The sequence below is a fragment of the Hibiscus syriacus genome, unplaced genomic scaffold (assembly GCF_006381635.1).
Source record: "Hibiscus syriacus cultivar Baekdansim isolate YM2019G1 unplaced genomic scaffold, ASM638163v2 tig00110450_pilon, whole genome shotgun sequence".
Taxonomy (NCBI): domain Eukaryota; kingdom Viridiplantae; phylum Streptophyta; class Magnoliopsida; order Malvales; family Malvaceae; genus Hibiscus; species Hibiscus syriacus.
In genome coordinates, this window is record NW_024062743.1 from 7,285,140 (window position 1) to 7,357,228 (window position 72,089).

The 72,089-nt window shown below is 35.1% G+C and overlaps 1 protein-coding gene and 2 pseudogenes across 1 annotated transcript; 2 read left to right on the forward strand and 1 right to left on the reverse strand.

The window, feature by feature from the left end:
* Window positions 1-16,035: 16,035 nt before the first annotated feature.
* Window positions 16,036-32,336, forward strand: LOC120126152 (isoleucine--tRNA ligase, cytoplasmic-like). The gene is made up of 27 exons (XM_039144424.1): window positions 16,036-16,603; window positions 16,684-16,749; window positions 16,914-17,057; window positions 17,512-17,732; window positions 18,140-18,305; window positions 19,225-19,338; window positions 19,694-19,791; window positions 20,721-20,799; window positions 21,003-21,161; window positions 21,609-21,698; window positions 21,976-22,109; window positions 25,408-25,567; window positions 26,003-26,086; window positions 26,239-26,451; window positions 26,869-26,994; window positions 27,112-27,249; window positions 27,382-27,485; window positions 27,570-27,633; window positions 28,989-29,077; window positions 29,201-29,342; window positions 29,687-29,750; window positions 29,868-29,935; window positions 30,182-30,304; window positions 30,616-30,681; window positions 31,197-31,308; window positions 31,929-32,020; window positions 32,113-32,336. Exons 1-27 carry the CDS (start codon window positions 16,070-16,072, stop codon window positions 32,218-32,220), a joined length of 3,558 nt encoding a protein of 1,185 aa, XP_039000355.1. The 5' UTR covers window positions 16,036-16,069; the 3' UTR covers window positions 32,221-32,336.
* An 11,155-nt stretch (window positions 32,337-43,491) lies between these two features.
* LOC120126191 lies at window positions 43,492-48,018 on the forward strand (annotated as a pseudogene).
* Window positions 48,019-49,335: 1,317 nt separating this feature from the next.
* LOC120126192 lies at window positions 49,336-51,288 on the reverse strand (annotated as a pseudogene).
* Between the last annotated feature and the right edge of the window lie 20,801 nt (window positions 51,289-72,089).

A 72,089-nucleotide genomic window follows, 5' to 3' on the forward strand; every position in this document is an offset into this window, starting at 1 on the left:
TTAAGAAACTCTGTAAATGATTTAAAGTTACAAATCTTTTGACAAAGTAACATGATTTAAAACAAGGACTTTAACCTTACCCAGAATATACACTCAAACATCATACATTGCTCTTGTAACATTTTCCTTTCATAAGGTGCGGACAACATGGGGCATCCTTTTGCATATGACATTATTATACTTTTTGTTTAAGACGTTCAATGACGATGATGATCTTTACAAATGAAAGAGTCGAGTAGGTGAATCCAGTTTAGGTCAGTTGCTTGAAAATTAAACTCTAAAGATGAAATTTTTGACTTTCAACAAACACCTAGGCTATAACAGGTTCTTCTTGACAATCTTAAGAAATTAAAACCGTAAAGCTGAGCTATTCCACTAAGGCAATTGGTTATAGAGGAAACTTGAAAGCCCTGGTCTTATGAGTAGATTACGTTCAAACCATGACATTGCTCGGACACTTGGCAATTCGGTGTTTGCTCCACTGCTCTTGTCAGGCTGAAGACTCTGTGATGAAATGAACCCTTCAGTGAACTTGATAAAACTGATTATAATGTTAAGTGGTCCCTCTAAAGCAATTGGTTAAACGCCCCGGCTTTATGGATCCAGCTTGCCAGATAACGACAAATTAAATCAAATTTATCTGAGCAAGAAACTTTCGGTAATGATGGACTAAGGGAGTTAAGGAACACCTGTTATAGTCAAATTCACACGAGCACTCAAGAATTTCATTTTTAGACCGATATTTCTGCACTACCTTTGTTAGAGGTGCTTACAAAACTTGAACAAATGGAAGATTCCAGAGGACCGAAATAAAAGGTCTAGTAATTGATCATGCTAGTCGCGTCATTTTGTCTGCACCCAATTAAAATGCCAAAGCATGTTGCGGTATTTAAAATGACATTTTGGGTTACCAAAACCTTAGAAATGAAGTCAACCTAAATCCAACTCATCCATTTGAACATTTTTCAAAGAGCTGTAACTCTGAAAGCATTAAAAGAGCTCTTGATTCCTTTGATATTCTTTGAACTCACGTTTACAATTTGCGAACAATATTTTACAACATTTTTATTATTTTCCGTCCTAAAACAAGAAAAAGGAGAAAAACATTTTCAAACAGAACAATATCAGATATGAAATGTCTGTAAAGCCCAAGCTCGAGAAGCAAATGGGGCACGATCGATTCCATGGACCAGATTGGCAGATAAAGCACGAAGAGATAACACATAATTCATTCATGTTGCATGCATCTTAGACATACTTAGGTGCGTCACATTCATCATTTTAACATACACGTTTTTGCAGCTTTTAGAGTCAAGTTTTGACTTCAGGATGAAGGATACTCGATTCTCAAGCGCCTTCAAAGAAGGATGGTGGTTGCTTAACTCGGCAGTAAGGAGCTACACCTCAACCGACTTGATATCTCAGAACCAATTTCAGATAGGTTCGAGAACCAGTTCAAAACAAATCCAGTTCGACTCAAACTCATCCATGAGCATCATGTTTCCAGTTAAAACTTTCAAGCCAGATTTCAATTCCACGACGGAAGATATCCGACTCAAAATTTGGCGAAAAGGGCCATCATTCATTTAAAGGAAATTTACAGCACAGCTTAAGTCAAGAAAAGTTGTCTGTCAACAAACAATTTCCCAATTTCAGAGCCAATTTCAACTTCACAACGAAGGATATTGGACTCCAGACAACGCAAGTTCAACTTCACGACGAAGGGACCGCTGGTTGTCAACAAACAATTTCCCAATTTCGGAGCCAATTTCAACTTCACAACGAAGGATATTGGACTCCAGACAACGCATGTTCAACTTCACGACGAAGGGACCGCTGGTTGTCAACAAACAATTTCCCAATTTCGGAGCCAATTTCAACTTCACAGCGAAAGATATTGGACTCCAGACAACGTAAGTTCAACTTCACGACGAAGGGACCGCGGGTTGTCAACAAACAACTTCTCAATTTCAGAGCCAATTTCAACTTCACAACGAAGGATATTGGACTCGAGACAACGCAAGTTCAACTTCACGACGAAGGGACCGCTGGTTGTCAACAAACAATTTCCCAATTTCGGAGCCAATTTCAACTTCACAGCGAAGGATATTGGACTCCAGACAACGTAAGTTCAACTTCACGATGAAGGGACCGCTGGTTGTCAACAAACAACTTCTCAATTTCAGAGCCAATTTCAACTTCACAACGAAGGATATTGGACTCGAGACAACGCAAGTTCAACTTCACGACGAAGGGACCGCTGGTTGTCAACAAACAATTTCCCAATTTCGGAGCCAATTTCAACTTCACAACGAAGGATATTGGACTCGAGACAACGCAAGTTCAACTTCACGACGAAGGGACCGCTGGTTGTCAACAAACAACTTCCCAATTTCATAGCCAATTTCAACTTCACGGCGAAGGATATTGGACTCCAGACAACGCAAGTTCAACTTCACAACGAAGGGACGACTGGTTGTCAACAAACAATTTCCCAGTTCCAAAGCCAATTTCAACTTCACGACGGAGGATATTGGACTTGGAACAATACAATTTACTTGGATTTCAACTTCACGACGAAGGATATCCAATTCTTTGCTCAGCTTAACGACGAAGGGTCATCCGCGGTTTCAACTTCATGACGAAGGGAATCGTGCACACAAGCAACATCAATCTCTAGATTGGATTTCAACTTCACGACGAGGGATATCCAACTCAAAGAAGGAGTATCTGCCAACCAAAGACCTTTGAGTTCAACTAGGCTCAGCTCCAAAGCACATCATTTGCAGCATAGCTTAAGTTGAGAAGGGCTATCTGCTAAAGACATTCGAGTTCGATTATATTCAACTTAGAGGCAAATCAAGCTTACATAATAGCTCCAGGCAAGAAGGGCTATCTGTCAATAAAATTGTCGAGTTCGGCTCCATTCAGCTCGATGACACCTCAATCACACTACTGTTCGGCTACAATCGAGGTTTTCAAGTCGAGAAGAAGACCTGGGTTAACCGTGTCTTAGTGACAATAAGCCGTTTTTCCGGTAACATAGCTTAGGTCGAGGAAAGCTATCTGTCAGCGAAGACCTTTCGGGTTCGGTTTCATTCAGCTCGAGGGCCTGTCAACTACATGAGGGAGTCATTCTTCAACTCCACCGAACGAAAATTAGTGTCATTTTATCTTTGTCCTATTTTTCGTTCCACGAAAAAGGACAAAGAGGGGCAGCTGTAGACACTAATTTCTCACCCATCTCCCTGTTTTTCCGCCAATGACTCCTCACAACCCTTGCACCAGATTTCTCGGCACACTCAACCACCAAGCAACAACCCCTCGTCAACAACTGAATCCCGGTGATCTCGGGATTGAGTGGAAACAACCCCCTAACTCACCTATAAGTACCTGCAACAGGGTAGAACAAGGGGGGGTTCTGATCCCAGGAGAAAAAGGGGGAAAAAGCAAAAAGGAATGGAAGAGAGAAAGAGGGAGATCGAACCGAAAAGAAAATAAGGGGAATACTGGAATTAAAAAGGGGAGAGAGAGCTAAAACGTGTCCCAGTCCCAGAGTGATCATCAGCTACCGTTTAACGAGAATGGTTCTCAAGACATGTTCATATACCAAGTGTTGAACGAAGTAAACGCTCATGGCCCGGGAATCAACAACCTTCGTCAGTTTCATGTATCCCAAAGAAACCAAATTGTTGTAACCATGCTTGAACCAGCCAGGAACCACGGGGGAGAAAACCAGAAAAAGAACAATGGTCTAGATGGCAAAGGAGACGACCTGATGTTGAAACGGTTAGTGCAAAAAATTCTTTTAAGTTTCTCTTCAATGGAAATTGCATTCAATTCTATCTACGTAGTAAATTTTTTTAATTTTATTTTACTATTCTTTTAACCTCTTTTATGTGCTTGTGTCTCGAGGAGGGGACGTGTGTGTAGAGAGAGAGAAACAATTGGTTGCCATGCATCTTCATGCAGTGAAACATGCACTTTAAAAGATTTGAATTTGGATGTGGGATTAGGCCATGAATCACAAGGCAGTAAACAACAAAAATTCCAGATATTGATAAATGCTTGGATGTGGTTTCCACTTTACAAGTTAAGAAGGATGCCATAACATGTCAAATCGCTGCTCGAGATGCTTTACGAGAGTGAACACGACGTGTTAACGAAGGCGTATCTACCTAAGCGGCTAGGCGTACTATCACAAGTTTACAACGTCTGGCGCGCTTTGCTTCGCTGCTAAGGTTTCACGCCATGTAATATCAACGCTAACCGATAATATCCGTTCAAGTTCAAAGAAATGGAGAAGCATGCTCTCACTCGCGTACACAACCAGCCCTTGATCCCGAGAAGTCAGAGCTGCATCATCCGATTTTCGCAAGGGACAAAAATTCAACAGTACCAGGAGGACGTACAAGGTGATTGAGCATCTTGGTGTTGTTCATGGCATTTGATTTAGGGTTTTCACAACGTGTCAGACGATCATGTCTACCATAATGTAGAGTACTGGTAGCCCGAGAGTGCTATTGCTTATGAAATTTTGTTACAGTCCCATCACCGGTAACGCTTCTACAAACGACACCCTTATACCTTTATTTGGTTGTTTGCTATGCCTCAAATAAGGTATGGAACTACACAATTATTTTCTCTATAACACAAGCACTAGAGATGAATATGTGTATAATTCTGGTCCTTGGTTTATTCTTATATATGCTTGGAGTGCCCATTTCCATTTGTACTGCTGGGTATGTTCTGCTAGCTTACTTTTATTGGAATATGCTACGGGTTCATGACCTTCATACTTGTGTGAACATATGGAAGTATTCTTTCATTATGTTTATCAGGCTTTTGTTTCCATGAAAGTTTGCTGATCAATTTTTTGTTTTAAAATGTTAAAATCTATCAAAGGTTCAAAGGATTACTTTAATACAATTTGCAGAGCATTTTAATAGTTTTAGTCTACGTACATTGCTGTTATTTGTGCATGTTAATTAGGCTTGATTGTTACATCATGATAGACTTCGTTACTATTAGATACGAGATTGAAGGGATGTATGTTATATTTAGTATTTTTAATCTAACATTTTTTTTAAAAATTCTTTTTTAGGGACAATTTTAATTAATCAAGGGTAAATGATTTGAATTGATTATTTGAATTTTAATTTAATTTTTTTAATTTTTTCACAACTAAGACAACCGACAAATTAATTGGTACCGAAAGGGCGGATCAAGGGTGCTAATCCTTCCTTGACCGTAACCGACTCCCGATCCCGACATATTTCTGGTAAGACGCAGATCAGGTAAAAAATAGGGTATCCGATCAACCCATTTATTTTTAAATAAATGATCGGTGGCGACTCTAACTCAATTCATCCAAGTCAAAGCCCAATTCCGGGGCCCAACCGAAAGACGGTTGCGACAGCTTGGCGACTCCGCTGGGGACAGGTAAGTGAGTCAGGCCGAAATTAATTTTCGGTTGTCTTTTATGCGAAAACGATAAATTTAAATTTTAATTTATTTATTCGATTCCAATTATTTATCTTTGATTATTTTCAAATAAATAGTTGTACTAACATTTTTTAATGATTTCAGATTTTTCAAAGTTTTCATCTCAGGCTCTATACCCGAGCTCCAAACCCTATTTAAGTGGGGGTGAAAGCGACGCCTTCGTGTGAATTTATTCACCGTGCGGGCCTAGCAAGTAGCCTTCGGGATTCATATACCTTATGTCTTCGTGTGAATTTATTCACCGCACAGACATAAGGGAATGTGTCCTCTCGAGTTTAACTTAGTCCACACAAGCCTGTGATGGGTTTAGGACTAAGGGTCTGGCAAGCCCAAGGGGGCACCGGCAAGGAGAACTCGAGTACCTTTTTTTTTAGAACCTAAACTGGGAGAGTACAGAGAATTAGAGCCCACCCCAAAACCTCATTCCAAACCCTAGGTTGTTTCGTTTCCTGCATTATTTTATGTTCAAAGCATGCGAACTAGACAAATATGCGGTTAGGATTTGTTTGAAATTAGCATACGGGATAGAAATCATGTCCGAGTTGGAATATTAATCATGTTCGGGTAGATATCATGTGGGGTAGGACTTTTATTTTTCATGATTATTTTTACCTCACTAACTTTTTTTCTCTTTCACTTTATTTTCATCCCTTGCATCATTTAAAAGAGGTGTTGATCCACCAAAAACGTGTTTTGCTAAACATGAATAATCTGCATTAATGGACAAAGGGGTTGTAATACAAGAGATGAAAATGCAGAGGACAGTCTACAAGGAGACTATGTGTCACATTTAATCCAGAAGACGTGGTGCCCGCGATTGAAGAATATATCACTATACTGCATTATAAATGACTCAATGAACCGGGTCTACATCAAGCACAATGAAAGTCTATCTTTGAAGAACTGACTGGCAGAAGTTGCAGGGGCAAAATGAAGACCACTGATCTTAGGAGTCACTTCAAAGACGACAATGGCAAAATGATAACTGAAATGGGAGACCATTACCGACGAATTCAAGAAACAGACAAATGGACTTAACATAGTTCCTATCAATTAAGGGCTCCAATGACGTATTCGTTGGGAACAGGCTCAACGAAAGATAAATGCCGGAGGTGCAGTCCTTTAAGAATTTTTTTTAGGGCAAACAACTCGTCATTTGCACTGTTCATCCAGAGAAGCCAGAGCGGTTCGACAGGTTATTCAACTGATGACGGATGAAGGCAGAAGACTAGTCAACATGTTAGAAGCTGTCAGAATATTTTTTGTCTCTTAAAAGATAAAACACTTTTGTCCCCAATAAGGATTATTTCTAGTAACAGACACATTTTTTGGATCAATGCCTCGAACATTTCATGCATCATGCATTCAGACATATTGTGCATTATGTTATTTTTCTTTACAGTCGTATTATTTTTCCCTTTTCATTACATTCACATGTCTCATAAAAGATGAGAACATTTCGATCCTATGACATATAAGGAGCTTTACCAACAATTGTTTGACGCACACGTGATGTCACCATATCCAGAGAAATCCATGAAGCCTCGTACCCCAGGTAGTATGATGAGAACGCTCATTGCGAAAATCATAGCGGAGTCCTAAGGCGCACTATCGAGAATTACTCCACAATCAAGAGAATCATACAGAAAATATGTAACAAGAATCGGATCGACTTCAACAACTTGGGGGCATTCAAGTGAGGAAGATCATTTCATCATTTGAGGCATTCTGTTTGAATATGTTTTTTCATTACTTCTCAAATTTTTGTAAGGAATTTTGAATGAATCACATTTGCAAACTTGCAATTCTTTGAATATCATTTGAATTAAGAAACTCTGTAAATGATTTAAAGTTACAAATCTTTTGACAAAGTAACATGATTTAAAACAAGGACTTTAACCTTACCCAGAATATACACTCAAACATCATACATTGCTCTTGTAACATTTTCCTTTCATAAGGTGCGGACAACATGGGGCATCCTTTTGCATATGACATTATTATACTTGTAACTTGGGGCATTTTAATAGTTTTAGTCTACGTACATTGCTGTTATTTGTGCATGTTAATTAGGCTTGATTGTTACATCATGATAGACTTCGTTACTATTAGATACGAGATTGAAGGGATGTATGTTATATTTAGTATTTTTAATCTAACATTTTTTTTAAAAATTCTTTTTTAGGGACAATTTTAATTAATCAAGGGTAAATGATTTGAATTGATTATTTGAATTTTAATTTAATTTTTTTAATTTTTTCACAACTAAGACAACCGACAAATTAATTGGTACCGAAAGGGCGGATCAAGGGTGCTAATCCTTCCTTGACCGTAACCGACTCCCGATCCCGACATATTTCTGGTAAGACGCAGATCAGGTAAGAAATAGGGTATCCGATCAACCCATTTATTTTTAAATAAATGATCGGTGGCGACTCTAACTCAATTCATCCAAGTCAAAGCCCAATTACGGGGCCCAACCGAAAGACGGTTGCGACATTGTCGAAAAAGATAAAAAAAAATCTTTACAATTCGTTTCAACCACAATATGTCCCAAATCTAAATCTCCACATCTAAGATGAAGCAACACCCTAAAGCTTTAGAGAAACCTATTACCCACCCATCGTTGGGTCCTCGGATAACATCCCACACGATGGATGGCACGTCGCATGTTCCTAACACCATCTGTATTTAACTTGCACCAACCGACCGAAGGTAACTGCCAATCACCAACATCACGTTGTACCCGCAGTGATAGATAATGACAACGGGAATATGGATGTTTCTCATTGTTGAAGGATCAATCCTAGAAAGCTCTAGACTCGATCAAAGAACAAGAGAAAATGAGAGAAGATGGGCGGTGATAAAGTAGGGTTCTGTATGGATTAGGGTTGCTGAAAATTGAGACAAAAACAAGGTTAAGACAAAAGATAATAAGGATAAGGTAAATACAAAGGAAAACAAAGACAATGGATGTAATAGGATAATAACAACTTAGCCAAATTAGGGTTTTCGATAAAATTGTTCCTGACATAGAATCAAGCAAATAGATAGGCTTTAGAAAGAGGATAAACTAAGGATTAAATATATGCAAATGAAAATATGAAAAGATAAACGAATCAATGGAAAAATTGAAATTAAAATTTCCCCCGATAGGTACGGGAATAACGCAAACTTGGATAATGGTGGTGGTGGGTGAGTTTGTTGTTGTTGATGATGATAGAGATGATGATAAACGATGGATAATTATCATACGAATCCTCCTAATTGCAGTTTACTAGGAAAACTCAATCATAGGATATAACCAGCCCTCCTAATCGGAATGAAGAGGCAAACCAGAGTGTGAAGATCTATCTCACAAAGAACTTGAAAAGAACTTAATGAAAAAAGCTTCAAAGGCACAAGGTAATCGACACTTACAAAAATGAACTCCTATTATATTGTATTCAAGAAAAAATGTGTCTACAATGGTGGGAGGAGCATCCTTCAATAGGATGGAGTCCTTGTTGTAACATAACTAAGACTTGAACAAGTAATAAAATAATAGTAAAATACTTTCTTAATCCACATGATATCGGTAGCATCAATTTAGGCCCTTGATGTAGAGTTTGATTCGATGATGGAGATGAAAACTAGGAGTATGAATGCATGACTTGGTCTTTAGATTTTGGATGTGATTAATGGTTTAAAGGTGGCAGATTGGAGAATAAGATGGGGGCTGCTAGAGTTTTGTCGTTACAAGAAAATTATTTTACTAACCTTAACTTAAACTATTATTAGAATAAAAACATTGAAAATTCGTAATTAATTACAAAATCTCGTATTAATCTCGTATAAGATTTCTGTATAAATTATCTCCACTAAAATGGACATATCTCGAGTTTCAGATATCAGATTGATACGATTCAAGAACTATTGGAAAGCTAAGATACAACCTGATGAGTGATCAAATTTGCATTTATTTTGTTAACAATTATTCCTCGTTGTTGGTTTTATATTATTGATTTGGTTCTGTTTTTCTTATTTTCATGTAGAAACTTATTTTCTAGAACTAGCAGTAAAGAGATGAATTTTGCATTTTTTTTATTTTTGGAATCGTGGCTGGAGACACGGGCACGACCTGAGGCACGACGCAATTTGACATGGTAGAATCTGACGATCTAGTCAGTAACAACAGTTTCTAGAAGGTCTAATCACTATTTTTCTGAAATGGGGACGATAGAAATTATTTAAGGATTTTAAGTTTGAATTTTTAATATAAATACTTTGGATAAATCTTTTAATTTGATATTGGGATATTTTATTTTAAATATTTTCTTTTATCTTTAGGAAATTTATTTCTTGTAATTCTCTAGTTTATAAATACCCCTTAGGGTGAAGCTTGAAGATGTATTGAATTTGATTTTGTTCTTGGGGTTATTTTTATAAAAAAGTTTTATTTTTCTTTCTTTTCAAAAAAAAAATCTAAGTATGCTTTCATTCATGCTTGGCTAAACTTTTAATTAGCCAAAGACTAACGATGACTCAATTTTTATTGTGAGAATTGAAAAGCACCTAACATCTTTAGATAACATTCTCAAATTTCTGAAATCTTGATTTGGAAATCGGCATTTTCTTTAAAATTTTTACACTTTCATTTCAAAAAGTCGACATTGGTTTGAATGTTGTTTTGATTTGCTGTCGAGAGGAAGAATTGGTTGGTCGTAATTCGACTTCCTATGAACAAACTTAGCGACTGTCCGCAAAGGTGAATTGAGATCGAGTTTGATTCTCATTAAGACACCATAACCTGAGTCGGGCATTTCTAGCTTTTGAAGTTGTATTGGTGCTAATGACGATAGCTGTGGTTAGTCCAGCAAAGACTGAATTATGGAGATAAACTTAGGAATATCAATTTACTAGAGAAAAAAGTAAGTTATAAGAGTTGGGCCTTGTAGACTATAACCGACATGTTTCTTGAAGTAAAATCTCTTTCGATGATCAATTGGAATTGAGGCTAAGCAAAGCTTAAGGCTATTTTCATTTATTTAATTTCTTTTTAAAGATTTACCTTGTTTTTTCCCTTTCAAATTTTGGTTTATTTTCTTTTAACTTCATAACCACCTTTCTTTTCTTTATTTTTTTGCCTCAAACAGGTCAAAACAATTCAACATTGGAATCTCTTTAGTCCGTTCGGATTGACCCTTCTTCTCTTTACTACACTTTTATTTATTTTTATTTAAGAATAAGAAATATTTTATTTGGTAATTATGTCGATTGTCAAATTGGTGCCGTTACCGGGGACTTTGGCAAAGTTACTAATATAGTTTTGTTTTTATTTATGACCAGGTTGCATCCGAAAGAATTAGTAGATTATAAACCTAAAATTGAAGCACTTGTACGAAGAATACGTGGAGAAACACTTCAGCAAAGAAGACGAAAACGACAACGACAACGACAACGTGAATTGCAATCAGATCCAAATTTAGAAGCAACCCCTGAAACACAGTTCAATAAGATGAATAATCAGTTCAAATGACTGATCAAACAATACGAAAACTAGATGTGGCACCTGTCATACAACAACCGCTATGCATCGCATTCCTGAATAGTAAAATACTATTCGAGCTTAAGACGGGTCTAATTCATCTTCTGTCGACCTTTCATGGTTTGCCAAATGAAAACACACATAAATATCTCATGAAGTTTCATATGGTTTGCTTGAGTATGAAATGATATGGTGTATTCGAAGATCATATCAAACTCCGCGCCTTTTCTTTTTCCTTAGATGATTTGGCTAAGGATTGGTTATTTTATTTATCGCCTAATTCAGTTACTACAAGGGATAATATACTTGATTGTTTCTTGACATGTTCTTCCCTACAGTGAAGGCGAATGAATTAAGGAGAAACATTTTAGAAATCCGACAAAAAGACAATGAGTCATTATATGAATATTGAGAGTGATTCAAGAAACTTTACACCAGTTGCCCGTAACACGGACTATCAGAACAAACTTTCCTCCAGTATTTCTATGAAGGCTTGCTTCCTATGGAAATGAACATGATCGCTGCAATGAGTGGAGGGGCTCTTGTGAACGTGACTCCAAATGCGGCCAAAAATTTAATTTCTACTATGGTTGTTAACTCTCAACAGTTCCACCCATCCAGTGAGCCCACTTGACGGGTTACGAGATATGTATTCCCTCCTTAGAAGACAAAATTGATAAGTTAACTAATGTGGTTCAATATCTTCTTGTAGGTAAAATAAGTCCAGCTAGACTATGTGGAATTTGCACAATGTCAGATCATCTTACGGATTGTTGTCATGTGCTTCAAGATGATACTACGACCTACATAGATGATGTAGGAAACTTTTCAGGACCTCTCCAGAGACCATGTAACCCTTACACCAACACTTATAATTCGAGATGGAGAGATCATCTGAATTTTATCTATGGATCGAATTCTGGACTAAATCAAACCTATCAACCGAGGCCACCTGCACCTCAATAATATCAACCATGAAAATCGTCCTTAGAGTTGATTGTTGAATGACTGGCGCTATCCTATGAGAAATTTCATAATAGGACTGAAATACACTACCTTGATGTTAGAAACCCGAAATGAAGCTCATTTAGCCAACTAACACTCTCTTCTAGGACTTGGATGATAAAATCCACACTTTCTCTAGCAAAATAAGAAACCCAAAGAATGAATCTTTAAAACAAGGTTGTTCGAGGGATTAATGACGATATTGAAGTTAAAAAAAGCATAAAAGGGCTAAAAAACTTAGCCTTAGCTATGATACTTGGAGAGGAAATTAGGAGAAGGAAATGAGGAGGAAATAAAATTATGATAAGGAGATGAAAAAAAGATAAAAGCTCTCATCTTTTTAAAAATATGATAATTGCACTATTAATCCCTCCCCATCTTTCTACTATGCAAAAATCTCATTTTTATGATCAATCGGCCTAATTCCAACCCAATTAAGCCTAACTTGCTCCAGCGATTTTATTTATGAATTCCACATGGTCTCCATACCTCCTGGGTAAACCCAAAACTATTAATATGGGGTATGGGGTGTTACACATACATAAATTAAAATATTTATTAAGATATTATACTTTTAATCTTATTCACACGATAATCTATGTAATACATGCATCATATATACATGTATACATACATATAATAAAACCAAATTATAACTTTATAATTTATTGATGCATGTACGTATGTATGATACACATACATCAATACACATATTATACATACATATATATGCATGTAATGCTTATATCATATATACATGTATACATATATCATACATACATGTTTACATATCATCCATCCATACATGCATAGTGTGTAAGTATAATTTATTCATACATACTTATATCTATATATGTATGTATGTATGCATGTATATTTTGATGCATGTATATATGTATAATAATGATATGTACGTATGTATACATGTATGATATTAATGCATGTGTGTACTTATGAGAGACATATATACATGTCTATATGTATACATGTATATATATATATATGCATGTAATACATGTAGCATACATACATATATTATACATATATACATATGTGTTCTATATACATCCATACATACAATCATACATACATCCATACATTATATATATACATACATAATACATGTTCTACATGCATCATACACACATGCATATTCTACATAGTATATACATCATACATGCATCACATATATACATTAAATATATTTTATAATATTTCTAAATAAAAATATTGACTAAAAGGGTAAACTTTTTTCGCCAATTTTTAAATGAATCCAATTTAGTCTAATTTAATATTAATTTCAACTTTATATTTTACAAATGTTTCAATTTGACCACGTGTTGTTTAATTAATTTAAATTCTAGTTTATAATTTCATATTTATTCAATTTAGTCTTTAAAATTATCTTTTAATTCGAAATTGGCTCATACTTATTTATATTTTTGTATTTGCTTCAAACCATTTAAATCATATCATAAACTTCATTTCAAACCCTATAAATTATATCATAATCTCTTCAACCTTATAAATTTTTGTTCACAAAGTTTTTAAATGAATACAATTTAGTACATTTTTATATTAATTTCAACTTCATATTTTACAATTGTTTCAATTTGATCCTTGTGTGTTGTTTAATTTATTTAATTTCAATTTGTAATTTCATGTTTGTTCAAATTAGTCCTTAACATTATATTTTTATTCAAAACTGGCTCATACTTATTTATATTTTGTAATTTACTCCAAACCCTATAAACCACATTATAAACTTCATGTCAAACTCTATAAATTATATCATAATTTCCAAACCCTATAAACTTTTGTTCACCAACTTTTTAAATGGATGAAATTTAGTTAATTTTTATCTTAAATTTAGCTTCACATTTTATAATTATTTCGATTTGATCCCTTATATATCCTTGTTGTTTAATTTATATAAATTTTAGTTTGTAATTTCATGTTTGTTCAATTTAGTCCTTAAAATTGTATTTTATCAAAATTGACCCATTATAGTTTCTTTTTTTTAATTTACTCCGAATCCTATACAAGTACAATCATGAAAGGCGAAAAATAATTAACCCAAAAAATGATCCGACCTGAAGTCCATCCGTATCCGGTAAGATCCGACCTGAGTTTTATCTGTCAATGATGTGACCCGATCTGAACAAGATATGACCTGATGTTCATATGAACCTGAATTAACTTGATATTTAACTAATTCAGACTCAAATTGATATCGATCCGAACTGATTTTAACCTGACTTGAAACCGGACTGAATCTATTTCAAATCAACCTGAAAATGGCCCAAACTGATTTGTCTCAGACCTGATCTAATCTGAGTCGAACCATTAAATTGACCAGACATAACCCTTATCCGATTTGACTTGACCTGACATTATCCGACTAAAACTTGAACGATTACCTGGTTTCATATTGCATGACATGTCGATAGCATCCCACACACTGCATGACACGTCGCGCGTTGGTAGCACCATCTGTATTTAACTCGCACCAATCGACCAAAGGTAACTACCAAACACCAACATCACGTTGTACCCGCAGTGACCTAGCCCTATGATAACCATACCGTGCGACTGTTTGCACTGTCTTAGAGCACATCCGTCGACTATGGTACACAACACTCTTTACATCCAAAATTTCTGGCTCAAAGATAAATTTATTTTGCCTAGTCCAGAGACCCCAAAGGATTGATCCAAAGAGAATTTATCAATCGTTCCCATTAATTGGGATGTATCTAGGATCGTGAATATTAATTCAAACTCAACAAACTAGAACCATACTAACGAATTCATCTAACAACTCAGTTTAATAACCTCAGCTCATGTTGAGTAGGCAACAACGAGCCCACAAAAAATTATGCGATATAGATTCCACAACCGTCCCACATTACTCACAATTAGAGTAATTGAAAATACGAACTCTCTTTGTTTGTCATAAGTCGATTCTTACACAACAACCAAAGAAACATTTTTACCCTAATTTTATTAACGATTATTAATATTATTTTAAAGGAAAAAATAGAGAAAGAAAGGTAAATTAATTACCTTAATTTACAGAGGGAATGTTTGTTTCATTAAAAATAAATTTTAAAATATTTTTCGTAAAACGAATTATATTTTTTTTAAAAATAACTTTTAAAAAACCGTTTTACAATGTTTAAATGATGTTGTGTAAACTATAATCTACTCACCAGTAAATTCTCTAAAATTTTTTTATTATAGATATTAAATATAATAAATAATATCATTTATTATACAATAAACATTGTTTAAGTTGTTCGTTATCTTCCAAAAACGTCGCTCCCTGCATTAGTACATCATGGATTTACGACTTCAAGATTGCATTGCAATGCTATTAAAGCCCCTGATTTCTACTATTCTTGTTTTCAAGACAAGAAATCTCGTTTGTAATATGATCACCCCTAACAAAAATTAAACCCAAACTGTTAAAATAAAATAACAAAACAAGCACGAATCAATGTATTTTAGCAAATTATATATGTATTTTAGCAACCACGAGATGTAGCTTGATGATAAAGACAGACCTTTAAGTGCACCCACCAAATTGAAGTTCATTGTTAGAGTCACCATTTAAAAAGAGGAAAAAGGACGAGAAGGAGAAAGAAGGGTTGAAAAAGGTGAGGGATACTTATAGAAAGATAAATTACTTTTGATGGAGTTTATGTGTCATCAGCTATAACTTTGTGACCAAAATTGTTATAATTTATCATATCAATATTTTGTAACTACCGTTAACGAAGAATAACTGATTTGTTATAAATCAATAATATTAATATTCAGATCATTACTCTAGAAACATAAGTAGGGAAAATTGAAATATATTCAAACATCAGTGACTATTTAAGTAGTTTACCCAATTATTTATACCCTTAAAAAATAAGTAGAGAAATGGTGGAAGGGTGTGTTTGCCCTCCCTTTTTCTCAATCTTGTCGCCTCCAGCCTCCGTCCCCTACCCTTTCCAAGAAAAAACCCTCGAAAAGAAGAAGAATCAAATGGAGGAGGTGTGCGAGGGAAAAGATTTCTCCTTTCCTTCCCAAGAGGAGCACATACTATCGTACTGGTCTCAAATAGATGCTTTTAAAGGTCAGCTTGCTCGCACTCAAAATTTGCCTGAATACATTTTTTACGACGGTCCACCCTTCGCCACTGGACTCCCTCATTACGGTCACATCCTTGCCGGGACCATTAAAGATATCGTCACTCGCTACCAGTCAATGACTGGTCACCATGTCACCCGTCGCTTCGGCTGGGACTGCCATGGTCTCCCTGTGGAGAATGAGATCGACAACAAGCTCGGAATTAAGCGACGCGATCAAATTCTCGAAATGGGCATCGGTAAATACAACGAGGAGTGCCGTAGTATCGTCACTCGGTACGTCGGGGAGTGGGAGAAGATCGTTACCAGGACGGGCCGTTGGATTGATTTCAAGAATGATTATAAGACTATGGACTTGAAGTTTATGGAGTCTGTGTGGTGGGTGTTTGACCAGCTTTACCAAAAGGGACTTATCTATAAAGGATTTAAGGTCTGTTTAGAATTACATTCCACTTTTTCTTGCTTTTGCTTCCATCAAAATTTCATTTTAACAAGTTTGTTGTCCTGCAGGTCATGCCTTATAGTACCGGGTGCAAGACCCCACTATCAAATTTTGAAGCCGGTGAGAACTACAAGGTATTTTACTTCGTTTTGATATCTCTCTAGTTATTTTTACTAAAGTTCCTGTAATAATTTGGTCTATTAGTTCTCAGATGACGATTAGGAAATGTACAAGTTCAATTCAAATCCTGTTTTTCCCCTTTTAATCTAACTATGTCTAACAACTCTTGAATGTGCAGTCTGTGCCTGATCCTGAAATAATGGTGGCTTTCCCCATAGTTGGTGAGCCAGATAATGCTGCTTTTGTGGCTTGGACGACAACCCCATGGACCCTTCCTAGTAATCTTGCACTTTGTGTCAACGCAAATTTTATCTATGTGAAGGTTTGTTACCTTCCACTTCTTTACTCATTTAGGTCAGCAGCACAAGATGGTCGATTTTTTTATCATGTCATATCTACATCATTTTTGGTTGAATCAATGCATACTCTTAGTTTTAGTTTATACATTATGCTGTACTGCTTGTTAGTTTGTTTCTTGATTCACACCTGAAAAATCTGCTGCTCCATCAATGCATCACTATGCTCATAATTGCTTAATTTATGTTTTATCCCTCAAGTTGTTAAATAGTTCTTCCATTCAAATAGATGGAGCTTTTACAAAGGAATGGGATCATAATATTGAAGTGCATGAATAGCTTTTCCTTTTCCTAGCACTTTATTGGTTAATACATGGGGCATAAATAGTTGCATCTTCTTTTATTTTTAAGGCATGCCTTCATGCATGATGTACATATGACTTTCTTCCCAAAGATATGTGGGTTTTAATTATATTTCAGGTTTGCAATAAGTACTCTGGAAAAATCTATGTGGTTGCTGAGTCAAGGTTGTCTGAGCTTCCAACTGAGAAACCGAAGTCGTCAAATTCTGCTAATGTACCTTCGGGTGATTCCAAGAAATCTAAGAGCAAAGGAACTTCTGGAGAAAAAACTAAAGATTCTGCAGCTGATTCCTTTGAGGTCTTAGAAAAATTTTCCGGGGCTTCATTAGTGGGGAAAAAGTGAGTATTCATTTCATGCTTATAGTTATCTGTTCTTGGTCATAGCTGACTATAAATTATAAAAGAACTTCATATGGGCTCATCCTTGCAGTTCTTCTGGGAATTATTAAGCGGTGATATCTAGCTTTAGGCAACTTGATTCATATGCCAAGGATCCCCATGTGGGTGGTCTCTAGTATGCTATATTATATAGCAATTGGTCATCATAAGTAGGAATGAAATGCAGCATATGCAGAGCATTAAATGGAATATATATAAGCTGCAGAGCTGATGATCAATATTTGGCTGCTAGTTCTAATGTTCTAGAGAACATTAAAATTCATGATTGTTTCTTGTGATATTTAAATTGGTTCGAACCAAGGAAAACTTATTTGTAGTAGGATACTGAGAGGGAGCATGTGTTGCAGGTATGAACCATTGTTCAACTACTTCTTGGAGTTTTCAGATGCTGCTTTTAGGGTAATAGCTGACAATTATGTGACAGATGACAGTGGTACTGGAATTGTACACTGTGCTCCTGCATTTGGTGAAGATGATTACCGGGTTTGCATTGGAAATCAAATAATCAATAAGGTTTGCTCTAAGTACTTTATCTGAGAGTATTTCCTCCAACTCTTTTGTTTGTTTAAACGTGATATTTTGATGTATAAGCTGATACATGTTGCATATTTTTCATTTGGCGATCATGCCTAGGTAATGTTCTTGTTTGATGGTTTTTGCAATATTAATGCTTTTTTGTTATGAACTTTATGCTCTGGTTGCCCATGGAACATGAGAGACTGGTGAATAACATTTGCTTCCAGAAGAAATTGAAGAATTCCATGGGAATCCTATAAGATCCATTCATTATTTTCTCTCTCATAGATGGTCCAAACTTTGTATGGATTCATATCCTATTGCATATTCAAAAATCTTTTCAGTTCATCCTATTGCATCAGATCTGGGATGTGATATGGTTCCGAAGGATGAACTGGCTGGTTCCAATAAGATCTCTTTCTTGAACAATTGTCTTTTTTCTTGTATGCTAAACATATTGTATCCCCTCTTTGACCACATTTTGATCTTGAAATTTAGAATTAGCTCATTTACTAATAAGTGTTTATGTCTCATGCCTAAGAAAGGTTCAGTTCTATAGATAAGTGGAGAGTGCTGCAGCTTACACATTCCATCTATCACAAATGTAATTTAAGTTTCAAGGGATTTGTGTCCTTTGGCAGGAATGCTGCTTAAACTTCCCTTGTCGATTTGATTATATTTTCTGAGCTCTTTCCCCTGTTGTTTTCCTTTATTGCAAATGCATCTTGTTATTTATTTATTTTTTGAAAATTTAGTGTATAAATAAAAGCATTAGCTTCATCTCTTTCATTCACTATATTTTTTGCTTTTTTATATGAATTGAATTAATCTCCATGCTTTAATTATGTTTTATCCATCAGATTAGTATCACCCTTATTTCTACTTCTTTTACCATTTATCTTTTTTTGGCATGTAGGGCGAGAATCTGATTGTAGCAGTTGATGATGATGGTTGCTTTACTGGGAAAATTGCTGATTTTAGTGGGCTCTATGTTAAGGATGCTGATAAGGATATCATTGAAGCACTGAAGGTCATATACTTAGATTGATGCAAAATTTTATGTTTTTGTTTGGATAACCATTAATTTGAAGTCGTAATTACTGAAAAAGGGAAAACCTTTTAGTTTCAATGGCAACCTAAGATAATTGTTATTACCCTTTTGGGGGCTCCTTTGTTTGTGGATAGTGTCTTATAAGACCTTATGATGAATCCATGGCTATGCAAATTTAGAGCTGGTAATGATGGTTGTATTACCATTATGAGCCACAGAAAAAAGAAAGAAAGAAAGAAAGAATCTTGTTGACATGTCCTAAGAGTGTTTCTTACTAGGTTTTATGCACTTTTCTCTCTCCATAACTTCACCGATTGCATCCTTTATTTCTCAGGCAAAAGGCAGGCTTGTTAAGCTTGGAACCTTCACACATTCCTACCCTTTTTGTTGGAGATCTGACACACCTCTTATTTATAGAGCTGTTCCAAGTTGGTATGTTTGGTTTACTCTTATTCAGAAAGAATAAAATCCTGGTTTATAGCTTTGCTAAATAAAAATTTAAGTTATATTCAGGCGGAACTTCATTTTACTTTCCTTTAATTGACTGTTTGCCCTTTTTCTTTATATATATATTGCAAAATCAACTTGTGTGTTAATTTCAGTTATTGGCTTATTTAATTATCAATCCTGTTGATGGTAGCTTTACATACATGGTTTTGGTTGACTTGATTCTTCTGGAATCATTACAGACACGCCATATGCTTGTAAATCCCTCGAGGAGAATTAGTTGACAAAGGGTGTTCCATGGAAAAAATGGTCATCTAATGAAGCTCCTGATAGTTGAATTTTATGTGTGCTGTAAACTTGGTCATTACAAGTTCTTTTAAGTTGAATTGCTGTTTCCAGAAATGGAAGTTTATCCTATGAATGGTTTTTGAGTTTTATGTCATTTTATGCATAAATAAGCAATTTTTAGTTGGTCCAAGCATTTTGTTTCTATATGGGATGGACAAGTAGGCTGCAGGCATTGATGATTTTTGGATGTTGCATTTTTTCCGTTCTTCCTGTGACCGTTTTTTTGTTGGACAGGGAAGGTGGTCTAAATTGAGACGTGTTGAACAAAGAAATAATTTAAGTTAATCTCTGACTAGGAAAAAGTTAGAGATTGAAAGAATTTACAATTTTGGTGGCATAAGTTCCACATACTTTATTTTGTGGGTGAAGGCATTTTAAGTTTGCTTTGCACCAGAAAACTCATGCTTTCAAACCTTATATAGTTGTCCATTAATTAACTTGTTTTTTTATAGTTTCTACATTGTGTATTTACCTACAAGGAACTTTTGATATCTGTATGTAGAAGTACTGTGGAAATTATGTTTTTGCTACTTTATTTTTGTTAACTTCTGTATCACGTGTTATAGGTTTGTGCGAGTGGAACAACTGAAAGAGCAATTATTAGACAACAATAAACAGACTTACTGGGTACCTGATTATGTGAAGGTTAGATGAACCTATTAAATGCCCGTTGGTATTCTTCTTTTTACTTCAAGCTCTTTCAATTGGTCTGCTGTATTCATTCTGTTCGCATGGTCTGGATTTAGCTCAATAAAAAGCCTAACAATGCCTCAGTGACAGATCAAGTATTTATCTTTTATTCATGTTTCTTTTAGAATCTGACCTTAGTGCTTTTTCTCATTTTACAGGACAAACGTTTTCACAATTGGCTGGAAAATGCAAGAGACTGGGCTATTAGTCGTAGTAGATTTTGGGGTACTCCAATCCCTGTGTGGATTAGTGAAGATGGTGAGGAAGTAATAGTCATGGATTCCGTTGAAAAACTTGAAAGGCTTTCTGGGGCTAAGGTTTGAATTTCATTTTTCTTCTCACTTTTCCCATGTCTAAGATGTTATTCTTTAGGAAGGTAGATGTTGCTGGCCTCTTTCTATTCATTTTTGTCTCTTTTCTTTCGACATTTGGTCCTCCTTTTCTCCTTGGCTGGGGATTGTCATGATAGATTTGAAACTTTCCTTCTTCCGTGCTTACCATTTCATTTATTTGACATGCAATGGTTAGTGGGTCAGTTTCAGTGCAGTCTTGACGAGTTAAGAACTTAACTCCTGGCACCACCTTATTATTTTAGCTGTGGGACCGGGGTCCAGTAAATTTCTATTTGTATTGAATTCTCTATCGTGTTCCCGTTTTTTCTATTTATGTTTCTCGGAAGTGTTATAGTGTATATTTATTTTGCTATTGCAAATATTTGTCTCAGCAGTTTGTTGGTTTGTGCATAATTTAATTTATTATTTCAGGTCTTTGATCTCCATCGTCACAATATTGATCATATCACTGTACCTTCTGCCCGTGGTCCAGAGTTTGGTGTGCTGCGACGTATAGATGATGTAAGGTTACTGAATTTAGGGTCTTTTCGTGCAAAGAACTATTATTATTAGTACCTATCGGATTCTATGTTGCTGAATGCTGATCTAGCGTCCAACCCCATCTTTAAATTTGATCAATTTTAATTTTGATTGGACTAAACAATGTTGGAGTTAGAGTAATTTTTAGATGTAGCTTCTGCTAAACACTTCCATTTGTTAGTTCCTATTGTTTTTTTTTGTCTTTATGCTGTAGCATCAGTCTTTTCCCCAGTTTAATTATGCTGAATTATTTTTGCAGGTATTTGATTGTTGGTTTGAGAGTGGGTCAATGCCTTATGCTTATCTCCACTATCCGTTTGAGAATATTGAGCTTTTTGAGAAAAATTTTCCTGGGCATTTTGTGGCCGAGGGACTAGATCAAACTCGTGGATGGTTTGTTCCCTACTGTTAGATATGTTCTTCTTTATTACTAGATTTTAGAGTCATGTGGATTGAGTTGATCTTATACACTTTGACCATTTTGCAAACCAAATGAGCAAGCCCTCGAGTTGCTGAATTTTCTTGATGATTGTTTTTGTTTGAATTTTTTTGACATGCATGATTAATGCCGAAAAATTTTCCATTGTCATATAGCCCTTTTAGTTTTTCTTTATTAGAAGTGCTGTATGGGTAGATGTAACAATTTCGGCGTTTAGATTGCCATCTCATCCATTTAGTTACCGAGCTTTGTTGTCTTCCTGTGACAGGCCTTTTTCTTTTTAGTAATTGTTTTCCTCTATGTTACTTGGACTCAGGTGCAAGTGTCCGGCATGGAAATTGCTAGAATTTTATAAGTTTTTCTATTTATTTGAAGGATCATTGGAGGTCATATCCCCATATCCAAGTGTCAGACACGAGTGTTGGGCATGGGTACTTTTTTTTTTTGATAGAAGATGAGGCCTCATAAAAACCCCCTTTATTTTACCCTCCATGTTATGAAAGTAACATGAAGGGCCTTGAAAGGAGGAAAAGAGCGCCTATAGTTATATTAAACAGTAGAAATAGTACATATCCAGCCCTTACAGCAACCAACAATTCCCAAAACACATAAGACTTAAAGACCACTATCAGCTGGACAACGTAGTCACTAATACCATAAGACTATTAACCAAAAACTGCAGAACAAAGTGAAACAAACATACTAACTCCCCAACTACTAAGAAAGCAAATCAACCTATACCATCCTTAGCTAATCTGTCCGCTTCCCAATTAGCAGCCCTCAAGATAAGCCTTAACGAAATGTCCAACCCTTCCATAGTAGAGACTATCTCCTTCACCAAAGGTTGGAATAAAGGGGTGATTAGTTCCGGATTTTTGATCCACTTCAGCGCGTTGGATGAATCCGATTCTAAAATTATCTTCTGGTTACATACCCCACCTGAATCAATAAGCAAGCCCAACCCCCTCTTAATCGCCAGAAGTTCAGCCATAATCGGGGGACCTCCCCCAACATTTTCAGCAAATCAATGACTCAACTTACCACTGCTGTCCCTAATCAGGCCTCCTATACCTCCTTTGCTCCACCCCTTCACCATTGCTCCATCAACATTAATCTTTATGAACCCAACTGGAGGAGGAACCCAGCACGAAGGCTTGGATCTTACTTTGTGGCTGACCATTGAATCTGCAAGTGTTAAATCACCCACCAGAGAATCAAAAGGAATATGCGAATCAAAACTAGCAGCAAACCAAGAAACTATTCTAAACCGAGCAATAAAGAACAACAACACCACATCTAACTTCCCTTTCTTAAAAATGACTTCATTCCTAATTTTCCAGACCGTCCACAAGACTGCCCTTGGAATGACTTTCCAAATAATAGAATTCGGAAGAAGCTCGTCCCACTGTGTGATGCACTCTAAAGGTTTACTAGGAATCACCCAATCAACATCCCACAAATTCAAAAATCTGACCCACAGTCCCCAAGCAACCTCACAATGCAGAAAGAGATGGGGAACAGATTCACCAAATCTGCCACACAACGGGCATAAGGGATCTTCAATTCCAGCCACTCCGCGCTTTAACAATTCTGCCTTAACCGCCACTCTCATATGAACTACTTGCCATAAAAAGGTTTCAACACGGGGAGGTGCTATCCCTACCCAAACATTTCTGTCCCAAAAATCCTGATTCCCCTCAAAACCATCCGAGTCAAAGAAACTCTTGATACATGAATTAGTAGAGTAACAGCCCTCTCCATTCCCGAACCAAATCCAACAGTCTTCCTCATCATGCGACAAAGAGGAGTTGTTCAACAAAGAAATCAGATGCAACCATTGGTCAACCTCCCAATCCACCAGATTTCTCCTGAATTGAATATCCCACACCCAGCCTGCAGCATTACTCTCCCTAAATTCCACTACTTTCCCCTCTTTATTCGTCGAAAGAGTATACAATCTGGGGAACAAATCTTTGAGGGGGACTTCACCCAACCAAGCATCATTCCAAAAAGCCACAGAATGGCCATTTCCAGTTTTCCACCTCAAATTTCTCCTAAAGCAGACACCAAATCCATCATTAGAAAAGAAGTTATTTATCACTCCTCTCCAAATCCAAGAGGCACGAGCAGTCAAAGAACTCTCAACCTTTTTGGAGTTCGGGTCCAAATTGTTAACACAACAGACTACTCTCTTCCACCAAGAATCCTTTTCAGAGGCAAACTTCCAAACCCATTTACCCAACAATGCTCTATTCAGAATAGCTAAGTTCGGGATCCCTAGACCCCCCAACCTTCTCGGCTTGCTGACCAAACCCCAATTCACCCAATGAATGTTTCTTTTATCATTCGACCCCCCCCATAAAAATGTTGCCATTATAGAGTTTAATTTTTGCAGCACCGCTAATGGAATTCGAAATAAAGATAGGAAATAAGTGGGAAGAGAGCACAAAACAGATTTGATCAACACCACCCTCCCTGCTAATGCTAGAGAATTTACCTTCCAGCCCGACAGCCTATTATAAAAATTCTGCACTATTGGCTCCCACATTGCAACAGAATTTCTCCTAGTCCCCAGAGGCAAGCCTAAATACTCTGCTGGAAATTTACCCACTGAGCAACCAATTTCCTTAGACCAGTCAACAATCACATCCTCCTCAATATTGATTCCGTAAATTTTGCTCTTGACTAGATTAATCTTCAACCCCACCAATATCTCGTAAATCAAAAGCACCCTTCTAACATTCTTCAGATCCCGAATTGAAGCCTTTGAAAAAATAATAAGATCATCCGCAAATTGTAAGTGCGATAGCTTGAATATACGATCATTGGCTCCCAACTCAAAACCCGAAAACAGTCCCAAGTCCACTGCTTTAGTTAACATCAAATGAAGCAATTCACCAGTTCTTGATTGTTGCCAAGTCCCAAGTCCCAACCGAATTGAAGCCTTTGAAAAAATAATAAGATCATCCGCATGGGTACTTGATGAAAAAAGAGTCCGAGCAACATATATTTTCCTTTTGTACTGGTTGTACTCATTTTCAGCAGTTCTGTTTAATTTTTATTTTTCGTTTCTTGCTAACTGCATTTAGGAAGGTACATTTATTTCATATTTTGATTATCCGATGAGTAGTCATTATTAGGTGTGATTTGATTAACTTTTTATGTGAAGTGATTTCCTCGTGTTTAACCCTAAAACGAACTTTGTGACTGAAGTTTGGTTCTGAATTTTTTTTCTTCCGTTAAATCTGTTAGGTTTTACACTCTCATGGTGTTGTCAAGTGCTTTATTTGGGAAACCTGCATTTAGAAATCTCATTTGCAATGGCCTTGTCCTAGCTGAAGACGGAAAGAAGATGAGTAAAAGATTGAAAAATTATCCTTCACCCTTGGAAGTCATTAATGACTATGGAGCTGTAAGTCATTTTCTGTATATATTTATTTATTTATTTTTAAAATTGTTCACCACATTCAGGCTAGTTTCTCAATTCTCTCTTTCAGTCTCTCTCTCTCACTATATATATATTAGGATTCCGTTACACAGTGTCAAACTAATGAGTTTTACTCTGGTTTACAATTGTTGGATTAATAGAAATCAATGCCTGAGATTATTTACGGCCTGAAAATATGTGGAGGTAGTTACAGGTAAAAAAAAAGAAAAATTTTAAATATAATCTCATATTGATTTCTATTAATCCAATGCTTGTAAATCAGTGTAAAACGAGTTTGTTTAATGCTGTGCAAGTGGATCCTACCCTTCTCTCTCTCTCTCACACACACACAAATATATATATATATATATATACTAGTTACATGAACTTTATTCCGTTCATCATGTCTTTATCTTACAGGATGCTTTACGGTTGTACCTTATAAACTCCCCGGTTGTTCGGGCTGAGACCTTACGTTTTAAAAAGGACGGAGTCTTTGGTGTTGTGAGTATTTTATGTTTATTGCTTTCTAGGCACCAGCTCTTGCATCTGAGGAGTTTTTTTTATCATCGTATTGTTTCCTTATATTAATTGGTGTTCTGTCGCATATTTCTGACATGCATTTTTCTAAATCCCTAATCTTTATATCTGCCCAGGTCAAAGATGTCTTCCTCCCGTGGTATAATGCGTATAGGTTTCTTGTTCAGAATGCTAAAAGACTTGAGTACGAGGGTTCTGCACTATTTGTTCCTATTGCTGTCACTGTTCTTCAGAAGTCGTCTAATGTGCTTGACCAATGGATAAACTCTGCAACTCAAAGTCTTGTTCACTTTGTTCGAGAGGAAATGGATGCGTATCGACTTTATACGGTTCTGTCTATTAACCAACATAACCTTTGGAAATTCTTTTCGTATATATCAATATGAGAAACCTTGAATTTAATACTAAAGTCGGTTTAGAATTTTTGGCAACATATTTCTGAGTTTTGATATAGATTTCACACTTTTGTCGCACTTTTAGCTTTCAGAGTTGGCTTCAGCTTAGCAACTTTGATGGTCTTTATCAGTTTTTTAAGATTTAAGAATTATGTGTGGCACTGATCTATGATTTTTTGAAACAGACTAAATTGGTTTCTGATATTGTTTGCTATAATGTAGTTTTTGAGAATACCACTACCATAGCATATTTGAGATACCTTCTTTCAATAGATGTTATGCATTAGTTTGTTGTACATCTATTATACCACTCTAAAACTGAAAAGAATTAATGCGTCTATACATTTTTAGGTGGTTCCATATCTTTTGAAGTTTCTTGACAACCTCACAAATATATATGTGAGATTCAACCGTAAGAGACTCAAAGGCCGTACTGGAGAGGAAGACTGCCGTATGGCACTCTCCACTCTTTATAATGTATGTACTATTGTTTCCTTTTCTTAGTGGCTGCTTATTGCTTCTAATCCGCTATTATGCATTCAGTAATGATCATATCACTATTTACATGCTTAGAAATTTGTACGATGGTTTTAGGTGCTTCTAACTTCATGTAAGGTTATGGCCCCCTTTACACCGTTCTTCACTGAGGTCCTTTATCAAAACATGCGAAAAGTCAGTGATGGAGCAGAGGAATGCATCCATTATTGTAGCTTTCCTCAGGAAGAAGGAAAGGTATTGTTAATTTTTGTTGTAATTATGCTAATATAGTCTGGTCTGTATAGTTCATTAATAGTTTATTCTTAATTATAAAGTTGTATCATACTACTATAAATTTTGCTGAACTAAATGGCATTGGTGTCTTAGAGGGGTGAGCGAATTGAAGAAAGTGTGACAAGGATGATGAAGATAATTGATCTTGCTCGCAACATTCGTGAGCGTCACAACAAGCCTCTCAAAACACCTTTGAGGTCTGCTTATAAGCTGTCTCTTGCTGATATTTCTCTTATATGTTTCTTCTCTTTCTGTCGTCTCATTTGTTCTTTGTAATTTAGGGAGATGGTAGTTGTTCATCCAGATGAAGACTTTCTTGATGACATAACTGGCAAATTAAGAGAGGTTCGTGAGCAGTGTGGAAACTTTAGTTCTTTTTCCTTAGTTTAAATAAATGCCTGTTCTTCTTGTTCTCTTTCTTATTCATTGGCAGCCATCACCCATAAACAAATACTTCGATTTTTCAAAGAGGCATTCAAGGTTTCTTTATTCTATATATATTATATACGCACACATTTAATTTGAATTCCTTTACTTATGATTAATATATTCCTAAGGCACTCTTTTCCTCCTTTCGCTGATTAAGGAACTTTCTTAAAAGATCCATTAATCAAGAAGGGGGTTTTTAATGAGGCCTGAAATTCTTATAAAAAAAAATTTGAATTCCTTTTTGGGGGCGGGGAATCAAATGGGAAAAACGTAAAGGGAATGCTAAGAAAAGGAAAGAAGTTTTCTTTTGTCGATTGCAAGTTTCGAAATTGTTTGGATTTATAAGTAGATGCCAGCTATATTAGATAATCCTTTAACTAGAAACGAAAAAGAGTTGAATAGGGGTGTAAACGAGCCGAGTCGAGCTCGAGTATTGCTGAGCTCGACTCGACTTGAAAACTTAAAAATGAAGCTCGACTCGACTCGAAAACTCACGAGTTTAAAATCTTTAAGCTCGAACTCGAAATCCTGAACTGAAGCTCGTGAGCAGCTCGAAATGAAAAAAAGAATCTTAAACTTAACTAGATTGAATCCTCAAACTCGAACCTGAACCTTAAATATATGAAAATCTTACTGTATTTTTTAAAAAAAAAATCAACACATAAATGTTAATATTATTAATAATTTATTTAAAAAAATAAAATATTAATATATTATATTTTCGAGTCGAGTATCAAGTCTTTTATCGAGTCTTGACCGAGTCGATCTCGTCTCATTTACAGCCCTCAGTTGAATGCATGCAAAATTTCCCTGTAGCTTAATGGCAGTTAGAATTAGAATTGATCTAATTTTATAGTTATTATTTTAAGGGTAAAGTACACAAATGGTCACTAAACTATGCTGAAATGATCTTTTTGGTTACGGAAGTTTCAAAATGGTTATTAATTTAGGGAACTGTCACAAAATGATCATTGCCCTTGATAAAGTAGTGATAAATTTCAATATGTATAGGATCATTTTGTAACAGTTTGATAAGTTTAATGAGCATTTTGAAACTTTCCAAACTTCACTGACCAAAAAGGTATTTTAAGCATAGTTTAGTGACCTTTTGTGTACTCTGCCCATATTTAAATACCGAGTTACCAATTATTTCTTTCTCCTTTCTTGGTGTGTTGATCTTGAAATTAAAATTTAGTGGTTTGTCAATATTTTCAATGTTTTTCTTGTATCTTATTTTTCTCATCTTTTGCCCCCATGTACTGTTCATATAGTATGTTCTGGAGGAGCTCAATATGAGGTCTCTTGTTACATGTAAAGACACTTTGAAGTATGCATCTGTACGTGCAGAGCCTGATTTTAGGTATGCAGCATGTTATTTTGTCGGCCCCCTTTATTCTCCACTGCCCCCTCCATTCAATTTAGCTGAGCAGGGAGGGTATCAAACTAGTTTGAAATTATTTGCTTACTCTATTATTTCTTGCAGCGTATTAGGTAAGCGACTGGGGAAATCTATGGGAGCTGTTGCCATGGAAGTCAAAGCCATGTCTCAGGAAGATATCTTAGCTTTTGAGAAAGCTGGAGAGGTGACTATTGCTTCACACTGTTTGAAGCTGACAGATATTAAGGTATGCTAACTTATGCTGGTATGTGCAGAGTTGTTCTGCATATTTTTTTTCATTAAATGTATTTATTGTATTTGTTTTAATTGTTTGCTGTCTCTTTTGTTTAATCTTTTATATTGATGAATCAATCGGAACAATGAAGAGATCAATTTAAGTGTAGTTTTTATTTATTATTTATTTATAACTTCTTGGCTCTTATCAGTGCTATACTTATTGAATAAGAGGTGTACGCGACCTCCCCTTGATTGCTTAAAGTTTTTACATTAATTTGATGTGGTTATCCAAGAATGGTGTTGGTGAAGATGTGCCGAGTAAATAAATGTTCTATGTGTTTCAAAAATGTTCAGCTTGTGAGGGAATTTAAACACCCCGATGGCGTGACAGATAAAGAGATGGATGCTGCTGGAGATGGTGAGGATTATTAATATCATTCTGATTGGTGATTTATTCATATTGAAATGGAAAAGTATTTATCTTTCCCATAAATTGATGGATGGAAATAATTTTTTCCTTGCATTTCTGTCATAGGTGATGTTTTGGTGGTTTTAGATTTACGACCAGATGAGTCATTGTTTGAAGCTGGTGTTGCCCGTGAGGTAAATAAACATCAATTCTAATATCAACATTAATTCTAATTAAACAAGATGTGGTACTTATCTTCTTTCTGTTCCTTTTAATTACCAATTGTGTTTGTTGAAATATGATGACCTATATTGGTTGATAATGCCAGATTGTGGTTAACTAGATTTGTTTCTTTATTATGGAGAAAGCGTTGAAAGTTTTTTTTTTTTTTTTTGATAATATTTCTGATGCTTTGGACATTTTAACTCAATTTGTTGTAGGTTGTTAATAGAATTCAAAAATCACGAAAGAAAGCTGGCCTTGAGCCGACAGATATGGTAGAGGTCTACTTTGAGTCATTGGATGAAGACAAGTCTGTCATCCAACAAGTATTGAACTCACAGGTAAGTTTTGATTAAAGAAATTTCACTGGGGATTCAGTTGTACTTGCTAATTAATGATTAGCTAAATCTCTTGCTGGATTTTTTTGTTTGAATGGAACTTTGTGCATCCGTGTACTTGTCCATGAGTGGGAGTTTCTGCGAGCTATTATCATATATTTGTAAAAGATTTTTGTTGTCTGGTGGACAGTGCTAGCCCTTCCAACTTAGCAGTAGAGTTGCATTTTTTGATTGTCGTTGCAATGCCCAACTTCTCACAAGTCTTAATTTACAGTGTGCTGTATATAATATCTTAAGGTTGCATTTTATTGCAGGAAAACTATATTACGGATGCAGTTGGATCTCCATTGCTTTCCTCTGACAGTATGCCGCTTCATGCAGTTAAGTTTCAATCATTTTGAGAATGAATTACCTTTACTATGAGCTCGGCAACTCGAATCGTAAATTTTTGTTGATTTTGGAGATTGACATGCAACGTCTCTGTTCCTAAGTTATGTTACATACTGCAGTTATTTGTTGTTTTCATAGCCATATTATGAAATTTGTTAATCTTGCCTTTATTTCTAAAGATCATACCTTATAAAATAAAATTAATCATACTTGTGTAGTGAAGCTGGAAATTGAGTGTGCTTTTGTTATTGATAGGATGCAGTCATTCTAGCATTGCCAGTATGTCTTTTTTTTTTTGGTAGCGGTTGGCTTTTGCAGTTCTATAGGCAGGATATGATTATATGTTGTTTCAACTGAGAAAACATCTGCATTAGTTAATAAACCTTACAATGTGCTTCGAGAACGACATTAATTTGTTGTCACCATTGCTTCTCCCTACCTTCCGAAACAAAAATTCCTTTTGTGGGTTTCTTATTGTATTTTTCTTACATAACCAAAATTGCAGGTGCTGATTTGTGAAGAGATTTTCCAAGGCATCTATAACATGTCATTTAAAATAAGATTGGTTAGACCAGCCCTTGTTTTCAAGGAAAGTGCTATTCTCGCATTATATGCAGGTTAGGCTCTGTTTTATCACACCTGTCTTCCATGCTACAACTCATACCAACTCGGAACACTGTTTTGACTATCATATTATTTTACTGTCTTTTCACCTATAGGCCAGATTTTGATTTAATGATTTCTTTTGACAATAGCATCACATTACTTGTCCAACCTGTTACCCCCTTCAACATAATATTTCAGTCCATGTTGCTTGGATTACTATTTAATCAATAGGAATACTTTTATTAAATTTTAGTTGTACAAGTAATATTAATATTAACAAAAATTATTTTTAAAATAGCTTTTGGTAGCAAAACTTTTTGCATCCCTTTTTGGCCTTTGGGTAGCTCTATAATCAGAGGTTCATCTTAGTAATGCTCATATCTCATTTCAAAGAACAAAAATAATGAGTATATTAAATTACTGAGATTGGATAACAATACAATAAAATACATTCATACTCCAAAATTCAAACCGAAGAATACCATATCGAATATGTTATATAAATATTGCATATACATTAATAGCATGCTTGAGGCTTAAAAGGTTTGATCAAGACTTAAAAAACTCTAGCTTTAGAATTTCTTTCCAAGCCTGCCTATTTCTGTCTTATTGAACTAATTGATGGTTGCAGGAAATTCTAAATTTGCGCTAGGTCTGCAGATTTACCTTGAGTCAAGGGACCATTATTGTTTGAAGTCGGAGTTTCAACTCGGACATGGCAAGGTTTGGTTTGCTTTTGAATTGTAATATAGATTCGAATCAATTCTAGTATGTTTTGGGAAGTCTGAATTGATTGTCTCTTCCTTATGTTGCAGATAAAGGTTGATTGCATCGAGAACCTTCCTGCAGTGGAAGTGGTGCTGGGGGAACATGTCTTCTTGACGGTGGGTGATTACTACTTGACCGCACGAAACAGCTGTTGATGATCCCATCATGTCATATTGATCTTGTGCCTCCGAGTCCGACAGTGATTCGCAGGTACAGCTTAAGATTCAGTTCCACAAAAACCTACCTGAGAGATTTAGACCATCAATTCATGGTATAAGTGATAGAAATGAAAATGTTTCAGATTTTCAATGTCTTATGGATTTTTTTTTTGGTGAAGTAGCTGTGTGAACAATTTCTGTAGAAAAAAATTGTTTTATAGCATGATTTTGATCATGGATTTTTTGGTTGGTTAATTAGCATTCCTTTATAATCAATGAATTTCGATTTTTGAATATAATTTACTAACATCTATTTATTTTTAGGGTAAAGTACAAAATGGTCCCCTAACTATAAGATAATGTCTTATTAAGTCTATTGATTATTAAAAGTTACAAAATGATCTCTTGACTATAGGGAGTTTCTTTGTGAATTTCCTTGACTAATAAAAGTTACAAAATGTTCTAAACTTATCTTTTTCGTTAAAATTGTGACAGTAGTATGAGTTCTATGTTTACATATTGATTATTGATTGAGATATAATAAAATTTTATCTCATTATTTTAAATTACTATCATATATCAGTCATCATGTTAATGTTCAATTCAGACGATGTTATATTTTTAAAGGAAAATGATGGGTTTGGAACATAATAAATAGTAGAGTGATCATTTTATAACTTTTAGTTGAGTGTATTTTATAACTTTTAATAGTCGATGGATTTAACAAATCAACTCCCTATAGTCGGAGATCATTTTATAATTTTTAATAGTCAATAAACTTAATAAAGTAATATCTTATAGTTAGGGGACTATTTTGTGGATTTTACTCTTATTTTTAAAAGTTTTAATAATATTTTTAAATACTTTAAAAATAATTTAATCAATCCAAAAATATTTGAGATATAAAATAATTTAGGACATACGTTTTTTTAGTTTAAAGATTTGTATATATATTTTGATAAAATATTAATAACAATTCTATAAAATAAATTAAAAATTAAATATATAAATCAAGATATTAATTAAAATATGTTAAAATTATTTTGTTCAAACTCAAAAAAAAAATTATTACATTGAGTTGTCATTTTAGAACTTTTGTGTGTAACATTAAAAAAATGTTTAAATATGTCCAAAAAAATAACGAGAAAAGAATACAAATGATTTCTATGTTGTTTTGTTGAATCATTTAATTATTAAAAGTTATAAAAGGGCGTCGTTTTATTGAATTCTTCTATTATAAAAGTTACAAAATGGTCATTTAGCTATTTATATGTTCTAAACTTGTCATTTTTAGTTAAAAAATTGATGACCTTCTAGGTTGGATGTTAACATACTGATTGAGATATGATAGCCGTTTAAGATTATGAGATCATATTTTACCATAACCCAATCAGCGGGTTAACATCCAACTCAGACTACCGTCAAATTTTTAACAGAAAATGATGAGCTTGAAGTAGATGAATATGTGGGTGACTATTTTAAAACTTTTAATAGTTAGGAGACTCAACAAAGTAATGCTCTATAATTGATGAATCAATTTATAACTATTAATAATCAGTGGACTCCACAAAACAATGCTCGTACTTTACCCAAAAATAATTTGAGAGAAAATTGAGAACATTAAAAATGATTTTAATCAACTAAAATATCAAATATAGGTGTTTTAAAATTGAGGATAAATTATACGTTTAATACTTAAACTATTATTTTTATTATATTTAGTACTATTTTTTTAAAATCATACCAAAACATGTATATATTACATAAATATTAAGAAATAAAGTTTACACTGAGATTGAGTATATATATATATATATATATTGTCTTCTTAAAATCAAGAAATTATATTGGCTCAATGGTTTTGCTTCTGTTCTACTACCCATGAAGCCCAAGTTTGAACCTTTTTCCTCGATTTCAATGTTGTTTGTTGTCTTTCTCTTTGATTGACGAAAAATAAATATATTGAATTAAATTTTAAAATCTTCCTAAACGTGTATATATTGTATAAAATATTAAGAATTAAACACTAAGATTTAGTATATATATTATATGTTGTCTACTTAAAACCAGGTAATTATCTTAGCTCAATTTTTACTACCATAAAGCCCAAGTTTGAATCCCTTTTCCTTGATTTCAATGTTGTTTGTTTGTTTGTTTGTTTGTTTCTAATTGGCGAAAAATAAATATATTAAATTAAAATAAATTTAATCCTCTATTGGAATGACGATAGTTGCCACCAGTGACACATAACACTATCTCATTCGATGGTCAAATTTATTTTAATTTATTAAAATTCAAACCAAATTGATAGAATACGCAAGTATTAATGAATAAATGTGTAATTATACCAACTCTTTCAATAGCCAGACCATCTTAATAGTTAAATGTTAACAAGTGGCTTGATTGAAAAAATTAAAAGATTAATCGATAAAATGAAAAGAGCAGTAGTTAAATGATCATAGATATAGTTTACCTTAAAAACACTCATTTTTTCCCACACACATTGGATTTCTCATCAACTAAGGCATAAATATAAAATAAGTACCCAAACTATAGTGCTTTTTACGAATGTGCCTAGACTATTTTTTGAATGATCCCAATGCCTAACATTATTGTAATACCCCAAATACCGGGTAGGTGATCATAGTGAAAGAATTTAAAATTTGGTGGGTTAAATTGAATAAATGGAAAAGTATAAGGAATGATTTAGGAAATTGTGTTTGAGACTTATTAGTAAAAATGGAAGAGTGGAGGGGCAATTTGGTCATTAAGATGGAATTAATTTAATATTCATTTAAATTGGGTTATTTAATAAAAGTGAATATGAGAAATAAGATGATAAGTTCTGAAATTTGTTCTCTCTTCTTCTTCACATTCCGTGCCCCCCAATAGCAAAGGTAAGGTTTCATTTAGTTTTTCCTTTTGTTTTTGGGTTGGTTTTCAACCTTAAGTGAAGTATAAGCTTAAGGAAAGTTCAAGGAGGATTAAAACTAAGAGATTAAGGATTTATTTGAGATTTAAGAAAATGAGTTTTTAAATGATTTGATGAAATATGGTATGATATTGAAGTTTAAAAGTATATTTGACTTGCCAAAGAGGTAATTAAGAGATTTGGAGCCTTAGAAGTGGTTAAAAACATGTTTGAAATTTGGGTGTGATTTTTAGTTTTAAGGGTTCTTGAGAGTTATTGGATATTATAGGGATATTTATGGATGTATGTTAGTTAGATTAAGTGATGATGTGTTTACTGGTATAGTTGGGGAAAAAAGTAAGAGATTTAGGCAGAAATTTGGTAAAAATCGAAGTGAAGTAAGAAAAATCTGGGTAAGGGTATCGATACTAGAAGAACAATACCGATACTATATGGTTAAATTTGAGGAAAAATGATGAACAAGATGAACAATATCGATCTGATGCAAGTAGTATCAGTATTGAAGTAGGGTATCGATACCAAGAGGAACGTATCGATACTATTATTGAGAAATGGATTCCAGAATGCAAAAATGATATCGATACTAAAGGGAGTATCAGTACCATAGTATGGAAGTATCAATACCATAAGAGGGGTATCGATACTATTTAGCCTGGAATTTTATGTTAGGATGAACTATAATAGAATTCAAGAATAATAGTACTTTTGAGTATTATTATTTTGTATAAATGTTAGAAAGTATACTAACATTTGTATTGTATGTGTGTGAATATGGATGATTGTGCAGATCGTAATCAAGCAAGAAAAAGGGCAAGGATAAAGTTGTCGAATAGTCGGGCATCTGTAAGTCATAATAATAAGGCATACCAGGTGAGTGCATTTATTGTACTTATATGAGATGAGGATGACTCGCGATGAGTTAACCTCGAATGTTTGATAAAAATATGTTTTACAATATTTCGATATGTTTTCATAATGTTTATGAAAATGATATTAAGAATAAATTTTAGAGTATGAACTGCTCTAAAATGAATAGATGAACGTTTATATTGTTTAATTTTTGAAGTTGATTGAATAACCCATTGTATGTGCATTGAGAGTCGTAGGTGCATTGAGAGTCGTAGGTGCATTTCGACATAAATTATATATAAAAATTATCGATTGATTTTGTGTAATGCATAAGGGTGCATTTTCGTATCAGTACTATTTGCACTTTCGACACTAGATGTGCAATCATGGTATTCATAATGAGTTTATGAATTACCATTTTGATATACAATTATGTATAAAAGTTATTGATCGATTTTGTTTAATGCATAATGGTGCATTTTTGTATCAGTACTATGTGTACTTTCGGTACTATGTGTGCATCCATGGAATTCATATTGAGTTTGTGAATTTCTATTTCTGTACTTCGGTGAAATGCATGTACCTTGCATTGTCATTTGACATACATTGGGCAAAATAAAGGATAAATTGGAAAAATATTGAATGGCAGGTATGTTGGGCATACTAAATATAGTTATCCGGTCATGTGAATGAAGCTTGGTTTTCCAAGCCAATTTATATTTTAATATGATTTATACGAGTTTCTTTTGTATTTTGATATTTTATGATTTGCTTATATTTAAGCACAATTCATTTTGTATTATTATGTTTCACTAAGTAAATATTTAGCATGTGTTGATTTCACATGTAGGAAATAGAAAGGACTAGCCGAGTAAGGAGTGCTGTGGTCGTCATCAATCAAAGGTTGCCTCATCAGAAACTATAGGACAATTATGTCTACTTTTGATAATTAGATGACATGTATTGGATTTTATGAAAATGCTCTAGATTGTATTTGACGTATGATTTTTGAAATACGTTATAACTTTAAGATTATTTTAACTATTGAAAATTGACAAATGTTTTTTTATTATTATATTAAAATGTTTTACTTTTAGAAACAAAATTTTATGGGTTTAAAAATAAGGAAATGTTTTAAAAGTCATGTGACACTTGTGACTTGTGTACGGAAACATATACGATAAATGAGTGTTATATTTTTTGGTATCAGAGCTACAAGTTTAGCCGATTCTCGGCCGAAATCGAGTGTATTTTACTTGAAAAAGGGTTTACATGCCACTAAGATGTCAATGTTACTGATATGGTATAGTTAGTATATGATTGATGTCACTCCTTACTAACTTGAGTGTTATTATTATTTATGTTCTACTAGATGTCAGAATCTACAAATTCATTAAGAGCGACTGATCAAGAAGATAGAGAAGGGTCGAGTAATGAGAAATATGAAGCTAATAGTGAGCATTCGATCCCGTCCGAAAATGCTAGTGCATCGACACATCAGAGTATGCCCGTGCTAGAGTTTAGAGCTTTTATGCAATCTCTCGATGCCATTTTAACTCGGTTTCAACCTCCTCCCCCTCCCCTGCTCTTCCAGCACCGCAGATGTTGATCCCAAAAGAGTTGAAAAGTTTGGGATCTCCTGAGTTTCGGGGAGAAGAGTATAAAGGTCCTATAGATGATGATCTATGGTTAAATGACATTAAGTTGATGCTGGAGAGTCTTCACTACTTGGATTCTGAAAAACTGGGCGGAGCTGTATCTTTACTACGGGGATCAACTCGAGTGTGGTGGACCAATACTACGATGCATGCACCACTGGAGCAAGTGACATGACAGTTCTTCCAGAAGGAGTTTAAAAACAAGTACATAGGTGAACAACTTAGGCAGACGATGCTACTGAAGTTTCTTAATCTAAAATAAGGTGATCGAGCAGTGCATGAGTACAAGGATGAGTACAATAAGCTGAGTCGTTTTACTACTGAGTTAGTTCCCAATGACAAAGCTCTACGTGATTGGTTCATCGAGGGTTTGAGGCCAAAGTTGAAAGAGATGATGTTGACTTTAAACTTGCCTAACCTACAAGAAGTTATAAACCGAGCTAAGGCTATTGAAAGAGCTCAAGAGGAGACTCTAACAGCGGAGTAAGATATGTAGACGGGAAAAAAAGTTGGAACGTCTTCAACTTCCCATCATGCTAAGATAGGCAAGGGTTCGAGTTCCCGATATAATAATAGAGATGAATCTGCTGCAACTTCACAGAAAAATAAGCAATCACAATCTTTTGCTGTTAACTCGGGTAGAGCATATAGAGAAAGAACCACTCTATGTCAGACTTATGGCAAATTTCACTGTGGAGTATATAGATTTCTCAGTGGAGCTTGTTTCCAGTGTGGTGAAACTAGTCACTATGCTCGAAATTGTCCCAAGAAATCCAAGGATAATTCAGTGCAAACTGAGAGATCAGTAGCAGCCTCGAATAGAAGCAGAGGAAGAGGTAGATCCAGAGGAAAATTTGAGACAATGTCGTAACCCGAGACTCATGGAGTAGCTAGAATTTATAACATTAATACTAATGAAAATCGGGATAACCTAGATATTTTAACAGGTACCTTCCATCTTTTCGATGAGCCTGTATTTGTTTTGGTAGCTGGGCATGAAAAGAGTTATATCAAAGTTTGTTGCAAGATGCCTGTCATGTCAGCAAGTGAAAGATGAACATCAAGTGCCTTCTGGATTGCTACAACTGATATCCATTCCCAAGTGGAAGTGGGAACAAGTTACAATGGATTTTATTTCAGGGCTACCTTTGTCATCCAGTAAAAAAGACTTAATATGGGTAATTGTAGATAGATTGACCAAGACAACTCACTTCATTCCAGTTCGGGTAGATTACTCTATGGATAAATATACGACGTTGTATATAAAAGAGGTAGTTCAGCTGAATGGAGTACCTATATCGATAGTTTCCGATCGATAACCAAGGTTTACTTTAAGATTATAGAAGTCTTTACACGAGGCATTGGGTACTTGATTGAATTTCAACACAACTTTTTATCCTTAGGCAGATGGTCAGTCAGAGCAAACTATTCAGATATTAGAGGATATGCTAATAGCATGCGTGATTGAATTCAAAGGATCATGGGAAAGATATTTACCTTCAGCGAAATTTGCTTATAATAATAATTACAAATCGAGTATTAAGATGGCTCTGTATGAAGCCTTGTATGGAGGAAGTGCCGAACACCATTAAATTGATTTGAGCTTAAAGATCAAGATTTAGTTGGCCCGAATTTAATGAAAGAAATGGAGGATAAAGTGAAAGTTGTCAAAGATAATCTTAAGATAGCTTCCGATCGACAAAAGTCTTATGCTGATTTAAAGAGAAAAGAAATTGAATATTGCATGGGAGATAAGGTATTATGAAAGTATCACATTGGAAGAAAGTATTGCGACTTGGGCGCAAAGGAAAGATGAGTCCGATATTTATTGGACCTTTTAAAATTCTAGAAAGGGTTGAACCAGTAGCTTATCAGCTAGCTTTGACTCCCGATATGGATAAGATCCACAATATTTTTCATGTGTATATGCTCAGGAAGTACCGATCAGATCCATCACATATCATCACACCAGAGGAAATGGAGATCCAACAAGATTTAACTTATGAGGAAGAACCAAAGCAGATCTTGGCACGAGAAAACAAAGAATTGCGTAACAAGAAAATTCCTCTAGTTAAAGTACTTTGGAAAAATCATAAAGTTAAGAAGGCTACTTGGGAAAGAGAGGAGGACATGAGGATGCAGTTTTCCACACCTCTTCGCATCAGGTACGTCTTAAAATTCGAGGATGAATTTTCTTAAGGGGGAGAATTGTAATACCCCATATATCGGGTAGGTGATCATAGTGAAATAATTTAAAATTTGTTGGGTTAAATTGAATAAATGAAAAAGTATAAGGAATGATTTAGGAAATTGTGTTTGAGACTTATCAGTAAAAATGAAAGAGTAAAGGGGCAATTTGGTCATTTCGATAGAATGAATTTAATATTCATTTAAATTGGGTTATTTAATAAAAGTGAATAGGAAAAATATGAGGATAAGTTCTGAAAGTGGTTCTCTTCTTCTTCTTCTTGTTCTTCTTCTTCATGTCCTGTGCTTCCCAATAGCAAAGGTAAGGTTTCATCTAGTTAGTTTCTCCTTTCATTTTTGGGTTGTTTTTGAAACCTTAAGTGATGTATAAGCTTAAGGAAAGTTCAAGGAGGATTAAAACTAAGAGACTAATGATTTATTTAAGATTTAAGAAAATGAGTTTTTAAATGATTTGATGAAATATGGTCTGATATTGAAGTTTAAAGGTATATTTGACTTGCCAAAGAGGTAAATAAGAGTTTTGGAGCCTTAGAAGTGGTTAAAAACATGTTTGAAAATTTGGTGTGTTTTTTAGTTTTAAGGGTTCTTGAGAGTTTTCGGATATTATAGGGAGATTTATGGATGTATGCTAGTTAGATTAAGCGATGATGAGTTTACTGGTATAGTTGGGAATAAAAGTAAGAGATTTAGGCATAAATTTGGTAAAAATCGAAGTGAAGTAAGAAAAATATAGGTAAGGGTATCGGTACTGGAAGAATACTACCGATACTATAGGGTTAAATTTGAGGAAAGAGGATGAACATGATTAACAATAACGATACTGATGCAAGTAGTATCGGTACTGAAGTGGGGTATCAATACCAAGAGGAAGGTATCGATACTATTATTGAGAAATGGATTCCAGAGTGCAAAAATGGTATCTATACTGAAGGGAGTATCGGTACCATAATATGGAAGTATCGATACCATAAGAGGGGTATCGATACTATTTAGCTTGGAATTTTAAGTTAGGATGAACTTAATAGAATTCAAGAATAATATTACTTTTGAGTATTATTATTTTGTATAAATGTTAGAAAGTATTCTAACATGTGTATTGTATATGTGTAAATATGGACGATTGTGTATATCATAATCAAGCACCTGAATCAAGCAAGAGAAAGGGCAAGGATAACGTTTCCGAATAGTCGGGCATCTATAAGGCATAATAGTGAGGCATACCAGGTGAGTGCATTTATTGTACTTATATGAGAAGAGGATGACTTATGATGAGTCAACCTCGAATGTTTGATAAAAGTATGTTTTACAGTATTTCAATATGTTTTCATAATGTTTATGGAAATGATATTAAAAATAAATTTTAGAGTATGAACTACTCTAAAATGAATAGATGAACGTTTATATTGTTTAATCTGTGAAGTTGATTGAATAGCCCATTGTATGTGCATTGAGATTCATAGGTGCATTTCGACATAAATTGTATATAAAAGGTATCGATTGATTTTGTGTAATGCATAAGGGTCATTTTCGTATCAGTACTATGTGTAATTTTTGCACTAGATGTGCAATCATGGTATTCATAATGAGTTTGATTCATCTGAAGGTATAACATTTATCCCTCTTAGTTAAGGGAATATCATAAAGTGACTTGATCCAAGATTTATGGTAAAAAGTATGACGTCTATCTCTTGATTTTGTACAATATCTCCGAAAGACATCTCCAGGGCATCAACTCACCCAGAGGATAGAGACTCATGCAGAGAGTGACATTTCTCACATAGTAACATCTTACACATATGATGAATTATCTTCGCAGAGGATACCATTTTAAGCGGAGGATAAGCGGAGTATGTCTGTATCTTAACACTTTATGTTTCTCAGGTGTGTACGTTTATTTTTATTTTAAGTAAAATTTTGGGATTGGTATACCTGTGGAGAATGGCCTCCGAAAACTATCGGTTATCTGATATCGAGAGCCCCAGGTAGGCCCCTCCGATTTCTATAGTTACCAAAGAACTTGATTATATCTAACATGAGTCATCAAGCTAGCTACAGTGCAAAGACAACACCTTAAGATAAGATCCTTGAAAGACCAACATGATCTGCCAGAGCGAAATTTAATGTTTGACTATTAAATCTACCTCTTCTGTCGACGTAAAAATAGCCATGATGACCCTACAAATCATACAAACAAACTAAAAGCCATTATAAATACCACTCATCATAATAGAGAGGGGAAAACATTTTTTACAATGAATACTCACCCTTTTTCTTTTTTCTCATGACCGACTTTGATATAATCCTATCTAGCATCCACCTTAAATATGTCTTACTTTCACCTTTGAAGTTGTGAAGGGCGAAAGTGGAGGGAGTTCTCTTTAAACACACCCTATATTATATCATATATGCATTATTTATTTTCATAAGCATAAATTGACATTTTAATCTAAGTTTAGATAATCATATTGTTTATCCGATTTATATTTATATTTATGATTATATTTAATATTATATATTACATGTTGAACTATTGTGATACATTTCAATTTATGATAGAAATCTTCATTCATACATTCAATATGTATATTTTCATATCATATAGTTTTCACAGTTCATTCTCATGTATAAGTTAGACATTGCATATAGTTTGTCAAACACACACACACACACACACACACACACATATATATATACACACACATTAGGCGTGCATGCATATATACATATATATTGGTATTTTATATATTATATGTTCTTATTAAGTTGTTTATTTGCTTGTGAACTGATAACTCTCCAAAAGAGTTATCTTTTATGATCTTTTTACCTAGGTTAAGGTTGAAATTTAGCATCATTGGGATCATATTAGAAACATTTTAAGTTTATTTTGTCATATTTTCCATCATTTGCATTACATGAATAATTAGTGAAACTTGGGCTATTTTTGTTTTTTTATGTTGAATATGCTAATGCTGTGACAATGCTATATGTTGTAGGTGATGTTAGGAAGTGATGTTGTGCCAAATTGCTATGAACCGAAAATAACTATTGAGTCATCAGTAGGTTATGGAAAATTATAAAAAGAGGACAACTGTTAGGGAACCTATCAAATGGCCAAAATATCTCGATATTTGTGGACTATTACTATTGGCTAAAGGATAAACTACTTCGGCCTATAAAAGGAGGATGCAATCACACTTTTCAAAATCTTTATTATTCATCAATTAATTTCTTCCACAAATTTATTCCAAGCTATGGTTGCCCAAACCATTCGTCAGGACGTGTAGCAGTAGTAGGGGGAGCACTGCCGTGTTGCAACAACGATCAAGTACAACATTATTTTAGTTTTCGCCCTTTTTTTTAAAAAGGGAAGTGATGGATATTAACTTAGAATATTTCTACATTTTAGATGTTGTTTGGTTTGAACTTAAGGTGTTCGATGAAATGCTTTTTTTATTTATGATTTTTGCTTATGTTTTGTTTTCTTATGTTGTAGCTTTTATAAGATAAGTTTGTAAATGGATTTATCTTTATGTATGTGACTTCGATAATGTTAGAAAATAATTTTATTGATTTCACATACTACTTTCTTGCAACATTGCTATTAAACATGTAAGTTAGTATATGACGAAGGATGGAAAACCCGATTGGCTCAACAATTTGCTGTGGTCCATAACTCTCAGTGGCGGCGAAGACCACATCCACTGTCACTCCCATTCTCCCACCATCTCCCCTAATGTCGTCTTCGAGCCAATTATTCAGCCTCTGGTTCTTGTGCCTCCTCCCGCTACAGCCTCGAGTCCTCAGTCCACTATGACTTCCCCTAAATCTAAATCCAGAGATCAAGTTGATAAAAATAATGATGATAATAGCAATGATAATGACCAAAACGCTAGCTCTTCCGACGGTTCTCCGGATGATATCTCTCGTAAGGTGCAACTTTTAACCGAGGTTTTTTAATTTTTTATCTATTTTTTACTGTTTTTCTTATTTCTTTCTTTCTAATTCCCATCTTCTTCGTGTCAGTTTTCAAAAAAGGTAGTAAATTTGTGGGAACTGTGGCAGAATGCGTCGCAGGGAATTCCTGAAGGTGCAAGAATCAGGTCTACAGTGTGGAAGGTGGTGTCTCTGTCTTTTCTATTTGGTTACTGAGAAATTTTTTTGTTGATATTCTTATATTTTTAGTCTCTGAATCGAATGAATCGTCAATTCCCATGCATTGAAAGTTGCATTGCTTTTCTTTTTGGATTAATGCTGAGGTAGGGTTATTTGGTTGCTTTGGCAGTTATTATTAGGGTATCCACCACCAAATCATATGCAGTGGTCGTATGAATTAGCTAAGAAAAGGTCCGAGTACAAACAGTTTAAAGAAGAGCTATTGATGAATCCTGTAAGTGTTTCCTTTTCCTTTGGCGTGTTAAAATAGTGTAATAGATGAATCCCTATAGGTCACAACTACAATTTAGTTATAAAACCGTGTAATTAAATCTTATATTTGATTTCATCACAGGCAAGTAAAATCAATAATGGTTACTGGAGAAATGTCTAAATGTTGACACAGATTTTTGAAATCTAACAATACGTACCTGTAGATGGAACTAAAGCGGAAAATAATTTTGCCTATTAACGAACACATACATTTTGAAATTTGAATTCATATACTTGGTCAGATTTTAGAAGTTCATGTCAACATTTAAACGATTTTTCATGAACACTGTTATCAGTAAAACTTGTTTACACCATACAAAGATTAAATTAACAATCCTATTCATTGAAAAAGACTAAAAACAATTCTCTAGTATGAGTAAAATTGATATTGGCATTGATGGAAAGCCGTCTATATGCTAAGATGGGCTTCTGAAATATGAAAATACAGACTTGTAGATTAACGTAAGCAGCAAATGGATTTCTTCTATTATAAAACAGTGGTTGTGTCAATTTTTGACTCATATGCTTTGTTAACTTTTAGAAGTTCATGTCATCATTTAGATGATTTTATATGAACATTGTTATAGATTTTGCTTGTTTATACCATACAAAGATTGAATTACACAATTTTATTGTACAGGGGCTAAATTTCACTTTTAACTATAGTTTGACTATAATACCAAGACTGTCTAGATACTTTAACCATATAGTGTATTAATAAATACATTATAATGATTTCATACACTATGGGAAAGTATGATATTATAAGTTCCTTTGTTTACTGGCATGGTAAAATTTTAACAACATTTTTAAGGTTATTTTGTGTGTTCGATCTCTTTCTCTGTTTCTGTGAGAGTTTTGGGGTTTTAAATGTTCTATGGCTAGTCAGACAGAAATGGCAAGGAAGTTGGAGAAGTCTGCGGTTCGTGACAATGATCATTCAGAATATGAAAGTAGTGGTCTACTTTCAAGATCACAGGTAAATCATGGAAAGTATCATTTAAGCCTTGGAGAAAGCATCATATGGAATCAATTCTTTCAGGTATATTGTTAGGCTTATTTGAAAATCAATTATTGGAACTGTACTACATATGTGGTGTTTTCTTTTATGTTAAATGCTTTAAATAAAGACTGTGAACGCTAAGTTGAGCTTCCTCCCATTAATTTAGTTCATTTATTTTTATTGGAGCCTGACTTCTAGTGCTTAGTTGACGTTAAGGATAGAAGAAAGAAAGAATAATAACAACTATATGGATAGAAGTGAAAAAACATTGAAGGGGTATTACACTTTGATGTAAAATCTACTTAATTATAATTAAAAGATTGAATAGTTTCTTGAACAATTGTGTTGCTGTTAGCATTAAAATATCTATCTCATTTATTATCTTTAGCTTTAATTTACTAAGAATAATCATATGTTTTATAATGTGTTATCTGATTATCTATGTTATTATTAGATCCTGATATTTGATATTTATAATTGTCAGTGTTAAATAGCATTATAGTAAGAAATCCAAGAAGTTGGACGAGGGGAAAACAATTCATGCTACACATACTAGTTTTTGGTTAATACTTAGTTGAGAGAACATGGACTGAGCATTACTAGTTTACAACTGTATTTGTATACCAGTTTATACATGAAAGTAGTGATGAAGAGTTCTGAATTTTCAATTATTAATTGAATCTGTCATTTATTTTATTCTCTAGTCCTTAAAGTTTTCCTGATTTAGCAAGCATTTAGGAAGAGGTTTTTCCCCCATTTGTTTGCTTAGTTTTCTTGCGATGTTAGTCATGTTGTTGATGAGCCGAATTTTTTTGAAATGTCCTCCTTTTAAGTTCTAGATAAAGATTAAGTGACTTTTTTTAGGGCTGGTGGTATTTCAAGGACTCAGAAATTATAGAACAGATTGACCAAGATGTGAAACACACTCATCCAGACATGAACTTCTTTTCCGGAAACTCGCAGCTTGCAAAGTCTAACCGGGTATGCATTTTATTTCTTGTGATTTTGTTGTTTAAAGCTTTGGACTCAAGTTTTGATATGAGAAACAAAGCCATTTCTGACTTATACCTTGCTCATTCAGGATGCATTGAAGGACATATTAATTGTATTTTCCAAGTTAAATCCAGGTATAAGATATGTTCAAGGGATGAATGAAATCTTGGCACCTCTATTTTATGTATTCAGAAATGATCCCGATGAAGAAATGGCGGTAAAGATCTCATTGTATTTCCTATCTAGTCTGTATTATTTGTTTTTATTGTTTTTCTTCACTTAAAACTTGTTGGTGCAACCAAAAAAGTGTTTTATGCTTCTGAAATTTCCATATTTTTCAGCTTTGAGATTTACATTTTTTTATCGTTTGGTGTTCTTGTCAAACCTATCTTTGCCCATTTCTATTTGCAACACTATTGCCACCAACTCCCACTTTTTTCTTGTCTCAAGCAACATGATGAAGAAAATTTTCATTTACTTAGTTAACACTCGCTTAAACTCTTTATTCTTCTTGAAACACCTATACTTAACACATATAGAGACATGGGTTTGAACTTAGGAGATATCACCCTACAAGGTGTATCCAAATACTACTTGATTTTTTTTAAAAACTTTAACACACCCATTTCAGATACATATTCGCACGTGACATGACATCATATTTGAGTCTTGAGTAACAAACTGATGCATACAAGCCAGAAATTTTTATATGCTCCAAAACTGATGCATACATTTCCGTATTGAACTCTTGTAGGCCGCTGCTGAAGCTGACTCATTCTTTTTTTTGTTGAGTTGCTGAGTGGATTCCGTGATCCTTTCTACAAGCAACTTGACAACATCAGTGTTGGAATTCATGCCATAATTACCCGATTGTCACAATTTTTGAAAGAACATGATCAAGAGCTTTGGCGTCATCTAGAGATCACAACTAAAGTAAGATATCATTGCAAAATCCAAACATCTTGATTGTTTAGATTTTATCTTTTCATACATTTCTTGTCATCTTTTGTATCTGGGTCATGCTTACCTATTACAAAACCTAGGGGGACAATTAAGCCAATTTGAACTGTAAAAGCTCGATAGCTCTACTTGAAACTCCAGACCTCAAAGTATGGCTTGAGCTTAATAAAGTTTCACATTTAAAGCTTGATTCAAAATAAAAATTAATTTGCTCAAATTTGTTCAATTAATCTTGTTTATCTAGTAAATGATAAGTTTAATATGATGATTTGACTTCAAACTCGGTTATTTATACTTAAGCTTGAGTTAGAATTTAGATTCTCAATATTCATCAGAATAGTATAATATTGAATTAGAAAAGCTTGGTTAGGCTTGCAAGCTATTTGAGCCTAGCATTAGGATACTTGAATTCAACTGGCTCAGTGGCTCGAGCTTTTGATTAGACTATGACTGAGCCATATTATGTTTTTTTCTTATAAGCCGAATTTGAATACCTTGTAAGTGAAAGTGTCTCACTTACCCTCGTAAGCCTCGACTCCTCTATAATTACAGTCCCCTTCCTCCCTTGTCATTTCTTGGCGTGGCAATTATTTCAGTCTAATGTTAACTGCTGTGAATAAATATCACAGGTCCACCCCCAATTTTATGCATTTAGGTGGATTACTTTGCTATTGACGCAAGAATTCAATTTTGCGCATAGCCTTCATATCTGGGACACACTTTTAAGTGATCCAGAAGGTCCTCCGGTATGATTGCAATTTTAATGCCCCCTCCCCCTTTTGCTTTAACCTTATTAGCTTGATAAATGGTTCTAGTCGTGTTTCAAATTTGATCAAATGTTATATGGCTTATTTCAATCCAAATTGTACCAAATTGTGCTATTGGATTATTCTTTTATCCGTTTATTTGGCGTTGAATTAAAGCTCCATTGATCAAATATGCATTATTACTGAAGCTCCATTGATTAAATACTTGCATTAATTCTTGCAATTTTAATGCCCCTCCCCCATTTTGCTCTAACCTTATTTGCAATTTGGATTGAAATCAGCTAGATAACATTTGATCAAATTTCAAACACGACTATAACCATTTATCATGCTAATAAGGTTAGAGAAAAAGGGAATGAGGGGCATTAAAATTGCAAGAATTAATGCAACTATCATATGGATTTGAAGTAGGATGTTATTATAAACAAATTAATGCAAGTATTGTTAGCAAGATTGAAAAATGTGAATTCGTGCCGTGATAATGTATATAATTTATATGGGAAGTTTTACTAATTAAATGTGTAAAATTTATTTTTACATATGCTTCAACGAATGCATATGTAAAATTGGTCATTTTAGTACTCTTTGATAGTTATATATTTCACTTTAAATAAGTATAAATTATATACTTATTTCATATTTTTTACTTAGGTTGGTGATGGGAAGGAAGAATACACGGATGATGACATTGATGATATTCGCAAAGAATGGGTATTTTATGTGGCAAACTTTATTATGCCGTGATATTTTGTATCGACATATGATTACAATATTTTTGATAACTTAATGTTAATATATTGTATGCAAATGAATTTCTTATATATAATATGATATATATATTTAGTATTACGAGGCATTAATGTGATTTAGTTTGATTATTTGTCAATCTACAATATATATATATATATATATATATATATATATATATAATTTACAATATACAATCACGACACACGAATGAGTGTCATCTTTTTTAATGGCGTGTATTTCAATGACACGCAATGTAAGTCGTAAATGTAAGTCATAAATTTATGTCACACAAATGTGTCATCTTCATTTATAACGGGGGCTTTATTGACGCGTAATGCGAGTAATAAATGCACGTCATAGATTTATGACACACAATTGCGTGTCATCTGAGATTTATGACGGTAACTTTAATGACGTGCATTTATGTGTCATCTGCACCTATAGATAACGCACAATGCGTGTCATTAAAGTCATTTTTTCTAGTAGTGATAACCACCTTATTACGCCAAATGGGATTTTCCTCGAGGAATTTTTCAATTGCCAAAATCTTCTGTGGTATTCCTTTGATCATATCAAGCCGATCAACGCCTAACATTACCAGACCATCATTGAAATTAACCATAAGTTGAAAAATCAAAGAAAAGATTTGAAAATGCCTAATGAATTCCTACCTTTCGGACAGCAAACCTCTCTTTCAGGTCTTTAATGTGATATTGTACTTCAGGGAGTTCAAGAGCTTTCATGAATCGATCAGAATCAATCCCTATTGGAAACTGTAATTTCAAGACAACAGAAAAAGGTAAATGTGATAAGGGATAAAATGCAAAAGAACAAATTGAAGATTCTTAGTTAATAAAAGAAGAAAGAGACATACTGTAGGTACACGAGTTAGCTTTCCTTGATCCTCAACTCGTTCAGGTGTGCCCTCCAGCCGGAGAATACGAGTACAAGCACTAACAAAATGCCTTCAATAGTCATATGTATGGAATCTGGAAGGTCATTAAACACACAGTTAAAACAGTAATGACCTTGAAAACTTCAGCAGAGTCCATTGAAACGGACATTGCAGTTCAAAAGAAGAATGACTCGAGAAATTTACCAGTACATAAAACTAGGTGAATTCAGGTATCCAACCAAGAAATCAACCTGTACATAATTGAATTTGCTTTCCAATAAAACAATGTCAAAAGAAAAATGATCTTACCCTATTAAATCAGCAGCAAGAATGGACCTCAGCAGCAAGAATGGACCTCAGCAGCTCCAACCGAGATGGCAGTGTCCTACGGATTTCGGAAGATGGAAACCGAGTATGCAGAAACCAACCGACTTTCACTGTTCTGTTTCGTTCTTTTAGATACTTGGGAAGAAACATGAGGTGGTAATCATGGCACCAAACCACATCCCCTTCCTCGTAATGTTGTTGAACCACATCGACAAACAACTGATTAGCTTTCTTATAAGCATCGAACTGAGATTGAAAAGTTCGAGTTGTCGCATGACGGTCTTCTTGCGGAAGTCCAAGTTAGTGAAACAGTGGCCAGAGTATGTTGTTACAATATCCATTATAATAATGCTAAGCAGTTTCTTCTTCAAGAAATACCGGTATGCACCTCTGCATTCATTATAGCACAAAGTTGAGCATATAAACCTGCTAATTTTTCAAGATTAGTATCTTTTAACAAAGAATAATAGACCTGTTCAGCTAGAGCTTGAGTTAATGACTTTTTTCCCTATTTCATCAAGGACATTTAACCCTGCCCAACCAATCCACGTGTTCTCGAATTCCTTCATACCTTCGTAAGAAAATTAAAATAAAACGATAAGAAGAGCGAAAAGCGAAAAGCGAAAAGCGAAAAGCGAAAAGCGAAAAGCGAAAAGCGAAAAGCGAAAAGCGAAAAGCGAAAAGCGAAAAGCGAAAAGCGAAAAGCGAAAAGCGAAAAGCGAAAAGCGAAAAGCGAAAAGCGAAAAGCGAAAAGCGAAAAGCGAAAAGCGAAAAGCGAAAAGCGAATTTGAAGTGATGAGTTTACCAAGAAGTGCACTGACTAGACATCCTACGCTAATATCAAGTTTCCAATTGCAGAAACTGCCAGCTTATTAGAAACCACCAAGTCACCAACAGGCGTTGCTTGGAAGCCTGAGGATCTTTACGTTCACATCCATCGTAATAAGCCGTTGCTTTAGAAGTGGGTTCTGAAGAGTCTTCATCGTTGAACACACCAGATTAAGTCCCAGAATCAGATTGCTCTAATGAGACTTGGGTTGATGATGGTAACTCATCATTAAAAGGCTTGGAGAATTTCCTTAACTCCCTTTCTCTAAGAAGTCTTTCCAATCTTGTTCTTGGTCTGCCTGGGATATTACTCTTATATTTGCTCCCTGGCATGCCGTCAGTTTGTAACAAAGCCTACGCGAATCAAGAAAACCAATAAGAAATCAAATAAAGTAAAGAAAAGAGTTGTTTAGAATTACCAGATTGCTCTTGTTATGCAAAATGCACATCTCTTGGGATACAATCGCCATTGATTTCGGAATGACAAGATCGCTTGCTCGACGATAGAATGCGGTTTTTTTGGGGGGAAGCTTAACTGCCGTGGACTAAAATGCAATAGGAATTAAAGAATGCAATATATATCGCCATATGCAAAGAATCATATACATAGAGATTCGTCTTCACAGAGTTAGTTATCCATAACCGTTTCTGCCATTGAAATTGGCCAACGGCAAGTCGGCAACAGCCCTTCTCTCTCCTTTTAGGCCATGCAGCAGCCACCAGTTTTTTTTAATTATTATTATTTTGAAAAATTATAGACGTATAAATTACTAAAATTAATTAATTCTTATCAGTATTGTTTGTTATTAGTGTTTGGTATTAGTATTATTACTTTAAAACTTATGTTGTGTTTTTGTTAAGTAGAATATTACTTTGCATGTAACTACTTCTCTTCTCCATCAATATCTCAAGAAGAATTAATAAATGTGCATCATAATCATTCTTGGTATAAGAGTACATAAGAATGTCAGACCATCACTGATAAGTTTAACATATTTGACTAGCCATAGAGGGGTCCATTCAGGGCCTACACCAACTACACACCCCATGCCATTCACTATGATCATCCTCCAAGTTGGGGATTCTGGCATTTTGAAATCCCCTCGTTATATGAGGCCGAACTACCGGAAGATCATCACTAACTACTGTCAACACCATCAACTCGCATTTGATGCTAAACCGCCAGTGCAAAACATATTGTTAGAGCAAATTGTTGGAAATGAAACACTCACACAAACAACTTTTATTGAAACTCAAACAAATATTACAAGAGCACTCTCACTCAAAAACAAGAACTACAACTCACTCTTATAAGACTTTGCTTCTTCACTCACTTAGAAGCTCTTAATTTTTCTTGTTGCTTAAACTAAAACGGGGAGGGGTATTTATACTACTCAAGAACAATCCTACACCACACAAATAAAATAATTTAAACCATTAAAGTCTACAAATACCTAACTCTCACCTAACTAAATTGATGTAAGGAATGACATCTTCATCTAATTGATGTAAACAATGACATCAATTTAGTTTGGGTTTGGGTTTAGGCTCCCATAATGGATCAAGTTTATAATTCCAACACCCCCTTAAACTTGATCTTGTGATTCCTAGTAAGTTCTTTAATCTTATGAAGTCTTCTCTTGTCAGTGGCTTGGTAAAAATATCGGCAACTTGATCTTTTGACTTCACATATTCAACTTTCACATCGTTTCTTGCAACACACTCCCTTATATAGTGGTAGCGAATATAGATGTGCTTGCTTTGATCATGGAATACTGGATTCTTTGCTAAGACAATGACTGACTTGTTGTCGACAAAAACCTTGGTAGGCTCTTCTTGTATCAAACCTATCTCCTTAAATATATTTCTAAGCCAAATTGCATGACAAACACATGAGGTTGCAGCAACATATTCCGCTTCACAAGTGGACAATGTGACAATCGGTTGTTTCTTTGACATCCATGTGAAAGCAGTATCTCCCATGAAAAATACGAATCCAGTAGTGCTCCTTCGATTATTTATGTCTCCAGCCCAATCACTGTCGCTATATCCAACAAGCTTGTAATCATTAGAAATTGAATAGAACAAGCCAAAGTCAATTGTACCTTTCAGATAGCGAAGAATTCTCTTTGCGTCTTTAAAATGGGTGGTTGTTGGAGATTCCATATAACGACTATCCAATCCAACTACATGAAGAATATCAGGCCTCGTGGAAGTTAGATAGCGTAGACTTCCCACCAAACTTTTGAAGAATGTTGGATCTATACTTTCGCCTTCTTCATGTTTGGACATCTTGATCCCGTATTCTGTCGGTGTGCTTAACTTCAATGCCAAGGTAGTACGCCATGAGCCCTTGTCTCTCATCTCGAATTCCTTCATCATCACATCCCTGAATTCATTAAACATGCTTGGGTTACTTCTGGTGAAGATCAAATCATCCACGTAGAGGCACACGATCAAAATATCTTCATCTTTGATCTTGATATATAAAGCGTTCTCGTAGGGACATTTGTTGAAGCCATTCTCTTGGAAGTACTTGTCGATTCGGCTATTCCATGCCCTTGGTTCTTGTTTTAGCCCTTAAAGAGCCTTCTTCAACTTCAATACCTTGTCTTCGTGCCCTTTGACTTCGTAGCCTGATGGTTACTGAATGTAGACTTCCTCTTCAAGAACTCCATTTAGAAAAGCAGACTTTACATCCATCTTCTGTATCTTCCACTTGTTTTGAGCTGCCAAAGAAATGATTAGTCTGATAGTCTCCAATCGAGCAACAGGAGCAAATACCTCATCATAGTCAATTACAACCTTTTGACTATAGCCTTTAGCAACTAGCCTCGCCTTGTGCCTTTCAATCTCTCCTTTTGCGTTTTGCTTTGTTTTGTACACCCATTTGACACCTATCGCCTTATGTCTCTTGGGAAGTGAGGTAAGTTCCCATGTGTCATTCTTCTCGATGGCTTTGATTTCTTCATCCATAGCATTTCTCCATTTGTTTTCTTGTACTTCTTCTTGAAAGCTCACTGGTTCACAATCGACAAACAGACAAAATAATGTAAGATTATCTTATCGTTCAGTTACCTCATAGAGATCTCTAAGGCTTCTTGTACGTTGTACAACTCTTTCACTTTGACTCCCACTTGAAAATGATGAAGGTGATGAGTCTCATTGAGTGGTTGATGTTGGTGAAGTGGGTGGAGTTGCAAGATCTTGTTGAGGTTCACCTAGTTGTTCCCTCATTGTCTGCTCATCTTCTTCAAATTGAGGAAAGAAATTGAAGTCATCTGCATGAGAGTTAAAATCCCATTCTCCTTCTTCGTTGAAGACCACATCTCGACTAATCACAATCTTCTTATTGTCTGTATTGTACATCTTATAGCCCTTCGAATTAGCATCATAGCCGATGAAGATAAAACTCTCGCTTTTATCATCAAGCTTATTTCTTCTCTCGTCCGGTATGTGAACATGGGTTATACTTCCAAAGATTCTCAAGTGGGAAATGCAGGCTTTCTTCCACTCCATGCCTCTTGCGGTGTCTTTCCTCATACACTTCTTGTTGAAGATCGGTTTATCAAGTAGACTGCACACGCTATTACTTCCGCCCAAAATTCCTTGGGTAGTTTCTTGCTTTTGAGCATGCTTCGTGCCATATCGAGGATTGTTCCGTTCTTTCTTTCTGCCATACCATTTTACCGGGGGGGATATAGGAACTGTCATTGGTTGACAAATTCCATTTGCTTCACAGAATTCTTGAAAATCCCTGGAAGTAAATTCTCCACCTTGGTCGGATCTCATGGCTTTGATCTTTCTACCACTTTCTCTCCCCACTGCTGCTTACTGCTGCTTTGAACTTCTTGAAGACTTCGAAAACTTCTGACTTCTGTTTCAAGAAATATACTCTGGTGTTTCTTGAAAAATCATCAATGAAGAGAATTGTTACTATTACCGAGAGAGCTTGGCTTAATCGGTCCACACACATCGGTATGGATGAGCTCAAGTGGCTTTTTGGCTCTTGTCTCTGACTCCTGTGGAAAGCTTTTCCTGAATTGTTTCCCGACTAGACACCCTTCACAAAGCTGGTCAGGATGGTTGATGTGAGGTAGTCCCTTCACCATCTCCTTCTTAGATAACAGCTCTAGACCTCCAAAATTGAGATGCCCAAATCGAAGATGCCAAAGCCATGATGCATCTTTGTAGCAAGCTGTCAGGCACTTTGCAACATCATTTTGTATATTGATCAAGAACATTAACATGTCTCCCATATTTTAAACGGATTATAATCTTTTATAGAAAGATTATAATTATTCATATGAATATCATAACCTTTCTCTACCGGTTGCCCTAAACTTAAGATATTATTTTTCATATTGGGCACATAGTAGACATTTGAAATAAATTGATGTCTCCCATATTTTAAACGGATAAGAATGTTACCTTTCCATTTCATTGCTATTGTGGAATCATCTTCAAACGAAACATTTCTGCTTACTGACTCGTCTAGCTCCATGAACATGTCTTTCCTTCCACACATGTGATTGCTTGCACCACTGTCAAGATACCAGGAATTTGCTTGGCCACCATCAGTTTCCTTTCGTGCTAGAAGAAGAGTTTCTTTTCCATCTATCTTTTCCTCCACATAGTTGGCATTCTCCTCAATTTTTTTGTTAGGAGATCTACATTCTAAAGCATAATGTCCAAACTTCTGACAATTATAACATCGAACTTGAGATTTGTCATACTTTGAGTTCGAATGGATTCTTCCACGACCTCGTGTTAAGCTTTCTCCTTTCTCATAGTTATTGTTGGAATTGTTGTTGTTGTAATTCCAGCCTCGTCCACGACCTTGACTTCCACCTCGTCCATGGCCTCTGCCTCTACCATGGCCACATTGGTTTCTATCATTGCGTTGACTTTCATGCATATCCTTGAGTTGCAGCTTGAGGAGTTGCTCAGTAAACTCATGAATCTTCTTATGCTTCTCTTCGTATGCTTGCAATGATCCTTGGAGTTGCTCGATCGTCATTTCTTCCTAGTCTTTAGTTTCTTCTATTGTCACGACTATATGCTAAAATTTGGGATCCAACGAACGGAGTATCTTCTCTATTATCCTCACATCTTCTAACTTTTCACCATTTATTTTCAATTGATTAGAAACAACTACTACTCTTGAGAAAAAATCTAAAATAGACTCATATGCTTTCATGTGTAAGGATTTGAATTCACCTCTTAATGTTTAAAGATATACCTTCTTCACTTGCTCAGATCCTTTGTAAGAGGTTTGCAGCTTCTCCCACTCTTCCTTGCTAGAACTTACACTCAAAATCTTTTCAAAACCATTATCATCTAATGCTTGATAGATGAGGTAGAAAGTCTTATTGTCTCTCTTTCTTGAATCCTTCAAAGTTGTCTTTTGATCTGGTGTAAGAGTAGCAAAAACATCATCATCTGCATGCTCGTTATAGCATTTCTCTATGATATCCCACATATCTTGTGATCCAAGAAGTGCCTTCATTTTGATACTCCAGTTGTCGTAGTTGTTGTTATTGAGTGTCGAAACTTGGAATGGTGCCATACCATTTGCCATCTCTCTCAATATAATGGAATTTGCAAAATCTGATTGCACAGATGAATCCAGAACGCCGAAAAACCTTGGGAGGCACTTGGACACCTTGGTCAAGGGGCTCCAACTCGGCTCAACTCGGAGAGTCAGCTTGATTTTCTGGCAGCAGTCTTCCGGCGGTGCGTGGCGGCGTGTCAGAACTCAGATTGGGAAGATTTTGGCGGCGTTGGATTCCTCTCATCTAGACCTTTGATCTTTCCAACTCTCTCTGATGTCACTTTGTTAGAAATGAAACACTCACACAAACAACTTTTATTGAAACTTAAACAAATATTACAAGAGCACTCTCACTCAAAAATAAGAACTACAACTCACTCTTATAAGACTTTGCTTCTTCACTCACTTAGAAGCTCTTAATTTTTTTTGATTCTTAAACTAAAATGGGGATATGTATTTATACTACTCAAGAACAATCCTACACCATACAAATAAAATAATTTAAACCATTAAAGTCTACAAATACCTAACTCTCACCCAACTAAATTGATGTAATCAATGACATCTTCATCTAATTGATGTAAGCAATGACTTCAATTTAGTTTGGGTTTGGGTTTAGGCTCCCATAATGGATCAAGTTTATGATCCAACACAAATCACATTCGGGTGGATGTTTCTGTAATGGATGTTCATTACTTCAAAGTTACTATATCATCTGAGGTGGCTTTAAAAGGGGTCATTTCGAAGAGATTCAAGGAATCACACCTTGGTAGTCAACGTCTAGACTGTGATGATAAGACGAGTTTCTACTATGGCCCTCTAGACCAAACCAGGGATTTAAATTGCAGTTGCAGTCGTGTTGCGTTTATCGCTGTTGTGGATATAATAGATGTTATTGCGGTCATTAATTTTTTCAAATGAATTGATTTTTTTAATAAAAAACTGATTTAAAAAAATTAAATTAGTGGAATAGAGGTCCGCTATTGCTGCGATTGCCCGCTATCCGTTAAATTGTGGTCGTGACCTGTTGGTGTTAGTGTGATTCCGCTTCACACCGCTATTTTCCGCAATAGTGATTTCGGATGCCACGACGACCATGATATAATTGTAGCTATACCGTTATCAGGTTAATATTTGAATCCCCGCTCTAGACTACTACTCACACATGTAACCTTGGAAATCAACGACTGGTCTATTATGATAAGAAAGAGCTCACATCATGGCCTTTCAGAGTATTATTCAGATAGTACTAGGAAAACTTTCTTTTAACGTATTGTGTAGTGCTGAAGCATTACTAATGCATGCAAACATTAGAATTCTACTTCCTCAACTAAATATTGAAATTCTCTAAGGGGGTGTTTGGATGGGGGAATGTGGGATTCCCATGGGAATGGAATCCACATTACCCCGTTTGGTTAGCCCGGGAATTCCATTCCTGGTAATGTAAGATTACTAATAGTGAATTTTATGGGGTATATTATCAGGAATGTCATTACCTCCCTTTCCTTAGGTATTGTTGGATTACCGGCGTTTTGGACTAAAATGCCCTTAAATTTTTTTCTTTCAAAAATATTCTTCTTCTGTCATTGAATAATAAAAATTCTACGAAGGTTAAATTATAAATTTATCCTTAAACTATTTTAGATTTACAAAAAAAATCTATAATTAAAATTTTATATGAAGTTCAGGGGTTAAAATAAAATTTTACCCTTTCATTAAACCTTTTTATATTTTCAATTTTGTAAAAAAAAAATATATAAATTTTATGAATTTAATTTTTTTTTAAAGAAAATATATAAATATTTTCCAACTTGTTAAAAAACAAATATATAATAAGGACAATTTGGTCAAATATACATTCCAATAATCTTTTATTCTTTTAACCAAACACGGTAATCTTACATTCCTGCTAAGCCAACCAAACACTAAATACAACATTCCCAGTAATCTTATTCCCTGGTAATCTTACATTCCCATTGGTAATCTTACATTCTGTGAACCAAACGCACCGTAAGAGTATTTCCAATTTATCTATCGATAAACGTTAAAATCCTAATGTTACATACTATAATGTTGAGATACCACTGCCAATGCTCTAATGTCCACTACATCAAAACATGTTTGTAGCGGTGTTTGAACTGGTTTTTTAGTAAACACCATTAATTTTGTATATCTTGCAATGTTTACAGGAAAATAACACAAATGAAAAAATTTGCATCGTTTACGAGAGTATGTCAAAATATTCATGTACTTGTAGCGTTGTTTATAGTAAAATCGTCACAATAGACTAATATGCAATGGTGTTTTTGGGGAAATGTCGTTATAGACATGTATTTCAGTGGCATTTGTTTAACAAACTCCACAATAGGATACATATATAGTGGAATTTTATTTTGAATGTCGAAATTGTTCAGTCCTTTATCTCTAATTTCTCTCGTCTCCCTTTTTAAACTAGAGTATTTTTTTAACTTGTTCTTCCTCCATCCTTATTAATAGAGCAGTTTCATCAAATCTTCTTATCTATTCTTTTTATCATCTTATTTTAACTTAATTACATGATTTTCTATTTTATCTTCTTTGTTTTTAGACCGATACACGAAATCCTTAATCTCTCAACTCACTCATCTCCTCGGTCTTAGTTCTTCTTTCTATCATCTCCAAAAATTTCACTATTCACCAATCGGCATTCACCACCATCACGTCACTAGTCACTCCTCAAAACTCAAAATTTAGGTACTCTCTTAGTTTCTTCTCTCTCTGTTATGTTTGGTACTCACCTATAAAACTACAAAAATATGAATGTCTAAAGAAAATGTATTTTGATTTTTTTTTTCAACTTAAATATTTGTAAATAAATCAGGAAATTATTGTTTGAAGCAGATAATGACAAGATCGATTAGTTAAATTATTGTTGAATTCACCTGTCGCTTGTTTAATAAAGTGAAAAAAAGTTTTAACTCTTTGCGTAACGTAATTCCAAACGGACATCACTTTATTTTTTTCCTCTGAGCAATCATCACAACTGTTGGGTTCTAAATCCGGTGAGTCGATCCAGTCATTCATTCAGGCCATTGAGACTCCTCAAGTTAATTCGATTATTATCAAGGACAGAGTCAGGATTAATCACGACAGAGTAAATTATTTAACTTTAAAATAAATAAGATCCTAAAAAAGTTATTAAACCATAAAAATTAAGAGTCGAAAGGGTTTAGTTTCACTAAATTTAAAATTTAAATGTCTTTAAAAAATAATTAAACCACATAAATTTTGGGTGAATAATTAATTCCTTTAATTTTAAAACTGATAATATCCTAAAAAACAACTTTCTTAAAAAAAATTCAGGAGGGACAAAGACTTACTTATAATGGTTTTAAAATTATCGAGGCCTAAAATGTAATTAGACCATCAAAGTCTGGAGGGGAAATTATAACATACATCCGTGTCCGATTACAATCATATACTAGTTTATAATTATTTTCAATCATGTCTATTGTGGGAATTCAGATCATGAGCATCATTGATCATTGTTGGTTCAAGACCTAGCTCACTATGAATATTTCGATGTTTGCAAGATCATGAATTTTGAGCTCTCAAATGAATCGATTTCTCACTGAGATTTGCGTTTAAATGATCCTATAAGATATTAATCTATTAAATGTGATGTGTTTTTACTTAATTGCTCGATTAGAATATTTGATTTATTGGATAATCTAGTTGGGCATACAGAGGTAGTCCATAGAGACTTGGAGGTAAGTCTAATTGTCTATTTTGGACCTTGGTCATAAATCTCCATAAATGGAAGTGGTGCCTTGGTTGTCATCTGCTCTTGTTGATGTTATTCATTCAGCTTCATTATTCCCTAAATTGCATTAGCTTCGCTTGTGTGTGCTAGAGTTTGTGTTTGAGGGATCACAATGATAATATGAGAAAAATGATAAAAATAATATCTTAAAGAAAATAAAATCTCATAAAGTGATACTCGAAATCAAAGTTTGTGTGATCTCAAAGTGGAGTAGAAAGATAAAGTCTGAAACCTCTGACGTGTTAAAAGTCCAAAATTTGGCAACCAACTTTGAAAAAAATGGTTTTCAAAGTTTGGTAAATGTTTCTTTGAAAATTGTTTTCAAAGTTTGGTAAATGTTTTTTTGAAAAATGGTTTTTCAAAGTTTGGTAGATGTTTGTTAAAAAATTATAATGGGGTTCTTATAATTAGTAACTGGACTTTAGGGTATTTATAAGATTAGTACTTAAGGTTCAACTATAAATACTATAACACATTTAGCTTCAAAATCATCCCAAATCATTTCTTTCTCCCAATACTAGAGAGTTTTCTTGTGAGTAGTGAGTGTTTTGTAAACACCTGTAAATTTTCTCTTAGTAAAAGATTTGCAGCAGTCCGAAGATATAGGCATAATTGGCTGAACTCAGTTATCAATTTCGGGTATTATTTTTCCATTTTTATTTCGTATTCTCACTAATCTGGTTATAGGAAAATTACCCGTACCTATTTTATTTTTCAACAACTGGTATCAGAGCTTTTGGTTGTAAATTTTATCAATTTTTTTGTGAGGTTACTATTCATATGAATAGTGAATTTCGTGAATAGTAAAATTTGGTCGGCGATACGAATTTATCGATGGAGGTGTTCTAATACACGGTGTTTCGCAAGAATTGTCAGAAATGATCCAAACGAAGCCAGATTCGAGTAGGAGCGATGGCTGCAGACGAAGGGAATGTGAAAATTGAAAAGTTTCATGGTGCGGACTTTGGCTTTTGGAAGATGCAGATTGAAGATTTTCTGTACCAGAAAAATCTATATCAACATCTCTCAGGAAAGCAACCAGAGGGCATGAAGAATGAAGACTGGACTCTTCTTGACAGACAAGCCCTCGGAGTTATCCGACTGACGTTATTCCGCAATTTGCTTTCAACATAGCAAAGGAAAAGACCACAGCGGGTCTTATGGCGGCTCTCTCTAGTATGTATGAGAAGTCATCAGTCTCAAACAAAGTTTATTTGATGAGGCGATTATTCAATTTGAAGATGGCAAAAGAGGCATCACTGGCTCAACACCTGAATGAACTCAACACAATCACAACCCAGTTGAGTTCCGTGAAAATTGAATTTGATGATGAAGTTCGATCTTTAATTCTCTTATCATCTCTACTAGACAGTTGGAATGCTACTGTTACAGTAGTCAGTAGCTCGTCGAGAAATAATAAATTGAAATTCGACGATGTTCGGGATCTGGTATTGAGTGAAGAAATTCGACGGAGAGAATCGGGTGAAGTATCAACCTCCTCAGCCTTGCATACGGATTCTAGAGGGTGAAATTCAGAAAGAAATTTAAATCGTGGCAGATCAAAATCCAGAAGCGGAAAATCAAGAACGAGAAATAAAGATTTTACCTGTTATAATTGTGGCAAGAAGGGTCACTTCAAAAGAGATTGTCGAGCACCGAAGAAATATACCGACGCATAGGAATATACCAACATGACAGAGGAGACAGGTGATGCCATGATTCTAAGCGTCAACAGTCTGATTGAATCATGGATATTTGATTCAGGGGCATCTTTCCACTTCACCCCATGCAAAGAAATCATGGAGAACTATGTCAGTGGTGATTTTGGGAAGGTTCATCTAGCTGGTGATGAAACCTTGAATATTGTCAAAAAAGGAGACATCTAATTAAAGCTGCCAAACTATACCACCTGGAAGATGAAAGGAGTGAGACATATTCCTGGCCTCAAAAGAAATCTGATTTCTGTTGGACAGCTTAATGGAGAAGAATATTGTACAACCCTTTCAGGCTGTGAATGGAAGATTACCAAAGGAGCACTCGTCATTGCTCGTGGTAAGAAGACTTTTATTCTCTATGTATCCTCAAACTTAGAGAATATCATTGCAGTAGCAGATGCTGATGGAAAATCAAACCTAATGCACCAAAGGCTTGGTCATATGAGCGAAAAAGGGATGAAGACACTTTTGTCAAAAGGGAAACTGCCGGATCTAAAGAGTGTAGATGTCGAACTATGTGAAGATTGCATCTTTGGAAAACAAAATAAAGTCAGTTTTGCAAAGATTGGCAAGACACCCAAGGCAGAAAAGTTAGAGTTGGTTCATACTGATGTATGGGGACCATCTCCAGTTCCATCTCTTATAGGCTCACTATATTATGTCACCTTCATCGATGATTCTACAAGGAAGGTGTGGGTTTATTTTTTGAAGAAGAAATCAGAAGTCTTTGATACTTTCAGAAAATGGAAGGTCATGGTGGAAAATGAGACTGGTTTGAAAGTCAAGCGGTTGAGGTCTGACAAGGAGGAGAGTACATAAATAGTAGATTCAGAGTTTTTTTGTGCAAAAAATGGGATCAAGATGGAGACAACAGTTCTCATGACACCGCAGCATAATGGCGTAGCAGAGCGCATGAACAGAACTCTGAATGAACGTGCCAGAAGCACGAGGATACATACCAGATTGCCCAAATTTATATGGGCTGAAGCTATAAACACTACAACTTACCTGATCAACTATGAGCCCTCAGTTCCCTTGGATGACAAAATACCAGAGGAAGTTTGGAGCAAGAAAGAAACAGACCTTTCACACTTAAGAGTGTTAGGTTGTATTTCTTATGTACACATAGACTCTGCTGAAAGAAATAAACTTGATGCTAAGTCTAACAAATGTGCCTTTGTTGGTTATGGCGGTGATGAGTTCGGTTACCGATTTTGGGACTATGAAAATCAGAAGATCATCAGAAGCAGAGATGTCATTTTCAATGAGAATGTGATGTATAAAGAAATGTCAACCATAGAATCAAGTAGCTCAAATACCGAAGTTAAAACAAAGGAATTTGCTGAGTTTGAGGAGATTTCTAGAAATGATGTTCAAATCAGTCCTGAAGCAGTTCAAGAAGAACCACACACACCAGAACTGAGACGCTACTCCAGAATTTCTAAACCAACCCAGCGTTATTCACCTTCTTTGTACTACTTGTTGCTGACTGACAATGGTGAACCAGAGTGCTATGATGAAGCAATACAGGTAGAGGATTCAGTCAAGTGGGAGTCTTCCATGAAAGATGAGATGGACTCGATTATGTCAAATCAGACATGGAAATTAGCTAAATTACCACGAGGCAAGAAAGCGCTCTATAACAAGTTGATTTACAGGATCAAAGAAGAGAACGATGGAAGCAAATGCTACAAAGCAAGATTGGTTGTCAAAGGTTTTCAGCAAAAAGAATGTATTGACTACAGTGAAATTTTCTCTCCAGTCATGAAATTGTCTACAATCAGACTGGTGTTGAAAATTGTAGCTGCAAAAAATCTACATCTTGAGTAGTTAGATGCAAAGACATCTTTCCTTCATGGTGATTTGGAGGAAGAAATCTATATGAGGCAGCCAGAAGGCTTTATAGAGACAGACAAGAAAAACCTAGTATGCAGGTTGAAGAAGATCTTGTATAGTTTAAAACAAGCTCCTAGACAGTGGTACAAGAAGTTCAATAATTTAATGAGTAGTAGTGGTTTTACCAGATGCCAAGCAGATCATTATTGCTACATCAAGAGGTTCGACAACAACTTCATTATTTTATTATTGTACGTTGATGACATGCTCGTTGCAAGATCAGACATGCAAGAGATTATAAACTTGAAGCAAAAATTGTCAAAATAGTTTGCTATTAAGGATCTGGGTACTGCAAAGCAGATTCTTGGGATGAGGATCAAGAGAGACACAAAGTCGGGGACTTTGATGTTATCACAGGCTGAGTACATCAACAAAGTACTCTCCAGGTTCAACATGCAATATGCTAAACTAGTAAGTACACTTTTAGGTGTTCATTTTAGACTCTCCAAAGAATAGTCACCAAAGACTGAGGAAGAACGTGCACACATGGTGAAGGTGACGTATTCCTCAGCAATTGAAAGTCTGATGTATGCCATGGTTTGTACCAGACCAGATATTGCTCATGCAGTGGGAGCTGTTAGCAGCTACATGAATAATCCAGGTAAGGTACACTGGAAGCAGTCAAATGGATCCTCAGATATATGCGAGGTACCACAAACAAAGCAATTTGTTTCAAATGTGGAGATATGATACTGACAGGATATGTAGATGCTGACTTAGCCAAAAATGTTAACATCAGAAGAAGCACTACAGGGTATGTTTATACTCTAGGAGGTACTGTAGTAAGTTGGGTTTCTCAACTATAGAAGATAGTTGCTCTCTCCACAACTGAAGCAGAATATGTCGCTGTTACGGAAGCCAGCAAAGAGATGGTCTGGCTCCAAAGTTTCTTAGAAGAGTTAGGCAAGAAACAAGAACACAATGTCTTGTATTGCGACAGTCAAAGTGCTATCCATCTAGCAAAGAATCCATCTTTTCATTCCAGGATGAAGCACATAAAATTGTGATATCATTTTATTCGGTCACTTCTGGAAGATGGGATTTTGAAACTTGAAAAGATTAGCGGAGCTCAAAATTCGGCAGACATGTTGACAAAGACGGTGACCATGGACAAACTGAAGTTGTGTTCAGCTTCAGTTGACATGCTAGAATAACAACACTAGAAATGTTGTTACATCAATCGAGGTGTGAAGATAGATTAAAATCAGTCTTCAAGTGGGAGATTGTTAAAAGTCCAAAGTTTGGCAACTAACTTTGAAAAAAAATGGTTTTCAAAGTTTGGTAAATGTTTCTTTGAAAATGGTTTTCAAAGTTTGGTAAATGTTTCTTTGAAAAATGGTTTTTCAAAGTTTGGTAGATGTTTGTTGAAAAATTGTAATTGGGTTATTATAATTAGTCACTAGACTTAATGGTAATTATAAGATTAGTCCTTAAGCTTCAACTATAAATACTCTAACACATTTAGCTTCAAAATCATCCCAAATCATTTCTTTCTCCCAATACTATAGAGTTTTCTTGTGAGTAGTGAGTGTTTTGTAAACCCCAGTAAAATATCTCTCTTAGTAAAAGATTTGCAATAGTCCGGAGACGTAGGCATAATTGACTAAACTCCGTTTTCAATTTCAGGTATTATTTTTTCGATTTTATTTCGTATTCTCACTAATATGGTTATAGGGAAATTACTCGTACCTGTTTTATTTCCCAACATGACGTTCCTTATTTCTCCTCTAGCTTAAGAGACAGTTCACAGGGTTTACCGTATGTGTTCGGTCAAACCTAAAATGAATCCACTTCGTGAGCTCTTGAGTAAGTAGTCGAGACTGAGTTGGAGAAAAAAATTATATCCTCAATGGATAAATATCCTCTTAGAAACTTGATTATGTGTATTCGGAATCTCGATAGAGATTCACGAGGGGATTATATTTATGCTGGGACATAATCCTGTAGCAAAAATCAAGAATAAAGGGTTGTCAAGTTTTCGGGTAAGTCGCTGCAGGCTGCTACCCCGATCCTTTCAAAATAAGTCTAATTAGATACAACATTCTTTTGACCGAAAGTGGCGCTGCTAACCAGCTTTTGATAATTCTCAAAATGTGGGATGACAAGAGATGGATGGAGTCTGAGGAGAGAGTAGTCGTTCAATTTAAAAAGTGAATATGTCTCATTAGCAAAAAAATAATAATAACACATTATTCAGATAACTTGGGATATTCTGAGTGAGAGACGATAATAAATATATGTCAAATAGAAGATTAATTTAGACATAACATGAACACACGACAATAAAAATTGTTTTTTTTCTTAAATCTCATTCTCTTATATCTTTTAACCTATGTTGCACTAATATGGGGACGGAGACAGAAAACAACAATTTTTAAAATTATAGTATGGGAATGATAAGAGTATGACATATAAAAAAATTAAAATTATAAATAGATATAAAATAATCATAAATAAAGTCAATATTTGATAGAAAATTGGAGGACTAATGTTACAATTTACTCTTCACCCTTTATCAACCTCTCCCCAAACCAACGTGCGGTCTGCCCCATTCTTTCATTTTCCATATTCTCCCTTATTTTCATATCTCCTCTCGTCATCTCTTTGCAGGACAAAAGAGTTTTCTTCACCGGTCAGTCTTAGACGCTAGTAAGCATTGTCAAGCATCACACTGGTTGTCGTCGCCGGTGGTCATCTTAACCTAAAAGTCACCATTTCAATCGGCTCGCGCTTCTCATCATGAATATGGTCTTCAATCGTCAAGATTCTCCTTTAATGGTCGTGGATCTACAAATTATCATTCAACTTCCATGAACTTTAACTGCTTCAATTATCACCGTTGACTGTCTGATGGAGTTGGCTCAGAGATATGTCTCTCTCTTCACTGAGACGAGTATCTGCATCATTGGGATCTCTGAAATGACGCCTTCAACTCTCACCGATGTTTCTCCCCATTTTTTTTATTTCTTTGATTTGTTGTAAATTGCTTTGAACTTTCCATTGATCTCCTGCCATCAAAATTACCCATGGGGACTTCCCCAGATAAGTTTTGACCATCCCCGAAATTGGTCAGTTGTACCCTGACACTGTGACACATCCCTAGTACATACCCCAATTGTCTCCGTGCCAAAAATGTATTGGTACTTGAAATGGGGCTCATTAGCCATCCTCGTGTTACTTAACTTCTAACTTCCTTGGATTTTATTACATATGTTACAAATTTAATCAATGTGTTAAGAAATCAATATTAGCTCACACCAACTTAATTTGATATCATTGCTTACATCAATTTAGTTAGGTGAATATGTCATTGCTTATTTCAATTTAATAGTGTAGGTGGAGTAGGTGATAATAATGTATTTCTAGGAATATTTCTCAATTTAATATTTGTATGGTATAAGTTGCATGGTGAGGACTATAAATACCCCCTTGCATTTGAGGTATGCATCCACCAAAAATTTGAGCGTAGTGTCTTGAGTATAAGTTGTGAGCTTTCTATTGAGTGTTTATTTCTCTTCAAATTGTGAGTAGTCTTTGGAAAGTGTTGTAATGTATTTTATTGTGGGTATAATACAAGTAATTTGTTTACTTGTCCAATATTAATAAGTTTAGAGTTGTATACTCTATATTTTACTCAACAATTGGCATCAGAGCCACATTTTAAGGTCTCTTGAAATTCTGAGTATGCTATGTGAATGCAGTTTTAACTGATCTTTCACATCAGAAAATATTTCTTGAGATTATTGTTGGGGTTATTACAAACCTTGTGGAGCTTCTTTGTGTTTAGAGTAATTTAGTACTCTGCACGTTTGTTACTGAAGTCAAAGCCTTGTCATTATGATAGGTGATCTTCAAGTAGTTGGAGTAATCAAGAAGCTCAACAACAAAAACTACAACACGTGGGCAACATGTATGGACTCATACTTACAAGGTCAGGACCTTTGGGAGGTTTTCGGTGGTGGTGAAGATACACAACTGGCGGCATAAGATGCCAATGGCATCTTACGAATCTGGAAAATTAAAGCAGGCAAAACAATGCTTGCTTTAAATACCACAATTGAAGAAGAAATGTTGGAGCATATCCGGGATACTAAAACACCAAAGGAAGCATGGGACACTTTTGTTACACTCTTTTCAAAGAAGAATGATACAAGATTGCAACTTCTCGAGAATGAGTTACTATTGATGCCACAACACGACATGACGATTGCTCCATACTTTCACAAGGTAAAGTCGATATGCCATGAAATTCTAGAGTTAGATCTGACATCTCCTATTAGGGAAACCAGGGTAAAGAGAATAAGTATCCATGGTTTGAGACCCGAATATCGAGGGTTTGTTGCTACTGTACAGGGATGGCCGACAAAACCATCGCTTGTTGAGTTTGAAAATTTGCTTGTAGGTCAAGAAGCCATGGCCAAGAAAATGGGAGGAGTCTCACTAAAGGGTGAAGAGGAAGCACTTTACATCAACCAAAGCAGAGGTAGTTCAAGATAGCACAACAAAGGCGGATCTAGAAAGACTGGTGAACAGACAAAAAGTTATCAGGGAGGGAATGACTCTCGTCCATGGGGAGCTTTGAAGAATCACGATAGTAATCAAAAGTTAGATGGCGAATATTATAATTGTGGGAAGATGGACCACATGGCAAAAGACTTTTGGACTAAAAAAAGCATGTTGAAAGTAATACTTTTACTTCCAGCTCGAAGTAGAATATTAAAGATGGTTGAGATGCTGAAGTGTTATTCACTATGGAGAAAGAAGAATTAGCTCTCATGGTAACAACACCAGAAAGGATTAACTACAAGAATGATTGGACCGTAGATTCGGGCTGCTCAAATCATATGACGGGTGAAAAACAGAAGTTGTAAAACATGTCTGAGTACAAGGGAGGTCGTGTGGTGGTGATAGCTAACAACTCAAGGTTATCGATAACTCACATCGGTAAAACGATAGTTACGCCTCGATATAATTCTAATCATGTGCAACTTCAAGATGTTTACCATGTCTCAGGAATGAATAAAAATTTGCAATTTGTGGCTCAATTGACATCATTAGGCCATTTTGTATTATTTGGTCCCCAAGACATGAAGGTTTATCATGACCTCAAAATCTCAAAAACACTGACAATAGAGGGGTGATATTTTTAGTCAATCTACATGATGTCAGAAGAGTCTGCATTTGTAGACAAGACAAGAAAAAATAAGACATTTGATATATGGCACATGCGGTTAGGTCACGTTAGCTATTCCAAGATAAGTGTGACGGTGAAGAAATCGATGCTTAAGGGGCTTCTTCAACTAGACGTGAGAACAAACACGATCTATGCGGGATGCCAGTATGGTAAAGAACTCCAATTACCATATGATGAGTCAAAGTTTAAAGCAAAAGAACCATTAGAGTTAATTCACTCTAATGTGTTTGGACCGGTTAAGCAACAGTCAATTAGCGATATGCAGTACATGGTAACATTCATTGATGACTTCTCCAGGTATGTGTGGGTTTTCTTTATGAAAGAAAAATCTGACACATTCTCAAAGTTTAAAGAGTTTAGAGAGTTAGCTGAAGGAGAAGTGGGAAAGAAGATATATTGCTTGCGCACAAACAACGAAGGAGAATATAACTCAAACGAGTTCTCTTAATACCTAAGGGAATGTCGAATACGTCATCAGTACACTTGTTCCAACACGCCACAACAGAATGGTGTAGCAGAAAGAAAAACTGTCATCTTACAGAAATTTGTCGAAGTATGCTACATGCAAAGAGCGTAGCGGGAAGGTTTTGGGCTGAAGCAATGAGGACTGCAGCCTTTGTGATCAACAGACTTCCTCGACCAAGGTTAGGATTTGTTCACCCTTTGATAAACTATGGAACATGAAACCTACAATTAGCTACTTTCGAGTATTTGGATGTGTATATTATGTGTTTATTCCTGACCATTTATGGAGCAAGTTTACAAGAAAACTGTTAGATGTATCTTTTTGGGATACCACAACCAGAGAAAGGGGTAGAAATATTGTGATCCAATGAGTGGAAGATACTATACGTCACGAAATGTGGTATTTGATGAAACATCTTCTTGGTGGTCCTCAGAGAAGGATGTGTTGCCAGACTCGAGAGAATTTGGAGACAAGCTACAACAAAATATGGGGGATCATATTGTTCAACTCCAAACAAGTTCATATGAATCAGGAGATCCAAATGGCGATGATATCGAACAAATAGTGACTCGAAATCCCTAGCAAACTAGTATGTATCAACAACCAAACGAAGAATGTGGGCCTAGTGAAATAGAAGAATCAATTTCATAATCTCAACTTTGAAGGTCAACAAGAATATGAAGGCTAAATCCCAAATATGCCAATGCAACCATAATTGAATAAGAAACAGAGCCTGAGACGTTCGAAGAAGTATCGCATAGTTCTTAGTTGATGGCGGTTATGAAAGAAGAGATCGATACACTTCAGTAAAATCAAACTTGGGATCTTATGCCAAAAATAAAAAATATGAAACCCATATATTGCAAATGTGTTTACAAGATAAATCATTGTTCAGATGAGTCAATCGAGTGGTACAAGGCACGATTGGTAGCTCATGGTTTCTCTCAACAGTATGGACTAGACTATGATGAAACATTTAGTACAGTGGCAAAACTTACAACCGTACGAGTCCTACTTGCACTTGCAACAAAAAAGATTGGAATTTATGGCAGATGGGTGTGAAGAATGCTTTTCTTCATGGAGAACTAGATCCAGATATCTACATGACCCAACCAATGGGTTTTCAGAGTCAAGATCATCCTGAATATGTGTGTAAGCTGCGAAAAGCACTCTACGAATTGAAACAAGCACCTAGGACGTTGTATGGTAAGATTACTGAATTTCTAACGAAAAGTGGCTATTCAGTAACACCTGCAGATTCTAGCTTGTTTGTCAAAGCCAATGAAGGTAAGCTAGATATCGTGCTAGTATACGTGGATAACTTAATCATAACCGGTGATGAAGAGGCAGAAATTCTTCAGACAAAGGAGAATTTATCAGTTCGTTTTTAGATGAAGGAACTTGGACAACTTAAGCACTTCCTTAGTCTAGAGGTTGACCGCACACACGAAGGAATATTTTTGTGTCAACAAAAATATGCCAAAGATTTGTTGAAAAGGTTCAGAATGCTCGAATGCAAGTCGATTTCGACGCCAATGGAACCAAATGCCAAAATGTGTGCACATGAAGGAAAAGATTTAGAAGATGTGACAATGTATCTACAATTGGTAGGTAGTCTGATCTACTTAACCTTGCCTCGACCTGACATTTGTTATGCAGTTGGTGTGATGAGTCGATACATGCAAAATCCAAAGAAGTCTCATTTAGAAACGGTTTAGCGAGTACTCAGATATGTGAAGAGTACAATAGACTATGGTCTTCTATATAAGAAAGGTGGAAATTGCAAACTAGTTGGCTACTGTGATGCTGACTATGCAGGAGATCACGATACTCGTAGATCAACTACTGGGTATATGTTTACCCTTGGATCTGGAACGATATCTTGGTGTAGCAAGAGACAACCAACTGTGTCCTTATCAACTACAGAAGTAGAGTACCGAGCAGCAGCAATGGCAGCTCAAGAAAGCACATGGATGATACAACTAATGAATTATCTACATCAACCAGTAGATTATGTAGTTCTGTTGTACTGTGACAACCAATCGACAATTCAGCTGGCGGAGAATCCTGTTTTTCATGCAAGAACTAAACATGTGGAAGTGCATTATCACTTTGTTAGGGAAAAAGTTTTGCAAGAAGAGATTGAGATGAGGCAAGTCAAGAGAGATGAGCAAATTGCGGACTTGTTTACAAAAAGCTTGAGTGTTGGAAAGTTTGAACATTTCCGTCGTCAATTTGGTGTGATTCAAAGAATGGGGGCTAACATTGAGGGAGAGTGTTGAGAAATCAATATTAGCCCACACCCAACTTAATTTGATTTCATTTCTTACATCAATTTAGTTAGGTGAAGATGTCATTACTTATTTCAATTTAGTTAAGTGAAGATGTCATTGCTTATTTTAATTTAATGGAGTACGTGATAATAATGTATGGCTAGGAATATTTCTCAATTTAATATTTGTATGGTGTAGGTTGCATGGTGAGGACTACAAATACCTCCTTGCATTTGAGGTATGCATCCACCAAAAATTTGAGTGTAGTATATTGAGTATAAGTTGTGAGTTTTCTATTGAGTGTTTATTTCTCGTCAAATTGTGAGTGGTCTTTGGAAAATGTTGTAGTGTCTTTTATTGTGGGTATAATA

What these genes read in the sequence shown, in the direction of transcription:
- LOC120126152 (XM_039144424.1), top strand. Translation starts at nt 16,070, where the DNA reads ATGGAGGAGGTGTGCGAGGGAAAAGATTTCTCCTTTCCTTCCCAAGAG. An exon ending in TGAAGCTGACAGATATTAAG is followed by an intron (nt 29,343 to 29,686) that starts GTATGCTAACTT and finishes AAAAATGTTCAG; the next exon opens with CTTGTGAGGGAATTTAAACA. An exon ending in AAGCTGGTGTTGCCCGTGAG is followed by an intron (nt 29,936 to 30,181) that starts GTAAATAAACAT and finishes AATTTGTTGTAG; the next exon opens with GTTGTTAATAGAATTCAAAA.